The sequence below is a fragment of the Ornithodoros turicata genome, chromosome 3 (genome assembly GCF_037126465.1).
Source record: "Ornithodoros turicata isolate Travis chromosome 3, ASM3712646v1, whole genome shotgun sequence".
Classification (NCBI taxonomy): Eukaryota; Metazoa; Arthropoda; class Arachnida; order Ixodida; family Argasidae; genus Ornithodoros; species Ornithodoros turicata.
In genome coordinates, this window is record NC_088203.1 from 99,646,418 (window position 1) to 99,711,616 (window position 65,199).

A 65,199-nucleotide genomic window follows, 5' to 3' on the forward strand; every position below is an offset into this window, starting at 1 on the left:
CCACGTACGTGCTGTCCCCGTTTGTCCTAAAGGTTTAAGTGGACATAACCTGTACTTTATGGAGCGTCCGGTTTATTACCGGTACCTGTGCACGAGAAGTGAGCAAAAACTACACTACTACTGCTGCGGGTTCATTCGTCTACACCGAAACCGGAACAAGCTAAAATTCTCCCCCTTTTTGTACTTTGATTTGCAAATGCGGAACGAACATGCCACTACCGCCTTTATCAAAAAGTCACTCCACAGGTTCACAGAATATTGCCTCTTATCGCAGAAATGTGCAACCCGATATAATGTGGATGACGGACGCCGAATGACAGCTAGAGCCTTACAAAATATGCTCGGTCCTATTGACTCAGTATTTAGGAGGCATGTGACAACCAAACGCCGAGTCCCGATAGGATACGCCACCGTTTCGCGCATGCTCCGTTAATACTTTATGAAACAGACTGTGGAAATTATAATTTTAAATGCTGAACTGAATGGTTATGCACAGCTACAGGTTTCGATAGCTGTAACTGTATTCCACGACCAAACACCTGTACAATAATGCCTCGGTAGGATCAGTACAGAAACTCACCAATGTTGGCTTTTCTTCGCTCGTTCTTTGTTCTCCGGGCCATTGCTCCTGGTATTGCGTATGGCTGTCATACGGGAAGTCCACGACCTGCATGTTTATACTCGTCTTGTCAGTGTGGCACACAACCAAAGGCAACGGGCCACGGATCTATGGATGGATGGATGAGAGGGTGAAGGGTGATGTACGAAGTCGAAGGCCAAATTCGAATGGCAGAACAGAAGGCACGATCACGAGGGCAAGATACAGCAAATCTTCTTCTCCTTCCAACCTCCTGCTTCTTCCCTGTCCAAGCAAATGTCACACTGGTTATACACGTGTTCCAAACATGTATGACAACATGTCTTCAAACACGTATGGCGTATGTATAATGCTATGTCACACTGGTCATACAATTCTTGTTTGACAACATCGTTCGATTCAAACGCTTGTATGATTATACATCGCCTCGAACATGTGTCGTTCAAACATCGGTCACACTGGTTATACAACTACAGTGGGAGTGGCTTAAACACTGATGTATGACACACGTCAGTGTCACAGCAACCAATCCAGGAGTTTATATAACTTCCATTCGCGGACATCGCAATTCAAAATGTACGAAGACGACGAAGACGGGCCTGTACTGGCTGATTTTCGATTGTTTCATGCTCCATGTGCGCAGGCAAAGAGGTCGCCATTTTGAACGTACGTGCAACACAATGTCGCGAACACTGACTTACAACTTACTCGTGCAAAATAACTCACGCGCATCACGATGTCGTTGACACTGACCGTTGCAAACGTTTTCGTTTGCACGTTTCGTTTCGTTTCGTTTTGTTCGTGTCGTGGCGAATACGCCCGTTTATACAACTTGTCCATCACCGTTTTTCGGCAGTGCCCAAATACATCGTCGTGTGTTTGACAACATGTTGTCAAACATAGTCAGAGCGCTTGCTTGTATGACGGCACGGTCACACTGGGTATACACACGTGTTTTAAAACATGTTTTGCCGGTGTTTAAGCAGTGTGACCAGCACTGTATGGTCATACATGTTTAAGGGATGTTTGTTATACACGTTCGTCATACATGTATGACGGGATATAGATGGGTAGTGTGTGGGCAGTGTGACCAGCAGCACTGTGACCACCAGAGTGTGTGTCAGCTGTGTGACCTTGTCACACAGCAGTGTGACAAGGCATGTTTGTTATACACGTTCGTCATACATGTATGGCGGGATGTTGGTGTATAATGTATAACCAGTGTGATATGAGATGTAAGGCTGGTTAGGCGCGGGGGTGAACTTACATGTACCGGGTGTCTGAGTTAAATCCTCGGTCTAAATAATTCGTGAACGAGTGCACCGATCGAATAACTTTGTTTTTTATAAATAGCTGCCCGATACTACCTTCAGGCTGCGCACCTTGTTAGTGAGTGCGAGGCGCTCATTATTTAAATAAGTATTAAAACGAGTTCATTCTTGAGTGTTTTCAGTGCCCGTCTGATAGCGAGAGTACAGAGCACAACTTTACTTGTCTTGTCTTCAGGAATTGTCTTGTCTTTGCTATGACTTCTTGTCTTGACTTTAGGACTTAAGCATGTCTTTAGAACTAACCGCGTCCTAAACACAAGTCATCGTCCTATATTTTGAACATAAATATGTTTGAAGGTTGTACCAGAATGATTTGAATGTTTCAGCCTGTGTTTCACTGGTACCTGAGGTGGTACCGGGTAAGATTTTCAACTGCACGCTTTTCGTATTTATTTTGCAGTGGCCATACTATTACTTAATTTTCTTTAAAAAATGATATTTAGTACTGTACTGATATTTGGTATTGTACTCGGTTACTGATGTGCCGCTACGGAGTAATACACGTAAAAAATGTTCAAATTACAGTAAAAATCCGGCGACGATGTGTTACATTAGAGTAAATACAGCCTGAGCAGCAGCATTCCCTGATGCAGCATTCCGCCCCCATACAGGCGCGCAGCGTAACTTACGGTTACTTACATCAGACCTTGACGTCAAAATACGCTCTACCCAATATCTCATAGGCTCCACGATATCGGCAGAAGATCAGAGAGAGGCCAGGCCCTCTGCCCTGTCTGCAGTTGCCACCGCCACCACAATACCACCCACAGCTCTCCCCTCCTCAATAACGAGACAGGCGGCGCTTCCGAGACAGCATGCCAGCTCGTCTAATACCAGCTGTACCTATAGTACGATCAACTGCACTGTCCGCCTTCGCAACTCAATAACAATGCAACGCTCAGCAACCCAATACTACGCGAAACTCTCAATATCCAAGGCATTACAGCAGTCGACGTGAACTGTGGGAGTTTGTCGCAGCAGATTTATCCAGACCCCCCCCTTACAGCCCCCTAACGCCCCCAAATGTTCAGTGACGCCCCCTAACATTTCAGCTGTATATCCCCCACCCAACCCCCACCGCGAATGACAGGGAATGCAGCGTATTCGCCTTCGTCATCGCTTGTTGTGGCTAAGGTGACCTGTAGGAAATTTACTCCCAAGCACGACAGAGACATCAAATTGTGTAGAGTTCCTTTATAACGAAGTGAGCTATTACCAGAAGACACATTTGTGCGAGGGATTCATTGGCGAGTCCTTTGGGCAAGAAAAGGTTTCGCTGAAATGTTGTGAATTCATAAGAGGTACGTTGCATCTTTCATCCGAAGGCGGATGATCTAGCGCCCTCCGTTCTGGGAATTCCTTTCCGCACCACAGTAGACACCCGGAAATGTAGAAGATCTTGTCCTTCGTCAAATCCCTCACGTTGCCCAGAGTAACATGCGACTTTTTCGAAGCTTTTTTATATGCCCTCAACCGAGACGTAGTACCCATCGTGTCTGCTAGATACTCCAGGGGATAATCTTTGTAAGCTCTAGCTTTCGGAGCTTTCTCAATAGTCTCGTTGTGGCAACGAACGATCTTGTCGTATTCCGCAATACTTTTTTCGGTAAACCACGGTTTGAAATGCCCAGCACCGTCATAATTCCTGCCAGACGTATCGTAGCCGTGCATTAGTTCATGTGTCACGCCGGTGCCTAGGGTTCCATAGTTCACTTCTGGAGGTGCACCATACGAAAAGACAGGCGTGAGCAAAAGAGGGGTTCCAATGAATATGTGATTTACCACCGGTATGTAAGCACCATTGACAAGGAATGAAGGAAACGTGTATCGTGGATCCACGAAGGAGGAGTCGCTCAATATTCCATTCCAGTTGTGCTTTGTCCAAAACTTCCGAACCTGCATGTAGTCCTCAATGAAAGGTCCGTTTAGGTCAGGGAGATCTTTGAAGAACGCGTCTATTTTCAAGGCGGAGCTCAATTCCGGCGGGAAACCAATATCTCTTTTCAGCATAGAAAGTTTCTTCAGAGCTCCAACGCGAGTTGTCTCGTCGAGCCAATGTGAAGACTCGAAGGACTTCTTAATCTCGTCGACAATTGTCTGAATCATCTCCCTAGCGAGATTCAGCCTCGAACTGTTCAGTATGGAGAAGAAGAAACCCGAAGCTACAGTATTCGGGAACATTTTCACAATTTGGTCCAGGCACATAGGAAGATTCAGATAACCAGGCGGACCAATGTACGATGGGTTCAACAAGGAAGCTTTATACAGGTAAAGGGCAATCTTCCAGGCACAGAATATCCTTAATTCATTTGCCGTAGCATTCCTGAATTTGCCGAATAAATTATGGAAGAAATGAACATCGTTCACTGTCAAGTCTTTCGGAAGTCTCGAGTCTGTACTATCCTCCACGGCTTCATTCCACTGTTCTGACAGGGTCGTGTCGTTGTTTACCAAAAGGCCTAACTTCGACAAGGGGAACAGAAGCTTCTTGCTTTCTGAGGTTTCGCTGCCAGTGTACTTAACTTGCGACAGATCGGATAAATTATTCTCCACTGCAATGATCTCATTTGCGAGATCGCGGAGGTCTCTGGAAAGGATTGCCGATAAAATTAGCGTAATCTCATCTTTCCTCGCCTCTCGGTCTTTCGTGACGGCGTATTTTACCCAGTAGTCTTGCCTCATGTATAGTAAAAGCTGCTTGCCTTTTACCCAGCGTGCTTCTATTTCAAATATCAGGGGAATGTCGAAACCAAACATGAATTTCACCATAGCATGCAGTAGGTCGAATTGCATGTCACTTGCAAAAGTCATTCCTTGCTGCTTTAAAAACTGTCCCATTGCTTCAGTCGTCGTAACGTTATCAATATCCATGCAGTGCTGGTGGAAGGCCGCTACTTTTTGATATCCCGTTTGCCCTCTTCTTGGGACCTTTTCGTCTTGTAAATGCCTGAGAATATTTAAGGTGATGTTGCGCTGGAAGACTTCCAAATTGAATGTCGTAGACAGATCATACCAGTGAGATAAAGACCTCAGAGCTCCGTTACAAACGTAACTGTAAAAGTTTTCGCAAGGATCTTTTTCTGTGTCCACGGACACGTCAATAAGCCAACGTATGTATTGACAATCTTCCGTATCACATACTTTGTCGGTGAATGGATGTTGCGTGATGCGTGTTGACATTGTTGCCTCGGAAGTCGTCTGAGGTATCTCTGCCGTTGACGTGGTGAGCCAGTGAGGAGTGTCTTCATAGTCTTCATAACTGGCATCGGGAAATGGGTACTTGGGCTGAAGTTTGGGTATCCCGACATACGCAGGGGTGGAGGTGGTGATATCTTCGCCGTCCGGCGTGTGTCTCCATTCATGACGTGCAACCCAATATGCTGCTCCAAACGTCCCCAGAACAAGAGTCACAAGGAGTACCTTTCCCAGCAAGGCGTAAGAAGTTTCGTCCTCCTTTACCTGAAATTAAGAAAAATATACTTTGTTCAATCAGAATATAATAAGCACCTGGCCTTTTCGGGTTGAATGTCTTTCCCACGTAAGGATCTGTTTCGATGAACTCCGAGCTATTGCACGATACACGGTTACTTTTTTGTTAATTTAGTTTTTCCTCCATCCAAGAATGATTTGCTTAAACACGTATTGCTTGCAAATAACAGAGTGCAACAAAACCAGATGTGACATCAAGTGCGAATGATAGTTTAGCGTGTCTTAGAAGACTGTGGATAATGTGGTTCCTGGAGTACCGCGGCTACCGCACCGGATCAACTGGCGGGATTCTGAGCCATGCACGCTGTCATTCGTTCCGTTAAGTAGGATGACTTGATGGCGACGGAATCGACGCTCGGCTGACGTTCGCTCATATTGCTCTGAAGTGACATCTACACCAACCATGCGTACAAGTTGCTATTCAATACAGAGAAGACCGGTGCTGACTTCGTCTTCGTAGCAGTGCCATGTGACAAGACTGGAAGGTATGGCGAGTGTTTCACGAAAAGTGAGCCAAAGTTTTAAAACAGAATGGTGATGTAAGTGCTAGCAGATCAGGCCAGTGACAGGGAACCAGCGAACAAGGTTTATTCTACTGTCCCGCGCAGAATGACAGTGGGACGTGCTCGATGCACGGAAGTTGTAGTTTTCTTCACTTGCTAACAAATGGTGCATCGCACACCAACAACACGAACAGCGTAGTGTTACCAGCGGCGCGGGGAGCACACAAACATTTTTATTTTGCAATTAATTGATTAGTAAAATTAATGTGTCAGTTTCGTGTTCATTAGGATTAGAACCCCAATGTCAATGAGAAGGTTGGGAGATACAACGACACGAAACTTGCTCGGGATTGCAACAAATCGACGTGGGACTCGCCGCTGACGCGCCAAGAGCGTCGTATCATGGTGGCGCCCCCGAGCGTACGGTCATTGAACGAAGACTAGCCACATTCCTGACTAACATTTTGGCATTTTGGCTTTATTCCCTGCGCGTCTTTGATAAGTCCCGCGCCGATTTTATGTTTTTGTCGTTACGTTATTTTCAGTTCTTTTGTGTTACCACACCACATAGCAGGATTGCATAGTGTTACCACTGGTGACTAGTAACACTATCCAATCCTGCTATGTGGTGTGCGATTACCCATTCCATTTTTTAACTTTTCTCATATTTCGTGAACCACCCGTGTATACGACAGCGTGCGCAACCCACTCTGATAAGCCAAAGGTTATGAATATTTATGAATTAATTCATTAATTACATGCTTTCTAGGCAATACAATATAATAGATTTTTAAGTAGTCATTACACGCATCGCCCCTCAGACCTGAACGTATTGTTTGGGACATTGTTGTCTAAAATATCTCGCCCGTGATGGAGCGGTCCCCTACCGGAGGTGTCACACAAGAATGAACTGTACCGCAACCAGGCGGCCAAGTACGGCCGAGGGAACGCCTACCACCATCTACCAGCATCACCGACATCATCTAGGACACGAAAGTGCTTCCCAAGGTCCCATAGTTGCATCTTGGATTATCCCGTCTGAGCTTCCTCTATACCCCTATGTGGTGAAGTTCATTTTTAAGAGTGCAAGTACGTAGTTTTCCGATGAAAATTCTGTAACATCTAAAAAACACCCTGTATAGTTGTGTCGTCACACAGTTCTCAACGCGGCGGCGCGTGGATAGCCCTGTCGACACATCTACGCTTCGAAAGGTCCGTGTACTGGAATGTCCGTGCATCGAAACATCTTTGTGCCGAAACGTCCTCTACCGAAATGCCCTAAAGCAGTATTCTTGCGACCCAGCCGTGCACATACGTCTTGGGGCGTCTCCAGGTCCTAGGGCAACCCCAAATGTCCCATGATATCTTAAGACCTCAAGCTTTGAGGAATAGATTTTTTTCAATAGGGAATAGGGAACCCTTTTAACAGCCGCTATTGCGCCCGTGGTCCCTTACCGTTCGCGGAGGAACGAACTGAAAGCTCGGGAGCACGAAGCGAACTAGGTCGGGGACCTAGAGGAAGAAGAGGAGGCAAAGGAAGAGAAAGCTACGTTCTGGATAGATTGACAGTCCCCCATGCGTGACCCAGTGTAGACAAATAAAGGCCGGTTAGTGTTAGAGGGCTACATATACAGGGTGTCCCAGAAAACGTGGGATTGAATTATAGTAAAAATGCTACGCCACCTAGAATCATGCGGTCAACAGCATTTGTTCTTATTAAATGGTTTTTGCCACCTCCTAATGTGAATGTCGTGTCCTCCAAGTTTAATTATGTAAATATTTGCGAACTGAACTCGGAAATTTGCCAAGTAAAGGTCACTTTTTCACCCCGCCAATATGAAGAGCGTGCCGAATTCACTCAAATTCATTATACTTCACAGTGATATTCACGAACTATCCCATCGGAAAAAATAGCCGAATATCATGCTTTTCGGAGCACCGGACCATAGCGCGCGATCGCGCGACTTTTTGAGCGCAATCGCTCTCAGTGCGACGAAAGGAGGTCCCGAAGCCAGCCCACAGAGTGATAGTAGAGAAAGTAACAGTTCCTAAAATTCGGGGAGGGAAAGCATTATCCCAGCGAGAGTCGGACGTGATAAGCCGTGCCTGCTTATCTCTTTCTGCGATGTCGGGGAGGGCTGGGTTTCCAACCTCCTTTCGTCGGACTGACGAGGATTGCGCTGAAAAATTCATCGTGCGCTATTCTGTGCGACCTCCGCAGAGCATGATGTTCGGCTATTTTTTCCGATAGGAGAGCTCCTGAATATCCCTTGCAATTATCATTAATTTGATTAATTAGACACGCTCTTCACATTGGTGGGGTAAAAAAGTGACCTTTACTAGGCAAATTTCCGACTTAAGCTTGCAAAAATTTACATAATTAAACTTACGTTACATGACATTCACACGAGGAGGTGGCAAAAACACACTAAGAACAAATGCCATTGACCGCATGACTCTAGGTGGTGTAGTTTTTTTATTATGATTCAATGACACGTTTTCTGGGACACCCTGTATATGACTAGGGCTATGTATCATACATATTATGATACATACTCTCCGGCTATTCCCGCGGTGGAACCAGCTCTTTCTGTAAAGGCAGGTTGGAATGACAAGTAACTGTCTTTGCAATCTGCCTTTCCAGAAAGAGCTGGTGCCACCGCGCGGAAAGCAGCGAAATGGAGTGGCTGTCAATAGCGGTGTGAACTAAAGTCATGTACGTGCTGTCCCCGTTTGTCCTAAAGGTTTAAGTGGACATAACCTGTACTTTATGGAGCGTCCGGTTTATTACCGGTATCTGCACGAGAAGTGAGCAAAAACTACACTACTACTACTTCTGCTGCGGGTTCATTCGTCTACACCGAAACCGGAACAAGCTAAAATTCTCCCCCTTTTTGTACTTTGATTTGCAAATGCGGAACGAACATGCCACTACCGTCTTTATCAAAAAGTCAACTCTACAGGTTCACAGATTATTGCCTGTTATCGCAGAAATGTGCAACCCGATATAATGTGGATGACGGACGGCGAATGACAACTAGAGCCTTACAAAATATGCTCGATCCTATTGACTCAGTATTTAGGAGGCATGTGACAACCAAACGCCAAGTCCCGATAGGATACGCCACCGTTTCGCGCATGCTCCGTTAATACTTTATGAAACAGGCTGTGGAAATTATAATTTTAAATGCTGAACTGAATGGTTATGCACAGCTACAGGTTTCGATAGCTGTAACTGTATTTCACGACTAAACAGCTGTAGAATAATGCCTCGGTAGAATCAGTACAGAAACTCACCAATGTTGGCTTTTCTTCGCTCGTTCTTTGTTCTCCGGGCCATTGCTCCTGGTATTGCGTATGGCTGTCATCCGGGAAGTCCACGACCTGCATGTTTATACTCGTCTTGTCAATGTGGCACTCAACCAAAGGCAACGGGCCACGGATCTATGGATGGATGAGAGGATGAAGGGTGATGTACGAAGTCGAAGGCCAAATTCGAATGGCAGAACAGAAGGCACGATCACGAGGGCAAGATACAGCAAATCTTCTTCTTCTTCTACCAATGAGAGAATGGCCGTGAGCCACTAAGGGAGATTGGCCAGGACAAAAGGGGCTCTTCTTCTTCTTCCAGCCTCCTGCTTCTTCCCTGTCCAAGCAAATGTCACACTGGTTATACACGTGTTCCAAACATCTATGACAACATGTCTTCAAACACGTATGGCGTATGTATAATGCTCTGTCACACTGGTCATACAATTCTTGTTTGACAACATCGTTCGATTCAAACGCTTGTATGATTATACATCGCCTCGAACATGTGTCGTTCAAACATCGGTCACACTGGTTATACAACTACAGTGGGAGTGGCTTAAACACTGATGTATGTCACACGACAGTGTCACAGCAACCAATCCAGGAGTTTATATAACTTCCATTCGCGGACATCGCAATTCAAAATGTACGAAGACGACGAAGACGGTGCTGCACTGGCTGATTTTCGATTGTTTCATGCTCCATGTGCGCAGGCAAAGAGGTCGCCATTTTGAACGTACGTGCAACACAATGTCGCGAACACTGACTTACAACTTACTCGTGCAAAATAACTCACGCGCATCACGATGTCGCTGACACTGACTCGTGCAAACGAAAACTGTCGTGGCGAATACGCAGTTTATATAACTTGTCCATCACCGTTTTTCGGCAGTGCCCAAATACATCGTCGTGTGTTTGACAACATGTTGTCAAACATAGTCAGAGCGCTTGCTTGTATGACGGCACGGTCACACTGGGTGTACACACGTGTTTTAAAACATGTTTTGCCGGTGTTTAAGCAGTGTGACCAGCACTGTATGATCATACATGTTTAAGGGATGTTTGTTATACACGTTCGTCATACATGTGTGACGGGATGTTGGTGTATAATGTATAACCAGTGTGATATGAGATGTAAGGCTGGTTAGGCGCGGGGGTGAACTTACATGTACCGGGTGTCTGAGTGAAATCCTCGGTCTAAATAATTCGTGAACGAGTGAACCGATCGAATAACTTTCTCTTTTTTTATAAATAGCTGCCCAATACTACCTTCAGGCTGCGCACCTTGTTAGTGAGTGCGAGGCGCTCATTATTTAAAGTATTAAAACGGGTTCATTCTTGAGTGCCTTCAGTGCACGTCTGATAGCGAGAGTACAGAGCAACTTTACTTGTCTTGTCTTCAGGACTTGTCTTGTCTTTGCTATGACTTCTTGTCTTGACTTTAGGACTTAAGCTTGTCTTTAGAACTAACCGCGTCCTAAAGACAAGTCATCGTCCTATATTTTGAACCTAAATATGTTTGAAGGTTGTACCAGAATGATTTGAATGTTTCAGCCGCTTCCACTGGTACCTGAGGTGGTACCGGGTAAGATTTTCAACTGCACGCTAGTAGTATTGATTAATACGGCTTAATAACGGTGCCCGTATAAGAACCATGCGGCATAAGAACCGTGCGCTATAACGACATCCTTTTTCTAATCCAAGATGGCCGATTCTAAGCCAACCCAATCCAGTTCTAAGCCAACACAATCCACTTGTAATCCAAGCACGAGCCAAATCCAAAGCCATCTGATTGGCCGCCATTAGCCCCGCCCACTTCACGTTGATTGGCCACCTTGCCCCCAACTGATCTTTGAATGGCTGACCGTAGATCCGCTCCTTTATGCTAATTAGTTGGCTTGGCTCCGCCCAGTTCACACTGAGCGGCCCGTGCTAAGCCTTGACTGATCATTGATTGGTTGACTGTAGCTCCGCCCCCCTTATGCTAATTACTCGGCTCTGCCCCCACTTCACACGCTGATTGGTGCACGCGTATCGCTGACCACAGCTCCGCCCCTTTATGCTAATTAACCGGCTCCGCTGATTGGTCCATTCTAAGCCTACTGATCACTCTCCCAGCCCCCCATCTGATTGGCCGCCGCCGCCGCCGCCGCCGCCGATTGGCCCGTTCCAGGTCCACTGATTGGGGCCCGCTGAACATAGCCTTCATTAGCGCCCGGCAGACGGCGCTGCGGCTTTATCTCGGATGTTCAAACTTACCCAGGCTAGCGGGTGGCTAGCCTTCACCGGCGCCCGCCAGATGGCAGCGTCTCCACTGCGGCTTTATCTGAGATGTTCAAAGTTACCTTGTGGCGTCCGCCCACTTCATGCTGATTGGTCTGATTCAGACGTCTAAGCCTACTGATCACCCTTCCAATATAAGCCTGCCGATTGGCCCGTTCTGAGCCCACTGACACCGGATGGTGCAACCCTTTACTGGCTCCGCCCACTTCACGCTGATTGGCCCATTCTAAGCCTACCGATGGCTGGTCCTGATTGGTCCACGCTAAGCCTACTGAATGGTGATTGGCTTACCTGTCGCTCCTAAGCAGCTTCAGACAAGACACACGGCAATTGTTGATTTCAACCTTTATTTGGTACAACAGCCTCCTGGTCCAGCTGTGGGTAGGTTCAGCTGCATCAGAGAGATCATTGGTCCATAATTCCATGTGGACATCTCTCACCCTAACTCAGCTCCCTCGGTTGATTCCAACTGTTATTGGTTCATCTGACTGCACGTGGCCGCTCACCCAGCTCCTTATTGGTTCTAGTCGGTCACCGCTCCCTCATAGGCTCCAACTCCGATTGGTCCATCTAACAGCAAGTGGTCACTGCTATTGATCCATTGAACCGCAAGCCACTCATTGGTCACTCACACTCATCTCTAGACGAGATAAATTTAACGTGTTGCCGAAACGTCTTCGTCGACGCGGGTGACCCTTTCTTCGAGTTTTAAGTAAATTTCATTCGGAAAATATTCGTAACTTTGCATTATGTTATAGTGTATATAGAAAATATCAATCCATTGGATTAAATTCTCTGTCATCGTGAAGGAGTGCTCGTCAAAGTGAGCGAATTAAAGCTTGCGTATTGTGAAATTACACATTCTACAACACTGATCATAAATCGCAACACTTGTTCAAATTGTGATTAAACTCTTACTGATGTGTGGTAGTCACCACTTCTCCTGAATGTGGATCGATAAATTTTAGCAATTAATCCACAATCATATATCTTGTATAGTATGTGTGAGTATATGCACAACTTTTTAATCTATATCTTTAGAAATATTCGTAACTTTTAATATCCACGACATAAAGAATTCGCATTATGTTATAGTGTATATAGAAAATATCAATCCATTGGATTAAATTCTCTGTCATCGTGAAGGAGTGCTCGTCAAAGTGAGCGAATTAAAGCTTGCGTATTGTGAAATTATACATTCTACAACACTGATCATAAATCGCAACACTTGTTCAAATTGTGATTAAACTCTTACTGATGTGTTGTAGTCACCACTTCTCCTGAATGTGGATCGATAAATTTTAGCAATTAATCCACAATCATATATCTTGTATAGTATGTGTGAGTATATCCACAACTTTTTAATCTATATCTTTAGAAAAATGCAAGAAATATCGTGCTTTTCCTATCCAGTCATACAAACGGACAACTGTGTTGACAAAATATTTATTTATTTGTTCCGCACTCCAATCGGTTGCTCGTCAAAGACGCCTTTTCTTCTTCTGTTTCACTCGATCTTTAGGGGACAGCCATCCGGTTCGTACATGATACGACAGCATTCATTCCAGAGGTAAACTAAGACGTGCAGCAGATGAAGAGCTTGAAGAATATCTATGCCCGCGATGTCTCTGTAGCCATATCTCTTTAGGACTTCGCGTGATATCATGAATAGGTTCGCATCTCCTTTTTCTAGCTCAATTTCGTGGTATACTCGTAGGATCTCGTCCATGGCATCGTCTACCCTGTCGATGGTGGTGAATCGTTTCCCGATGAAAGCTTCATAGAGACCCCAGCGGTACTGCTAAACACTGTATTCACAACACTTTAGCGAGGATGTCTTCTAACGTGGAGACAACACGTTCATTTCCCTCGATGACGGTAATGTCCAAGCTCGTGTGGTTCTTTTTCCAGTAGTCGCGCACCACGGGGATGGAAAACCCGGCATTTATGATTGTCTCGTCGATGGGTTCTCCGTTTCTATATCGCTCCAGCAGTTCCAACTTGTATCTCACAAACTGTCTTATTTTATGAGTACTCCGCACGGGAATAGCTCTCAAAATGTCACTAAAATCACTCTCTTCTCCGTGTCCATTTAAAAAGTTGTGTAGGCATCGTAAATCTGCCAGCATGCGTTTGCATACGAACTGATCCATCTCACACGACACACTGAGGCTTCGCAGTTTCGCGGTTGTCAAGTCGCTGCTCATCACTTTTCTCATGTCGGAGGATCATCCTTGACTCTCTTCAGTGTTTCTTACAAATCTGCACCATCATACGACCACAAAAGCCAGAACTTGTTTGAGCACGCTGAAACAAGATATGATATGGTACGCGCGTGGGAGCGGGACTTGTTTGATTGCGCAGAACAGTTTACGTTGTTGCCTGATGCGCTGGAAACACCCGCCTGGGAACCCAAAACTACTTCTTTTACTAATAGCCAGAACTTGTTTGAGCACGCGCACGCACTGTGATGCGTGAAACGGTTTTCTTCTTTCCGTTTGATCGCGCAGAACGTTTGGGATATGATATAAAATTACTTTAAAATAGCGTGGCGCTCTCCACAAACTATACTCGCTTAGTCGATGAGTACGTGCTATATAATCCTTCTCCTTATCACCTATCTATATAGCGTCTCCATCACACAACACAGAATTTTCCCTCCTAAAAACAGGAAATACTGCCGAATGAACTGAAAACTTTCCTCATCTTCCTCGTTGTGCGCTTAACCCAGAGTCGACAGACGGACAGAACTCAAATGCGCCCTTGGAGGGTGGTGCGATTTTGTTTACACAATCGTGCCCGTGATGCGCGCCCGTTAGCAGCGAGGGACATTTGGAACCTCTTGGAAACTGCATAAGCGAACCCTTTGTTCTCGGTGCTTGTTTCGGCAATGAGCAGGTGGACTCATAGGGATATTTTTTTTCCTTCTCATAGCGTGGTGTGATCACTGGTTTTAATACGTGCGGCCTCGGAAAACATGATTTACGAGGTGACCCAGTTTCTCGTTACATCACCTTGACGCAACATTTTTTTCCGCTAGGGTCCGCCGCAGAGTTTGGCCATGAAGTGCGTTTTGATATAAAACAGATGGCTCATCTTCAAGGTGACCCAATTTCTCGGGCTTGCAACCTTGCGGAAACGAGTGAGCACTGATATAAAAGAGATGGTCCCAACCAGAGGGGTGTTTACGCGCCTGTGTTTCGGCCATCAAGTTTTCCGTGCGTAAGTGGTCGACATGTTGGGTGTGTCGGCGCATGTTGTGAGGTGTGCGCGGGCAGGCTGAAATCGTGTGAGCTGTCCACGCGGCCGTGTTTCCCTACCCTGCTGTACCGCGCCATGCGACAAGAGTCTACGTGCGTAATACCGGTGTGATGAGGTAAGCCCTTTCTTTTTTTGATGAACCGGACTTGTTCATAGTGCGACGATCTTAATATTGCTGCTTCCAGTATAGAGAAGGAACGCGGAGGTGCACGGGATGTTCGGGGAGAGAGCAATCCGAAATTGTGTTTCTTCATACTCAGTTTTGGGTTGAGTGTCCGTTTTTAACATTGAGTACGTGCGAAGCTTCGCTGCATAGCATTGTTTAATAAGCGTCAGTCACGACATAGCATCACTGTGTTTGATTTAGTTAATTTCTTATGTTGAAGTCTAAAACTGCACGGGCTGGCTAAAGTCACGTGAGCTGTCCACGCGCCGCATGTTTCAGATATTGCCGTATGGTGCTCGTGACCCGTCTGCGAAGGTGAGCGCGCATTTTTTCCCGAGATGAACTCGTTCATAGTGCGACGTTGTGCCTTGGACTTATATTTCTAAGAGTGCTTCCAGGACTGCGAGCTGTGTCGTGTACACTGGCTATGTTTGAACGGGGTATTCTGAGGGGAGCGGTGTGTTTCTTCATACTCAGCTTGGGTTGAGCCTGCCTTTTTCTTTTTTAGCTTCAGTACGTGCATAGCATTGTTTAATAAGCGTTGGAGTGTCAGTGCGTCTTGAGCTTCACCACATAGCGCCACTATGCTATTGTCATTCTGCTCGATTTATTTAATTTCGCGTGTTGAATGCGCGCTGTCTAAAATAAAAACAGGCCCAAGGGTTTATTGATCATACAAGCTGTTTTTCCCTCAAACCAGCTTCTCTGCACAGCACCAACTATCGTTGTTTTCTCGATCATGTGCTTCTTCTTGCTTATTTCGAACGCGTGCTGGCTTCCCTGATTAGCATCACGATGAGTTTTTTGCACATTGAAATGTTTTGTTTTGTTTATGTTCTGTCACAAAATTCGTTCTCAAGAATGAACGCGCTCCATTGCATCATTTGCCATTCTGCTTGATTGAAACAATTTTTAGGTTGAACTGCAAAGCACACACACACATCCTAAACGATCCTAAGCTTGTTCTCATGGGGTGGGCTTGACCTAACGCCCGCGTGCAACCGGGGGAAGCCAACTTTACTCGTGTAGAGTGTGTTTTGAGATGTGTACCCTGAAAAAAAATTTTTTCCCCATTTCCAACTGTGGCTGTGTGAACAGGCGGCGGCATGTAAGCTGTTCAGCACGCTGGCTCTCTTGAACCGGTTGGATATAAATGAGTCACCAATGCAATGGCAGCTGTCCATCTTTGCAAAGACAAGCGGCGCCATCTCTTGTCTGTGTAGGGTAGAGCATGTGAAAAAGTTTCATTGTGAACCGGTGAGTAGCCGCGGATGGGCCGATAGCAGTTGGAGCCCGTTAGGGAGCCCTAGACATAAGTGACCAATGAGAGGCCTGTAGTCAGATGGGCCAATGAGCACTTGCAGTTAGATGAGCCATATGGTGTCTATCGAGGGAGCTGAGTGACCAATGAGCGCAAGAGATGACCGGGATCTCTCTGATGCAGCTGAACCAACCCACAGCTGCCTGTTGTACCAAATAAAGGTTGCAATCAACAATTGTCGTGTGTGTCTTGTCTGAAGCTGCTGCATTGTGGTTTAGGAGCGACAGGCTAGCCAATCCCTGTTCAGCAGGCTTAACGTGGACCAATCAGGGCCAGACATCGGTAGGCCTTGGTGTGAAGGGACAATCAGTAGGCTTAGCGTGGTTCGGCTTAGAAGTCAGTAGGCTTAGAATGGACCAATCAGCATGAAGTAGGCAGAGCTGGTGAAGAGTTGCGCCATCTGGTGTCAGTGGACTTAGAACGAGGGCCAATTGGTAGCGGCCAATCAGAGCGCTGGTTGAGTGATCAGTGGGCTTAGCGTGGACTGGCTTAGAAGTCAGTAGGCTTAAAATGAACCAATCAATGCGAAGTGGGTGGAGCCATTAAAGAGTTGCACCACGAAGTAAGTAGCATCAGGGCCGGCCACAGCCGTGCCCTATGACGCAGCTGGACCAATAGCATAATTTCTATTAAATGTGTAGGGAACCTTCTTCGGCGCCGTCAGAGCATGCGCGTTGTGAACCAATGGGTGGAGGCACGGGCCAATAGCCGTTGGAGCCTACCAGCCCCCGCTAAAGTTATCTTATGGTAAAAGTTCCACAGTTAAATTTATCTCGTCTAGAGATGAGTGTGAGTGACCAATGAGTGGCTTGCAGTTCAATGGATCAATAGCAGTGACCACTTGCTGTTAGATGGACCCATCGGAGTTGGAGCCTATAAGGGAGCTGTGACCAACTAGAACCAATAAGGAGCTGGGTGAGCGGCCACATGCAGTCAGATGAACCAATAACAGTTACAGAGTCTACCGAGGGAGCTGAGTGAGCATGAGAGATGTTCACGTAGACCAATGATCTCTCTGATGCAGCTGAACCTATACCAACAGCTGAACCAGGAGGCTGTTGCACCAAATAAAGGTTGAAATCAACAATTGTCGTGTGTGTCTTATCTGAAGCTGCTTAGGAGCGACAGGTAAGCCAATCACCGTTCAGTAGGCTTAGCGTGGACCAATCAGGGGGCCAGCCATCGGTAGGCTTAGCGTGGACCAATCAGCGTGAAGTGGGCGGAGCCAGTAAAGTCCGGTGTCAGTGGGCTTAGAACGGGCCAATCGGCAGGCTTACATTGGAAGGGTGATCAGTAGGCTTAGAATGGACCAATCAGCACGGGTAAGTTTGAACATCCGAGATAGGACCCCGGGTAAGTTTGAGGCCGCGGCGGGCGGCCGCGGCGGCCAATCAGAGGGGGGCTGGGAGAGTGATCAGTAGGCTTAGAATGGAGCAATCAGCGGAGCCGGTTAATTAGCATAAAGGGGCGGAGCTGTGGTCAGCGATACGCATGCACCAATCAGCGTGTGAAGTGGGGGCAGACCCGAGTAATTAGCATAAGGGTGGGCGGAGCTACAGTCAACCAATCAATGATCAGTCAAGGCTTAGCACGGGCCGCTCAGTGTGAACTGGGCGGAGCCAAGCCAACTACTTAGCATAAAGGAGCGGATCTACGGTCAGCCATTCAAAGATCAGTTGGGGGCGCGGTGGCCAATCAACATGAAGTGGGCGTGGCTAATGGCGGCCAATCAGATGGCTTTGGATTTGGCTCGTGCTTGGATTACAAGTGGATTGTGTTGGCTTAGAACTGGATTGTGTTGGCTTAGAATCGGCCATCTTGGATTAGAAAAAGGATGTCGTTATAGCGCACGGTTCTTATGCCGCATAGTTCTTATACGGGCACCGTTATTAAGCCGTATTAAACTATACTACTCACGCTTTTCGTATTTATTTTACAGTGACCATACTATTACTTAATTTTCTTTAAAACAATTTATATTTAGTACTGTACTGATCTTTGGTATTGTACTCGGTTACTGATGTGCCGCCACGCAGTAATACACGTAAAAAATATTCAAATTACAGTAAAAGTCCGGCGACGATGTCTTACATAATAGTGCCTGAGCCGCAGCATTCCGCCGCCGTACAGGCGCGCAGCGTTACTTAAGGTTACTTACAGTAAGACCTTGACGTCAAAATACGCTCTACCCAATATCTCATAGGCTCCACGATATCGGCAGAAGATCAGAGAGAGGCCAGGCCCTCTGCCCTGTCTGTAGTTGTCACCGCCACCACAATACCACCCACAGCTCTCCCCTCCTCAATAACGAGACAAGCGGCGCTTCCGAGACAGCATGCCAGCTCGTCTAATACCCGCTGTACCTATAGTACCATCAACTGCACTGTCCGCCTTCGCAAGTCAATAACGCAACGCGCTGCGACCCAATACTACGCGAAACTCTCAATATCCCAAGCATTACACCAGCCGACGTGAACGGGTGGGAGTTTGTCGCAGCGAATTTATCCAGACCCCCCCCTTACAGCCCCCTGACGCCCCCAAATGTTCAGTGACGCCCCATTTCAGCTGTATACCCCCCACCCAACCCCCACCGCGAATGGCAGGGAATGCAGCATATTCCCCTTCGTCATCGCTTGTTGTTGCTGAGATGGCCTGTAGGAAATTTACTCACAAGCACGACAGAGACATCATATTGTGTAGAGTTCCTTTATAACGAAGTGAGCTATTACCAGAAGACACATTTGTGCGAGGGATTCATTGGCGAGTCCTTTGGGCAAGAAAAGGTTTCGCTGAAATGCTGTGAATTCATAAGAGGCACGTTGCATCTTTCATCCGAAGGCGGATGAGTTCGAGGCGTCGGTTCTGGGAATTCCTTTCCACACCACACTAGACACGTGGAAATGTAGAAGATCTTGTCCTTCGTCAAATCCCTCACGTTGCCCAGAGTGACATGCGACTTTTCCGAAGCTTTTTTATATGCCCTCAACCGGGACGTAATACCCAGCGTGTCTGCTAGATACTCCAGGGGATAATCTTTGTAAGCTCTAGCTTTCGGAGCTTTCTCAATAGTCTCGTTGTGGCAACGAACGATCTTGTCGTATTCCGCAATACTTTTTTCGGTAAACCACGGTTTGAAATGCCCAGCACCGTCATAATTCCTGCCAGACGTATCGTAGCCGTGCATTAGTTCATGTGTCACGCCGCTGCCTAGGGTTCCATAGTTCACTTCTGGAGGAGCACCATACGAAAAGATAGGCGTGAGCAAAAGAGCGGTTCCAATGACTATGCGATTTTGCGTCGGTATGTAAGCACCATTGACGAAGAATAGAGGAAACGTGTATCGTGGATCCACGAAGGAGGGGTCGCTCAATCTTCCATTCCAGTTGTGCTTTGTCCAAAACTTTCGAACCCGCATGTAGTCCTCGATGAAAGGTCCGTTTAGGTCAGGGAGATCTTTGAAGAACGCGTCTATTTTCAAGGCGGAGCTAAATTCCGGCGAGTAACCAATATCTCTTTTCAGCACAGAAAGTTTCTTCAGAGCTCCAACGCGAGTTGTCTCGTCCAGCCAATGTGAAGACTCGAAGGACTTCTTAATCTCGTCGACAATTGTCTCAATCATTTCCCTAGCGAGATTCAGCCTCGAACTGTTCACTATGGGAAAGAAGAAACCTGAACCTGCAGTATACGGGAACATTTTCGCAGTTTGGTCCAGGCACATAGGAACGTTCGGAAAACCAGGCGAACCAATGTACGATGGGTTCAACAAGGAAGCTTTATACAGGTAAAGGGCAATCTTCCAGGCACAGAATACCCTTAATTCATTTGCCGTAGCATTCCTGAATTTGCCGAATAAATTATGGAAGAAATGAACATCGTTCACTGTCATACTGACTTTTAAGTCTTTCGGAAGTCTCGGGTCTGTACTATCTTCCACGGCTTCATTCCACTGTTCTGACAGGGTCGTGTCGTTGTTTACCAAAAGGCCTAACTTCGACAAGGGGAACAGAAGCGTCTTTCTTCCTGAGGTTTCGCTGCCAGTGTACTTAACTTGCGCCAGATTGGATAAATTATTCTCCACTGCAATAATCTCATTTGCGAGATCGCGGAGGTCTATGGAAAGGATTGCCGATAAAATTAGCGTAATCTCATCTTTCCTCGCCTCTGTTTCCCGTGACGGCGTATTTTACGGAGTACTCTTGCCTCATGTATAGTAAAAGCTGCTCGCCTTCTACCCAGTGTGCTTCTATATCAAATATCAGGGGAATGTCGAAACCAAACATGAATTTCACCATAGCATGCAGTAGGTCGAATTGCATGTCACTTGCAAAAGTCATTCCTTGCTGCTTTAAAAACTGTCGCATTGCTTCAGTCGTGGTAACGTTATCAATATCCATGCAGTGCTGGTGGAAGGCCGCTACTTTTTGATATCCCGATTGCCCTCTTCTTGGGACCTTTACGTCTTGTAAATGCCTGGCAATATTTAAGGTGATGTTGCGCTGGATGACTTCCAAATTGAATTTCGTAGACAGATCATACCAGTGAGATAAAGACCTCAGAGCTCCGTTACAGACGTAACTGTAAAAGTTTTCGCAAGGATCTTTCCCTGTGTCCACGGACACGTCAATAAGCCAACGCATGTATTGACAATCTTCCGTATCACATACTTTGTCGGTGAATGGATGTTGCGTGATGCGTGTTGACATTGTCGCCTCGGAAGTCGTCTGAGGTATCTCTGCCGTTGACGTCGTGAGCCAGTGAGGAGTGTCTTCATAGTCTTCATAACTGGCGTCGGGAAATGGGTACTTGGGCGGAAGTTTGGGTACCCCAACATACGCAGCGGTGGAGGTGGTGATATCTTCGCCGTCCGGCGTGTGTCTCCATTCATGACGTGCAACCCAATATGCTGCTCCAAACGTCCCCAGAACAAGAGTCACAAGGAGTACCTTTCCCAGCAAGGCGTAAGAAGTTTCGTCCTCCTTTACCTGAAATTAAGAAAAATATACTTTGTTCAATCAGAATATAATAAGCACGTGGCCTTTTCGGGTTGAATGTCTTTCCCACGTAAGGACCTGTTTCTCTAATTTCGATGAACTCCGAGCTATTGAAAGATACACGGTTACTTCTTTTTAATTTATTTTTTCCTCCATCCAAGAATGATTTGCTTAAACACGTATTGCTTGCAAATAACAGAGTGCAACAAAACCAGATGTGACATCAAGTGCGACTGATAGTTTAGCGTGTCTTAGAAGACCGTGGATAATGCGGTTACCGAAGTACCGCGGCTACCGCACCGGATCAACTGGCGGGATTCTGAGCCATGCACGCTGTCATTCGTTCCGTTAAGTAGGATGACTTTATGGTGACGGAATCGACGCTCGGCTGACGTTCGCTCATATTGCTCTGAAGTGACATCTACACCAACCATGCGTACAAGTTGCTATTCAATACAGAGAAGACCGGTGCTGACTTCGTCTTCGTAGCAGTGCCATGTGACAAGACTGGAAGGTATGGCGAGTGTTTCACGAAAAGTGAGCCAAAGTTTTAAAACAGAATGGTGATGTAAGTGCTAGCCAGTGACAGGGAACCAGCGAACAAGGTTTATTCTACTGTCCAGCGCAGAATGACAGTGGGACGTGCTCGATGCACGGAAGTTGTCGTTTTGTTCATTTGCTAACAAATGGTGCATCGCACACCAACAACACGAACAGCGGAGTGTTACCAGCGGCGCGGGGAACACACAAACATTTTTATTTTGCAATTAATTGATTAGTAAAATTAATTTGTCAGTTTCGTGTTCATTAGGATTAGAGCCCCAATGTCAATGAGAAGGTTGGGAGATACAACGACACGAAACTTGCTCGGGATTGCAACAAATCGACGTGGGACTCGCCGCTGACGCGCCAAGAGCGTCGTATCATGGTGGCGCCCCCGAGCGTACGGTCATTGAACGAAGACTAGCCACATTCCTTACTAACATTTTGGCATTTTGGCTTTATTCCCTGCGCGTCTTTGATAGGTCCCGCGCCGATTTTATGTTTTTGTCGTTACGTTATTTTCAGTTCTTTTCTGTTACCACACCACATAGCAGGATTGGATAGTGTTACCACTGGTGACTAGTAACACTATCCAATCCTGCTATGTGGTGTGCGATTACCCATTCCATTTTTTAACTTTTCTCATATTTCGTGAACCACCGGTGTATACGACAGCGTGCGCAACCCACTCTGATAAGCCAAAGGTTATGAATATTTATGAATTAATTCATTAATTACATGCTTTCTAGGAAATACAAGATAGCAGATTTTTAAGTAGTCATTACACGCATCGCCCCTCAGACCTGAACGTATTGTTTGGGACATGGTTGTCCAAAATATCTCGCCCGTGATGGAGCGGTCCCCCACCGGAGGTGTCACACAAGAATGAACTGTACCGCAACCAGGCGGCCAAGTACGGCCGAGGGAACGCCTACCACCATCTACCACCGTCACCGACATCATCTAAGACACGAAAGTGCTTCCCAAGGTCCCATAGTTGCATCTTGGATTATCCCGTCTGAGCTTCCTCTATACCCCTATGTGGTGAAGTTCATTTTTAAGAGTGCAAGTACGTAGTTTTCCGAAAACACCCTGTATAGTTGTGTCGTCACACGGTCCTCGACGCGGCAGCGCGTGGATAGCCCTGTCGACACATCTACGCTTCGAAAGGTCCGTGTACTGGAATGTCCGTGCATCGAAACATCTATGTACCGAAACATCCTCTACCGAAATGTCCTAAAGCAGAATTCTTGCGACCCAGCCGTGCACCTACGTCTTGGGGCGTCTCCAGGTCCTACACTCTAAAAACTGAACTTCACCGCATAGCACGCTCTGCGCCAACCATTGCCACGAATGATACGGTTATCGCTTCTGATTCGAGGAGAGAGGGTGGCGTACGCCTTTTTGTGTCAATTTGGATATATGATAATTGACACAAAAAGGCGTACGCCTCTCTCTCCCCTCGAATCAGAAGCGATAACCCAATCATTGGTGGCAATGGTTGGCGCAGAGCGTGCTATGCGGTGAAGTTCATTTTTAAGAGTGTAGAGGAAGAAGAGGAGGCAAAGTCAGCTTCGCCGTGCCCAAGAGATGGGTGAGTTCTCAGCCCTTGTCACATTGGACATAGCCCAGGCATACGACAGCGTTGAGCATTGTGTACTGCTGCAAAAGTTGGCGTCTGTTGGTACCCCGATGTATATCTTCTCATGGGTCAGGAACTTTCTCTTTGGGAGGTCATTTCAGTGCTCAGACCGGCACCTTGTCTCATCGTCCCAGGCCCTGCACAGGGGCGTGCCTCAGGGGGCTGTTCTGTCCCCATTGCTCTTTAACATCCTCATGAGCTCCCTCCCTCTGGACCCGGGCATCTTGACTATCACCTACGCCGATGATGTCGCCTTTTTTGCCTCGGCACACTCCTTGCACACGCTCTACACTAAGCTCCAGGGACATGTTGATCGCATACTCACGTGGACTCGTGAAGTCCACCTCTCTCTCAAAATCCCAAAGTGTGCGGTGCTCCTGATCCCTCCTCCTGGCTATCGCGGCGTGACGCCCCACATTGAGCTGATGATCGGCAACCAGAGCATCGACCAGACTACCACACTGAAGTACTTAGGTGTATGGTACGACGACCGTTTGACCTGGGGACACCACGTTGATTACATCAGTAAGAGGGCCTCTGTCGCCTTAGGTTGTCTTCAACGGTGCGCTAGCGTCCGTGTGGGTATGCGTCGGAATGCGTTGCTCTATGTATACAAATGTTACGTTCGCCCTATTGTTGGAAAAAGCCGACAACCGACGCACCTTTAAGGAGCATGCGCAGTAGTGCATGCGCTCACGCACACATTCGTTCCTTTCTCATTAAACCTGCTTACTTCATCCTGAACAGTCGCTAGTCTGTCAGCCTCCAATTACAACAGGTTATGGGCCCAGAACAGCTGTGGATTTCACTGTGTGACTAAGAAGTCAGCGTGGAGGACTTTCGGGACAGCCTGAAGATGGATGGAGCGAACAAGTTTGCCATAGCTCGGCTGACTGATGGGAACTATCAGTCATGGAAATTCAAGATGAGGATGTTACTGATACGTGAGGAAACTTGGACCTATGTTTCTGACGACACGCCAGACAATCCGCCGGAAGCTTGGAGCGCGGGGGACCGCAAGGCCCAGAGCACCATATCTCTCTGCGTGGACGACACCCAGATTGTGCATATTTGCAATTGTTCGTCATCAAAGTCTATGTGGGAAGAGCTCCGTAAGGTGCACGAACGGGCCAACTTGAGCAACAAGCTCTACCTTTTGCGAAAGTTGTACCAGTCGAAGATGGAGAGAGACGAAGACATGCAAGCGTATATTAGGCGCGTTTTGGAATTGGTTCAACGCTTGAGGAGCATTGATCAAGAACCGACGGACTTTCAAGTTGCCGCACTACTTCTCAGTGGACTTCCAGACAGCTATGAAACCCTGGTCACGGCCCTGGATGCTCGCTCAGAAAAAGACCTTACGCTGGAATATGTCAAGGGCAAGCTGATGGACGAGTACAAGAGGAAGAGAGAGCTAATAGCTGCCACAAGCGAGTCTGAATCAGCACTTCGTTCACAAGCCAAGGAAAGAGGGATCCGTTCGAGTGCGGCTGATTCGGGGGAGTGCTTCTACTGTAAAAAGCCGGGCCACTTCAGACGGGATTGCCCAGCCAGGAATGCAGAAAGGAAAAGCTCACGCAGAGTTGGCGCCAAACAGCGTGCCAGGAAAGCTGCGTCGAGTCACTCGTCCTCTTCAGAAGCCGCCTTTCTTGCTGGGAGTCTCTCAGGGTCCTGGTACATTGACTCTGGAGCGACGAGCCATATGTGCAACGACAGAGATTTTTTTGAGAAGAGCTACGAAGAGAAGTCAGAAGTTATCACTGTGGCGAACGGACAACAAGTCCTGGCTCAAGGTGTGGGAGACGGCATACTGTACTGCAGAATTAATGATTCACTGATTCAGAAAGTACGAGTACAGAGGGTTCTCTACGTTCCGTCATTGGAGAGCAACCTACTTTCGGTCAAAAAGATAACTCAGCAGGGGAACGTTGTGACCTTTCGAGAGGACCACTGCGTCGTTACAAGAGATGATCGCGTACTCGCTAGAGGTGAGGCTCACAAAGACCTTTATAAGCTTGTGATAGCCGATCCGGGAGCAGCCCGCGCTACGAGAGGTTCGAGTCATCACAGCCACCATGACTGCATTCACGTGTGGCATCACCGCCTCGGACACCGCAACCAGGCGGCAGTACAGAGGCTACAAAAGGAACGCTTAGCGGATGGAATTGTAGTGAAGAAGTGCAAGGAACTGCTACAATGTGGCAGCTGCATAAAAGGAAAGATGAAGCGTGCATCATTTCCTCAACAGACTTCGTCGAGGTCAGAACATCCCCTAGACTTAGTTCATACGGACGTCTGCGGACCAATGTCTGTGATGACACCAAGCAAGAGCAAGTATTTCATCACCTTCACAGACGACTTCACTAGGTACACCTTGGTATACTTGCTGAGGTCTAAGGATGAAGTTCCTGGGAAGGTGGAGGAGTACCTGGCGTACGTTTCCAACAAATTTGGCGGATATCCAAAGATCCTGCGTGCTGACAACGGTACGGAGTACACTGGGGGTCGGACACGGGAAATTCTCCGGCAGACGGGTATCGTACTTCAGTCATCAGTGCCATACAGTCCGCAACAGAATGGCGTCGCAGAGAGAAAGAATCGCACGCTCTGCGAAAGTGCTAGAAGTATGCTGTTCGGAGCGGCTTTGCCGAAGACGTACTGGGGTGAAGCTGTTCTCACGGCATGCTACCTTCAGAACAGGGTCCCAGGTCGAGCAGTAGACAGGACGCCATATGAGTTATGGAATGGTAGGAAGCCAAGCCTGGGTCATTTGAGGATCTTTGGGAGCAGGGCTTTCGTGCACGTCCCAAAGGAGCACCGCGACAAGTGGGATGCCCATGCTACAGAAGGAACACTGGTCGGCTACAGTGATACACAGAAGGGGTACAGGATACTGATAGCCGGCACAAATATGGTTAAGACAGCCCGGAGCGTCGTCTTTGATGAAGGCCCTGTCATGGAAAGGTTCTGTCGCGAATCGGGATCACTGCTAGCACCTACACACCGACGCACCTCAGACGAACCCACCGCAGATCTGTCAAACTGCGAGTTTGGCCGGCCTTACAATGACATTATGGTGGACGCGTGTCCGACAACGTATGCACCGCCAAGTGTTGGCACACCGCTTAATGGAGTTACGGCCGAAGTTGTTATCAGTGGTGATCAGGCACGGGAGAAGCCCGATGTCCAAGTGCCTGTCGGCCAAGGTCACGCCGTGGATATACCCAGGAGGTCGACGAGATCCAATAAAGGGGTGCCGCCTGTACGCCTTGCCTACAGTACTAAGCAGACTGAACTCGACAGTGATCCAGCTAACTGGAGGGAGATGCAGAAATTGCCGGAGTGCGAAAAGGCGAAATGGTTAGCAGCAGCGAAGGAGGAAATTGACTCGCTGCATCAGCTCAACACCTGGGATCTCGTGCCGTTACCATCAGGGAAGCATCCATTCGGCTGCAAGTGGGTCTTTAAGACTAAACGGGATAAACAGGGGAACGTGGAACGGTACAAAGCGAGGTTGGTCGCTCAAGGCTTCTCTCAGAAATACGGGGAAGACTATGATGCTACGTTTGCCCCAGTAGCGAAACTGACGACACTGCGTGTCCTCTTGACCATAGCGGCAGCGGAAAGGCTAATCGTTCGACATTTCGATGTCAAGACTGCATTCCTGAACGGTGACATAGAGGAGCATATATATATGAAGCAACCTGAAGGGTTTGTTACAGCAGGCGAGGAGCATCTAGTTTGCAGATTAAAAAAATCGCTGTACGGACTGAAGCAGGCAGCTAGAGCCTGGAACATAAAGGCCAACCAGGTGCTTCTGGAGGAGGGATTCAAACGCAGTGACGCCGACCCCTGCCTGTATTCTCAAAGGATTGACGAGAAGCTCTTGTATGTTCTCCTATATGTGGACGACATGCTGATTTGTCATCCAGCTAATTCGGTCATTACCGACACCTGGAAAAGATTAAACAAGCACTTCGAATTGAAGGATCTTGGCTCCGTCAGTCATTACCTAGGGATTGAAATCGAGAGACCACGTGATGATTGCTTTCTCCTTCATCAGCGCAATAAAATCACCACACTATTGGCAAAGCACCGGCTTGATGACGCCAAGGGGAGCGCCATTCCCATAAATACAGACTACCCGAAGCTCTTGGGTGATCAGCTGCTACCAGATAACGACCACTATCGTCAAGCGGTCGGAGAGCTGCTATACCTGAGCACGACAACACGCCCGGACATAGCCTGCGCCGTGGGTTACCTTTGCCGGCGTGTTAGCCACCCACGTCACTGTGACTGGACTGCAGTCAAGAAGGTATTTCGATACCTTAAGCAAACCGTCGATTACAAGTTGCGGCTCTCAGGGGAGTTGAAAGCAAGGCTTGTCTGTTACGCAGATGCCGACTGGGCAGGAGACGTCACCGACAGGAAGTCAACCAGTGGGTACTTTGTAAGGCTGGGGACTAGTCCTGTGTCTTGGTCCAGCAAGAAACAGACTTCGGTAGCTCTTTCCTCCACGGAAGCAGAATACGTGTCGGCCGCACACGCTTCACAGGAGGTGCTGTGGCTTCGACAGCTGCTAACTGACTTCGGTTATAGGGACGTAGAGCCGACCTGTATGTATGAAGACAACCAAGGCTGCGTCAAGCTCTCGATCAGTGAGGGCGTCAGCGCACGGACCAAGCACATCGACGTGCGGCACCACCACCTGAGAGACTTAGTTGAGAAAAAGGTTGTCAAACTCCAGTACTGTGAAACTAGCGACATGGTCGCGGACATCTTTACCAAACCTCTTCCGAAACCACGGTTCGAGGGGCTCAGGGACCGTATGAGCGTCGTTAAGGGCTGATTGTCGAGAGGGGGTGTTGGAAAAAGCCGACAACCGACGCACCTTTAAGGAGCATGCGCAGTAGTGCATGCGCTCACGCACACATTCGTTCCTTTCTCATTAAACCTGCTTACTTCATCCTGAACAGTCGCTAGTCTGTCAGCCTCCAATTACAACACCTATACTGGAGTATGGATGTGTCATCTTCTCCCATCTTCCCGACTACCGGCTGAGGAAATAGTTTATCTTAGAAAGGAAGGCGATACGCTTATGCTTGGGCCTTCCTAGGTTCACTGCCAACGATGCTCTGTATCTTGAGTCCCATGTCCTGCCGCTGAAGGATCGCTTCCGCCTGCTAACCGTGAGCACTCTGCTCTCATTGTTGCAGAATCCCCTTGCTTTAGAGCATAATGACTCTCTTAAATATACGCGATCCTGGATGTGTAGACGATGGCGGAAATCAAACATCCCTCAACTCCTCTTTGCTCAGCTTCTGCTGACTCCGTTGGACGTCTCGCTTGTAGACATTGCACCACCTCTGCCCCCGCCAGTGCCAATTTCCGTCCAGGTTCTCGATATATTTCGTCCCGGCACGAAGCACTCCTCCTTGAATCATCTCCAGACTGTGTTGACTTGCCATTTTTCTCGGTTCTCCGATCACCTCATCATCGCAACTGATGCATCTGTCTCGGACGAGCGGGCCGGTGTGGGTATTGTCATCCCGCAACTTGACGCCCGTTTTCCTATTCGCTTGCCCGACTATACACCTGTTTACGAGAGCGAGTTCCTGGCAATGATCCTCGCACTACTCAAAGTGCCCCCGCTTTACTGTAAGGCACTTCTCATATCCGACTCCTTATCTGTGGTATCGGCCTTGGACTGTCGCGATAGCTCGTTGTTCCCAGTCCTGGCCTCACTCGCCCCCTCTCACATATCACACCTCATTGTAACCTGGGTTCCAGGACATTGTGGGCTCCCGCTCAACGAGGCCGCTGACACCCTGGGGAAGATGGCCCTGTCCGGCCCCGTGCTTCCTATCCTCCCGCCGGTTGCTGCCGTTGTCCGTGCCCGTTACAAACGCTATCTATCCCTTGCTCGGCCTCCTCCCCGCCTCGGCTATGAACACCTCTCTTGCTTGGAACCCGCGCTATTGCCGCTCTCGACGTGCAGAAGTCTGTCTGACGCGCCTTCGGTGTCTTGCCCTCCCGCTTAACTTTTACCTCCATCGCAGTGGGGTGCAACCTTCCCCAGGGTGTCCTGAATGCGGTCACGACGAAACCCTCCAACATTTTGTTCTCGACTGTAGTACCTACCGCCGCCTTCGCCTACAGTCCCTCACCCTTCCACTGCTAAGGTTTAGCGTGCCTCTCTCATTATGCGCATTACTCTCGTTCGGTGCGTCCCATACCGGAAAATGGAATCCCGTCATCGCAGATAATCTCATCGCATTCGTTGCCGGCTCCAACCGGTTCTAGCCCTTAGTGTCACTGTCACACTCATATCATACTGAATTAGCCCTGGCCAATCTCCCTTGCGGATCGCGGCCATCTTCCTGGGGAGAAGAAGAAGAAGAAGAAAGCTACGTTCTGGATAGATTGACAGTCCCCCCATGCGTGACCCAGTGTGGACAAATAAAGGCCGGTTAGTGTTAGAGGGCTACATATAGACTCTCTTCATCTGACGTCACTGTCACAGACGGCATAGCCTTTCCCCCTGCTTGTGGCAGCCATACTTTTGTGCATGGCGCATGCACGCTACCAGCTTTAACTGTGGTGCGAGCGCGTGCGAAAACAAAAGTATGGCGGACGGGATGAGGTCAGTGAAAAGGGTCTATACAGGGTGTCCCAGAAAACGTGGGATTGAATTATAGTAAAAATGCTACGCCACCTAGAATCATGCAGTCAACAGCATTTGTTCTTATTAAATGGTTTTTGCCACCTCCTAATGTGAATGTCATGTCCTCCAAGTTTAATTATGTAAATATTTGCGAACTGAACTCGGAATTTTGCCAAGTAAAGGTCACTGTTTTACCCCGCCAATATGAAGACCGTGCCGAATTCACTCAAATTCATGATAATTGACAGTGATATTCACGAACTATCCCATCGGAAAAAATAGCCGAATATCATGCTTTTCGGAGCACCGGACCGTAGCGCGCGATCGCGCGACTTTTTGAGCGCAATCGCTCTCAGTGCAACGAAAGGAGGTCCCGAAGCCAGCCCACAGAGTGATAGTAGAAAAAGTAACAGTTCCTAAAATTCGGGGAGGGAAAGCATTATCCCAGCGAGAGCCGGACGTGATAAGCCGTGCCTGTTTATCCCTTTCTGCGATGTCGGGGAGGGCTGGGTTTCCAACCTCCTTTCGTCGGACTGACGAGGATTGCGCTGAAAAATTCATCGTGCGCTATTCTGTGCGACCTCCGCAGAGCATGATGTTCGGCTATTTTCTCCGATGGGAGAGCTCCTGAATATCCCTTTCAATTATCATTAATTTGACTAAATTAGACACGCTCCTCACATTGGTGGGGTAAAAAAACTGACCTTTACTAGGCAAATTTCCGACTTAAGCTTGCAAAAATTTACATAATTAAACTTACGTTACATGACATTCACACGAGGAGGTGACAAAAACACACGAAGAACAAATGCCATTGACCGCATGACTCTAGGTGGTGTAGTTTTTTTATTATAATTCAATGACACGTTTTCTGGGACACCCTGTATATGACTAGGGCTATGTATCATACATATTATGATACATACTCTCCGGCTATTCCCGCTGTGGAACCAGCTCTTTCTGTAAAGGCAGGTTGGAATGACAAGTAACTGTCTTTGCAATCTGCCTTTCCAGAAAGAGCTGGTGCCACCGCGCGGAAAGCAGCGAAATGGAGTGGTTGTCAATAGCGGTGTGAACTAAAGCCATGTACGTGCTGTCCCCGTTTGTCCTAAAGGTTTAAGTGGACATAACCTGTACTTTATGGAGCGTCCGGTTTATTACCGGTATCTGTGCACGAGAAGTGAGCAAAAACTACACTACTACTACTGCTGCGGGTTCATTCGTCTACACCGAAACCGGAACAAGCTAAAATTCTCCCTCTTTTTGTACTTTGATTTGCAAATGCGGAACGAACATGCCACTACCGTCTTTATCAAAAAGTCAACTCCACAGGTTCACAGATTATTGCCTGTTATCGCAGAAATGTGCAACCCGATATAATGTGGATGACGGACGCCGAATGACAACTAGAGCCTTACAAAATATGCTCGGTCCTATTGACTCAGTATTTAGGAGGCATGTGACAACCAAACGCCAAGTCCCGATAGGATACGCCACCGTTTCGCGCATGCTCCGTTAATACTTTATGAAACAGGCTATGGAAATTATAATTTGAAATGCTGAACTGAATGGTTATGCACAGCTACAGGTTTCGATAGCTGTAACTGTATTCCACGACCAAACACCTGTACAATAATGCCTCGGTAGAATCAGTGCAGAAACTCACCAATGTCGGCTTTTCTTCGCTCGTTCTTTGTTCTCCGGGCCATTGCTCCTGGTATTGCGTATGGCTGTCATACGGGAAGTCCACGACCTGCATGTTTATACTCGTCTTGTCGGTGCGGCACACAACCAAAGGCAACGGGCCACGGATCTATGAATGGATGGATGAGAGGGTGAAGGGTGATGTACGAAGTCGAAGGCCAAATTCGAATGGCAGAACAGAAGGCACGATCACGAGGGCAAGATACAGCAAATCTTCTTCTTCTTCCAACCTCCTGCTTCTTCCCTGTCCAAGCAAATGTCACACTGGTTATACACGTGTTCCAAACATGTATGACAACATGTCTTCAAACACGTATGGCGTATGTATTATGCTCTGTCACACTGGTCATACAATTCTTGTTTGACAACATCGTTCGATTCAAACGCTTGTATGATTATACATCGCCTCGAACATGTGTCGTTCAAACATCGGTCACACTGGTTATACAACTACAGTGGGAGTGGCTTAAACACTGATGTATGACACACGTCAGTGTCACAGCAACCAATCCAGGAGTTTATATAACTTCCATTCGCGGACATCGCAATTCAAAATGTACGAAGACGACGAAGACGGGCCTGTACTGGCTGATTTTCGATTGTTTCATGCTCCATGTGCGCAGGCAAAGAGGTCGCCATCTTGAACGTACGTGCAACACAATGTCGCGAACACTGACTTACAACTTACTCGTGCAAAATAACTCACGCGCATCACGATGTCGTTGACACTGACTCGTGCAAACGAAAACTGTCGTGGCGAATACGCCCGTTTATACAACTTGTCCATCACCGTTTTTCGGCAGTGCCCAAATACATCGTCGTGTGTTTGACAACATGTTGTCAAATAGTATAGTAGTAGTAGTATTACTAGTAGTAGTAGTAGTAGTAGTAGTAGTAGTAGTATAATAGTATAGTAGTATAGTCAGAGCGCTTGCTTGTATGACGGCACGGTCACACTGGGTATACACACCTGTTTTAAAACATGTTTTGCCGGTGTTTAAGCAGTGTGACCAGCACTGTATGATCATACATGTTTAAGGGATGTTTGTTATACACGTTCGTCATACATGTATGACGGGATAAAGATGGATAGAAATCCAGCGAACCGGTAGAATGTAGGAAGGAGTTGCCTCAGGACAGAAGCCGCCGATATTTCGAACAGAGACTGTTCTTCTTCTGGGCACCGTCCTGTTGGTGTATAATGTATAATGTATAACCAGTGTGATATGAGATGTAAGGCTGGTTAGGCGCGGGGGTGAACTTACATGTACCGGGTGTCTGAGTTAAATCCTCGGTCTAACTAATTCGTGAACGAGTGCACCGATCGAATAACTTTCTCTTTTTTATAAATAGCTGCCCGATACTACCTTCAGGCTGCGCACCTTCTTAGTGAGTGCGAGGCGCTCATTATTTAAATAAGTATTAAAACGAGTTCATTCTTGAGTGCCTTCAGTGCACGTCTGATAGCGAGAGTACAGAGGACAACTTTGCTTGTCTTGTCTTCAGGACTTGTCTGGTCTTTGCTATGACTTCTTGCCTTGACTTTAGGACTTAAGCTTGTCTTTAGAACTAACCGCGTCCTAAAGACAAGTCATCGTCCTATATTTTGAACCTAAATATGTTTGAAGGTTGTACCAGAATGATTTGAATGTTTCAGCCGCTTCCACTGGTACTTGAGGGGGTACTGGGTAAGATTTTCAACTCCACGCTTTTCGTATTTATTTTACAGTGGCCATACTATTACTTAATTTTCTTTAAAAAATTTATATTTAGTACTGTACTGATATTTGGTATTGTACTCGGTTACTGATGTGCCGCCACGCAGTAATACACGTAAAAAATGTTCAAATTACAGTACAAATCCGGCGACGCAGCAGCATTCCCTGATGCAGCATTCAGCCTCCATACAGGCGCGCAGCGTAACTTACGGTTACTTACAGTAAGAATTTGACGTCAAAATACGCTCTACCCAATATCTCATAGGCTCCGCGATATCGGCAGAAGATCAGAGAGAGGCCAGGCCCTCTGCCCTGTCTGTAGTTGTCACCGCCACCACAATACCACCCACAGCTCTCCCCTCCTCAATAACGAGACAAGCGGCGCTTCCGAGACAGCATGCCAGGTCGTCTAATACCCGCTGTACCTATAGTACGATCAAGTGCACTGTCCGCCTTCGCAACTCAATAACAACGCAATGCTCAGCAACCCAATACTACGCGAAACTCTCAGTATCCCAAGCATTACAGCAGCCGACGTGAACTGTGGGAGTTTGTCGCAGCAGGTTTATCCAGACCCCCCCTTACAGCCCCCTAACGCCCCCAAATGTTCAGTGACGCCCCCTAACATTTCAGCTGTATACCCCCCACGCAACCCCCACCGCGAATGACAGGGAATGCAGCATATTCCCTTCGTCATCGCTTGTTGTGGCTGAGGTGACATGTAGGAAATTTACTCCCAAGCACTACACAGACATCATATTGTGTAGAGTTCCTTTATAACGAAGTGAGCTATTACCAGAAGACACATTTGTGCGAGGGATTCATTGGCGAGCCCTTTGGGCAAGAAAAGGTTTCGCTGAAATGTTGTGAATTCATAAGAGGCACGTTGCATCTTTCATCCGAAGGCGGATGAGTTCGAGGCGTCGGGTCTGGGAATTCCTTTCCACACCACACTAGACACCCGGAAATGTAGAAGATCTTGTCCTTCGTCAAATTCCTCACGTTGCCCAAAGTGACATGCGAATTTTCCGAAGCTTTTTCTCCGATTTTTTCCGAATTTTTCCGATGCCCTCAACCGAGACGTAGTACCCATCTTGTCTGCTAGATACTCTTGGGGATAATCTTTGTAAGCTCTAGCTTTCGGAGCTTTCTCAATAGTCTCGTTGTGGCAACGAACGATCTTGTCGTATTCCACAATACCTTCTTTCGGTAAACCACGGTTTGAAATCCCCAGCACCGTCATAATTCCTGCCCAACGTATCGTAGCCGTGCATTAGTTCATGTGTCACGGCGGTGCCTAGGGTTCCAACGGTTCCATAGTTCACTTCTGGAGAAGCACCATACGAAAAGACAGGCGTGAGCAAAAGAGCGGTTGCAATGAATATGCGATATAGCGTCGGTATGTAAGCACCATTGACGAGGTATGGAAGAAACGTGTATCGTGGATCCACGAAGGAGGAGTCGCTCAATGTTCCATTCCAGTTGTGCTTTGTCCAAAACTTCTGAACCTGAATGTAGTCCTCAGTGAAAGGTCCGTTTAGGTCAGGGAGATCTTTGAAGAACGCGTCTATTTTCAAGGCGGAGCTAAATTCCGGCGAGTAACCAATATCTCTTTTCAGCAAAGAAATTTCTTCAGAGCTCCAACGCGAGTTGTCTCGTCCAGCCAACGTGAAGACTCGAAGGACTTCTTAATCTCGTCGACAACTGTCTGAATCATCTCTCTAGCGAGATTCAGCCTCGAACTGTTCACTATGGGGAACAGGAAACCCGAACCTGCAGTTTTCGGGAACATTTTCGTAGTTCCGTCCAGGCACATAGGAACATCCGGATAACTAGGCGAATCACTGTACTATGGGTTCAACAAGGTAAAGGGCAATCTTCCATGCACAGAATAACCTTAATTCAGTTGCCGTAGCATTCCTGAATTTGCCGAATAAATTATGGAAGAAATGAACATCGTTCACTGTCATACTGACTTTTACGTCTTTCGGAAGTCTCGGGTCTGTACTATCCTCCACGGCTTCATTCCACTGTTCTGACAGGTCGTGTCGTTGTTTACCAAAAGGCCTAACTGCGACAAGAGGAACAGAAGCTTCTTTCTTCCTGAGGATTCGCTGCCAGTGTACTTAACTTGCGCCAGATTGGATAAATTATTCTCCACTGCAATAATCTCATTTGCGAGATCGCGGAGGTCTATGGAAAGGATTGCCGATAAAATTAGCGTAATCTCATCTTTCCTCGCCTCTCTGTTTCCCGTGACGGCGTATTTATCCAGTACTCTTGCCTCATGTATAGTAAAAGCTGCTCGCCTTCTACCCAGCTTGGTTTTATTTCAAAGATCAGGGGAATGTCGAAACCAAAACTGAATTTCACCATAGCATGCAGTAGGCCGAACTGCATGTCACTTGCAAAAGTCCTTCTTTGCTGCTTTAAAAACTGTCTCATTGCTTCAGTCGTCGTAACGTTGTCAATATCTATGCAGTGCTGGTATAGACGACTGCTACTTTTTGATATCCCGTTTGCCCTCTTCTTGGGACCTTAAGTCTTGTAAATGCCTGGCCATATTTAAGGTGATGTTGCTCTGGATGACTTCCAAATTGATCGCCGTAGTCAGATCATACCAGTGAGATAAAGACTCCAGAGCTCCGTTTCCGTTACAGACGTAACTGTAAAAGTTTTCCCAAGGATCTTTCCCTGTGTCCACGGACACGTCAATAAGCCAACGCATGTATTGACAATCTTCCGTATCACATACTTTGTCAGTGAATGGATGTTGCGTGATGCGTGTTGACATTGTCGCCTCCGCTGTCGTCTGAGGTATCTCTGCCGTTGACGTGGTGAGCCAGTGAGGAGTGTTTTCATAGTCTTCATAACTGCATCGGGAAATGGGTACTTGGGCGGAAGTTTGGGTATCCCGACATACTCAGGGGTGGAGGTGGTGATATCTTCGCCGTCCGGCGTGTGTCTCCATTCATGACGTGCAACCCAATATGCTGCTCCAAACGTCCCCAGAACAAGGGTCAAAAGGAGTACCTTTCCCAGCAAGGCGTAAGAAGTTTCGTCCTCCTTCACCTGAAATTAAGAAAAATATACTTTGTTCATCAGAACATAATAAGCACCTGGCCTTTTCGGGTTGAATATCTTTTCCACGTAAGGACCTGTTTCTGTAATTTCGATGAACTCCGAGCTATTGAAAGATACCCTGTTACTTTTTTGTTAATTCATTTTTTTCTCCATCCAAGAATGATTTGCAAGAACGTTGTGCGGGGTGGCAGGTACAGATCCAACCCATCCACCACCTGTAGACAGGTGCAATGTGCCTCTAAGAAATTCTGACCACTTTAGTAAAACATTCTCTTGCCGCAAGAATGAGCCTATGAATCCGTCCCAAAAGTGTCACTTGTGGTAATTAAAGAAACAAGACACTAAAGACAAGACACATGTGTGTCTGTATATCCGGGCACAATGGCTAAGCGTGTGCCTATATAGTTCGCAGGCGTGTAAGTTTAATGGAACGCCGGGAACTGTTGGGATCTGTGGCGTTAGGCTCGAGAACCTTCATCGGGAGAAAATTGACGAAGCCAGAGGGGTGCGTGCGTAGCCTCTCGGACTACGTGCGTCCGGTACTCTGTCTCAGGGAGCTGGGCCACACAAACGAAAGGACCCCATAAGGCCGAAGCAGGTGTCTAATGCTGGAATGGTTGTGGTGGTGGTCGTGAAAGGGCTCGCCCTTGTCTGCCCCACAGAGGAGGGCAACGTCATGACTGCCGCCCTGGGGGAACTGTGCCGGCATATGCTGGTATATGGTATATATATGGTAGCAGCCGAAGAGCTTCGATGATTTTTCTTCCTTATAACCGAATATAGTTATTTCTCATGCCCAAACAAGGAAGCCGCTGTTCTACAATTATCACTATCATCATCACTATGCTTCCGGAACAAAAAATAAACGAAATAAAATAAATAAATAAAACGTAACGGTCGGGTTTTGCTGACGTTGACGAAACATTTGGCATTGAAGCTATATACACGCCACGTTTGTGATATGTTTCCCCCATTTTGTATCATGGCTCACCTCCACATTTCGTGTTTGCTACCGAACTATTTTGGGGAGAATAAATTTAGTGGTGCCTTAGCAGCAGCACAGACAAAACTAAGTATGTCAGTACTCGTTTTTATTCCAGCGTGTAGCCTTCTTCAGGCAGGGATTTGAAGTCTACTTGTTTGGGTTCCTTTTCGACGACATTCTTGTGACAAATCACGTAGCCAGTTTTCCCTTGTTTAAAATAGAATGTTCCACGTGTGTTACTTTTTGAACGCTGTTTAAAGAAACGTGAGACTAAGTCACGGAACCATTAAAATAATAAGTGGCTCTTGGCAGTACGTACTCAGCTGACAAATCCCAACACATGCAATCCTTGAAGAGCGTACAGATGTTTGTAGTCCGATATCCGATCACGGAAGTCGAAATTTGGTTAGAGAGCAACATCTCAGGACGATAGTTCCCATCTCTGTTTACAACTTTGATGTTTTCGAATGACGTAGACGCACACGTCACTTCCGATTTCTCGCCGAGGAAAGATCACATTACTTGATCGCTTGTGACGCCATCTATTCGAGTGACTCCTGACCTGAGGCATGATCCGTTCGCCAGACCTGCATAAACTGCATTTGCAGAACGATCAGTCGTGCACTCCACAAGTGGATCTCTGGCAAATCAATTCGATTGGGCAGATAGACATAGCCTTGTGCCATTGCCGGAACCTCGCCGGCGCGCAGTGAGCATGACAAGTCGTGCAAACACGAAACGTGGTCAGGTTGCCGTCGGGCATAGAACACACATAACAATAGAAACAAATCCAGCGAAAGGTGACATCTCGCCATGATCGCTTCGGTAGGCCTAGCGTGTTACGAACTGTCTTCTAGGAGCTCCGTGCGCCGTTTCTTCGTGTCGCAGCACAAGGTTTAAACTACAGGTGGGACGAATCAGAATTTTGCGAATCTGTGTCCGGATCCGAATCCTATAGGAAGGTTAAGCGCATCCACGAATCTTACGAATCTCGAATCTTTAGAATTCTGTGTGTGTTCTCGTTCTGTGTTCTCTGGGCCATTGCTCTTGGTATTGCATGCGGCTGCCATCCGAGAACTCGACGACCTGCATTTTTACACTCGTCTCGCCGGTGTGGCACACAGCTAAAGGCAACGGGACAGGGTCTATGTATGGATGGACGAGAGGGCGAAGGGTGTGGTACGAAGTCCAAGGCCAAATTCGAATGGCACAACAGAAGGCAGGATCATCATCTTCTTCAGGTACAGTGGCCACTAGCGACACAGGGCGATTGGCCAGGGTTTTGTGCAGAGTAATCTCTAAAGACTCATGAGACCCACGGCTTCACACGCGGGACAAGGAGGATCGTAGGACCGCATGACAGTAGAAGGAAGCCATAGCAGAGGGAAGGAAGGACGCGGAAGGTGCAAGATGTTTCAGAAGCGGCCGCAGATGGTAAGAAAGGCGGCGGCTCTCGACGCTATTTCAAACTGCCATTTCTCGGTGTGGGAGGCTCCAAATGAGAAGATGGCGACCAGGGAGAAGGGAACCCCTTGTCTAGCCACCGGCTGGGCAAGGTAGCTAAGGCGGGAGAGGTCGTAGAGGGGGCAGTGCAGGAGAAAGCGCTCCACAGTTTCCTCTTTATCGCAGTGGACGCACGCAGGAGAGCGGCTGTGACCCGCGCGGTGCAGATAAAAGTTCAGTGGAAGGGCTAGACAGCGCAGTCGAGTCAGCGAAACTTCAACATGACGGGAGACGCAGCGGTCAGCCTGCCAAACGTGGGAAAGGTGGGCGTACCGGACTGGCAGTGAGCGGAGAGCGGTGAGCTCCAGCAGCCTTTTATGCCTGACCCGCGTGATGGAGGGCAGGGGCGGAAGGACGTCAATGGTACGGCCAGAGAGGGAAAGAGCAGCAGGGTGCTCCTGCGCATACCACAGCGGGCGCTGGCGCTGCGGAGGATGGTGCCAATTGCTTTCGAAGCCTACTGGCTTATGACTTCCACATGATGGTCCCAGTGAAGCATGTGATCATACCAGACGCCTAAGTAGCGCAGCACGTTGTTCTAGGGGATGGTCTGGCCGGCATCATCTAGAACGATGGTTAAAGCTTCTCCAGTCCAGTTGGTAAGGGGGAACATCAGGACTGCAGATTTCTGGACGTTCAACGTGAGGTGGACGGAGCGCATCCAGGACGACAGCGCGAGCAGGTATTCTTGTAGTTTCTCACGTATCGTATGCAGTGATAGAGCAGGAGAAGACGGCAATATCGTCCGCATAGGTCAAAGAGAGGATGCCCGGGTCGAGAGGTAGGGAACTCATCATAATGTTAAACAACAGTGGCGAAAGGACGGACCCCTGAGTGACGCCCCTCTGTTGCGGATGCGAAGAGGAGACAAAGCGACCGTCCGAGCAAAAGAATGATTGTCCAGTAAGGAAGCTGCAAACCCATGAAACGATGTACGGGGGAATGTTGAGAGCAGCCATGCAATGGAGGAGGACGTTGCGTTCCACGCTATCGTAGGCCTTCGCAACATCCAAGGTAACCAGGGCAGACATCTTCCCGCACTCGCGCGCAAGGCAAATTCGACTTTCCTGGTTGGCGTGCGCCATCCAGATTGAGCAGCGGGGGCGAAAGCCTATCTGGCTATCATTAAGCGCGGAAGAAGCTTCCAACAAGGAAGACAGACGGCGGTGCAGAATCCGCTCAATAGTTTTGCAGAGGAGGGATGTCAGGGCAATCGGGCGAATGTTATCCGTGGCCAAGCCCCTCGAGGCGGTCTTCTTACCTATAACCACCTTAGACACCTTCCTGTCATCCGGCACCACGAGTGTTCGATGGAGATGTTCGCAATGTTCAGGAGCTCCTCTTTATGGGCATCCCACAGGGACCTCACCATTCTGCCTGAGACACTGTCCGGACCGGGAGCCGAGCTTGGGAGAGCGCGCACCACTGAGTCAAGCTCCTCTGCAGAAACAGCAAAGAAGCCGGACGAAGACGTCACGGGAGGCTGCCGCGCGCAGGAAGTAGAGCGTTGGAGGCGGAGAGCAAGGCACCTGGCGATATCTTCCAGCTGGGCCATCGCAGCGTCATCGGACATGACGAGAGTGTCAGGGAGGATCACGAGGGCAGGATACAGCAAATCTTCTTCTTCGTCCTCGGAGCAGTGGCCGTCATCCACTAAGGGCGATTGGAACTAGATGAAGAGCGTAGGCGTGGAGTTTCCGTTCAGTCTTCTTCCAATGAAACGATGGCCGTCAGCCACTAAGGGAGATTGGCCAGGACAAAAGTGCGTAATTATGTCTGGGTAGTAGTGATGGGATGTAGGGCCAGGTTAGACGCGCGTACTAATGACATATATATGACGTATGACGACCATGCGCCCGCAAGTATGTATGCATGTATGTAGGAATGTGCGTAAGACAAATATGCATGGACAAGTAGGTATGTAAGATGCGCGTACGTGAAGATGTATGACATTAGGAATAAAGTGCCTAGAAGCGGCTGGAGAGCACAATGTACGACACGAGGCCTGCAACCACAGACCTATTACAGAGCGCAGTATGAGATGCTCCGAGAGATAGCACTGACGCTAACGAAAGTGGGATTCCTAACGAACGCTAATGGGTCCAGACATGCCTCTGGCGTATATTGCCAAAATGTGAACAGAAGAGCACAAAGTGTTCAGCTGTTTCATCCCGGCCACAATGGGAGCAAACCGGGGATAAAAAGCGTCCAGCATGATGAAGGTAAAAACGCAGCGCCAGCCATGGAGCTCGCATCGCCCAGACTTCCGTCTGCCTAGAGCTGCTGAGGTTAGGGCTCCACGAAAGGGAAAGACGCTGATATTGAGGTCGTGGAAGGGCAGCTCGAGACAGGCTTGTGAGACGTCTATATCCAACAACTGGTGTACGCCCAAGAAACCGCGTGAGGAACCGAGCCTTGCATTCCGCTGTCGTTCTGCCCTCGCCTCCTTCGTTGAAATAATTCACGGGGCAAGATGTTATCTTCTACGGCACAGTCACGCCAAAAAGGCATGCACTCTTAAAAGCGAACTTCACCGCAGTGTAACGCTGACTTCCGGTCCCCCACTTCCGGTTTTACCTCACTGCCGGTTGTCCACCTCCAGTACATACTTCACTTTCGGTTTGACACTTTTAATTGCTACATGTGAATCCATTTAATTATCCTTTAATTGCATCAATTACTTACCTGTACCTTCATATCCCCTTTACATGTCCACACATACCTACGTATCTATGTAGATGGGTAGAAATCCAGCGAACCGGTAGAGATGTAGGAAGGGAGTTGCCTCAGGACAGAAGCCGCCGATATTTCGAAGAGAGACTGTTCTTCTTCTGGGCACCGTCCTCATCATTGGCATGGTATTTAAAGGGCATAAATACCATGCCAATGATGAGGACGGTGCCCAGAAGAAGAACAGTCTCTGTTCGAAATATCGGCGATTTCTGTCCTGAGGCAACTCCCTTCCTACATATCTATGTAGTAAGTTATAATTACCTAAGGACGAGAGCGGCCAATATTTCGAACAGACGCTGTTCCTCTTCTATATAACTAGGTCTCCTGGGCTTCGGTATTTACCGAAAAACACCGATAATCATACGCCGGTAATGTTTTTACAAGTTTGGTTGAAATAATTATTCGCCGATTGTCGTCGAAATGTAGACCTTCAGATGTATTGATTTCATTCCCCTCCCTTAGTTCTGGTTGGCAGCGGAATGTGGACATGAGGTCATCCTGGAGAGAACAGATATCTCGTCTTTAATGTTGCCAATGGTCAGGGTCCAGGCCAGTTACAAATAGATCTGCATAATGACAGCTGGTCTGTTCAGTGAGAAAATGCCCCAGCTAGAGCCTAGAGACCACGAAGTGTACCAGTGCGAACTATTGACCTATCCCACAAGCACGGAAAACTAGGACACGAACCGACTGAAAGATTTGGCTTCCACAAGAAAGCTCCGGTGCCAATTCCTTACACTGAATAGAGCGGTGTGCGATGTCACCTGCATCGCTGACATGTACCTCACAAACATAACAAACCCTTATTTTAACAGTTGGCATTGTAATTAAAAGACAGAACACAAGGATATCAAGTGTTGGTTCACAGGACGCATGGGGAACTCCCGTTATGTTCCTCGTCGGTTTCCACCGGGTGTCGTCAGTTTTCCAAATATTACCACCGAAAGCCATCGATTTCTGGTGAGCGAAATTGCCACCGATTTCTCCCACCGGCTCTATGAAAATTTGAGCACCGAAAACGGGGAAGCTGATACAGGGTGTTCAAAATTAAGCTTACGCAACAGAACTGTGTTTGCGCCGTGTTTGCACTACACAACACTACACTGTGTTTGCGCTACGCAAACACAGCGATGACAGGAAACCGGATGATAACTTTACGCTACTTGTGTAAGAAACCGGTGCTGCTAATTATGTAGCGCCTGTTTCTTGCTCAAGGAACAGAAAAAGTAGCACCAGTTTTCTTTTGTTCGCGTATTTATAAAGTGCTAGTGAAAGCTTAATTTTGAGCACCCTGTATATGTAGGTCGTTACCCTATGTAGGCCGTTATCCACCTGTTGGCAGCCCTTTACGAAATAAATCCTAACAAAGAAACAAATTTCTTTGTCATGTCTCAGTGAGGCTTCACCATCTCTCTCTCTCTCTCTCTGTTCCTTCCTCTGTCCCTACTTCTCTCACACACACAGCTCCTAACGCTCACCTAACGCTAAAGCATTAACAGCCACACACCTTATTTACTGTCTTTCTCTTTCAGACGGGAGACGGGACGTGTGCAATTGCCTAAGGAGGCGCAATTCTGGAGGGATTGCGTGCTTGGAACGATGAATGAGGCTATGGGCACTTTTCTGGGTAAACCATTGAGCAGCGGTGGGCATCCTCACGAGGGCGTGCGAGGGTGAGGGTTTCCTCACCCTCACCTCACAATATTTGAGGTGAGGTGAGGGCCAATTTTTCTGGTGACGTTTGAGGTGAAGTGAGGTGAGAAAAATTTTCAAAAATTTTGAGGTGAGGTGAGGTGAGGAAAATCAAAAATTTGAGGTGAGGTGAGGAAAATCTTTTCAAAAAATTTTGAGGTAAGATGAGGTGAGGAAGTTTTGCAATTTTTTAAGTGAGCTGAGGAACACTGGGAAAATTTTTTGAGGTGAGGCGAGGAAAAATTTATGAACGCACACTTTTTGAAAACTTTTCCTGTGCGTACACGGGAGATCTTTCTTTCTTTCCGCAGCTTCTGTCTCTCATCTGGGCGGGGACTGCCCTCCTCTCTCGCTGCTGTTCTGACGCCCGACTTTGCGCGCCATTCGCATACCCGCAATTGAACCTCAATTTCCGCGCAACTTTTATCGGTATAACAATCGTTCCACGAAGCGGTTTCTGCGATTGACTAGGCCAAATCCTCCAGCAAGAAAAAAAAAAGAACGTTACATTGACTAAGCAATTTAATGAGTTCAATTTCGAAACTGTATTTCAATGGCAAATTGATGAAACTGAGACCTTGTCTGTGTTTGTCGTGTTTTGTCGCCTAGTCTCGGGTTTTTAAGTTATGGATCTATACCACCAGCTCGCTTGCTACCCCTCTATCCTCTCGTGATGAAACTATTTGTATTTGGTGACAAACTAAATGTCCAGAAGAAAGTTGTTTACCCCATATTTTTCCGTTAAGCCGTTTTCTTATAATTGTCAAATGACACGTTTCGTGCCGCACCCTGTGTGCACTCACGCTTGAGGTATATGCATTTACATTGGTAGTCACTCAAAGCCAACGCGCGTCGAATACGCAATCTTCACATCGAATACACAAATAGCTTTAAAAAATTTAGGTGAGGTGATGTGAGGAAAATTTCAAAAAAAAATTGAGGTGAGGTGAGGAAATTCCTTTGGGGTGAGGTGAGCTGAGGAAACATTTTCAAGAAAAAATTGAGGTGAGGTGAAGAAAAATTTTCAAAAAAATTTGAGGTGAGGTAAGGAAAATTTCGAAAAACATTTTTGAGGTGAGGTGAGGAAAATTTTTCAATAAAAAATTGAGATGAGGTGAGGTGAGAAAAAATTGTAAGAAAAATTTTGAGGTGAGGTGAGGAAATTTTTTCTCCCAGAAAATTGAGGTGAGGGCGAGGCTAGTGAGGACGAACGCCCACCTTTGCCACTGAGACGCCTGTCCAGCGGGATAGAAGACCCACACTGAATGATCTAGCGAGGGAGGGCACTTTTACAAATACCCTTCATGAGGTGAAAGCAATGAGAAGGGTAAAAATAGCAGCATGCACAGAACTTCAACAGAACTTCACCGCATAGCACGCTGTGTGATAGGGCTATCGCTTCTCATTCTACACTCTTAAAAATGAACTTCACGGCATAGCACGCTCTTAGCCAACCATCATCTCGAATGATATCGTTATCTGCCCTGATTTGTTGAAAACGGGAGGTGTACGCCATTTTTGTGGCAATTATGAACCGCATAAGTGTCACAGAAAAGGCGTACGCCTACCGCTTTGAACAAATCAGGGCACATAGCGATATCATTCGAGATAGTGGTTGGCTAAGAGCATGCTATGCGGTGAAGTTCATTTTTAAGAGTGTAAGAGAGAGGTTGGCGTACGCCACAAAGAGGCGTACGCCCCCCTTTCTCTTCCAATCAGAAGCGATAACCCTATCATTCGCGGCAACGGTTGGCACATAGTTGGCACGGTTGGCATGCTATGCGGTGAAGTGCTGTTTTTAGAGTGTAGGATTGGTCCATGGGTCGCCTGTTATCGGATTGCGGTCTTGAAAGCATGCTCTTCCTATGGCGCGTCGAGACTGGGGAGGTAGTGTGTGGAGGCGGGGTAGTTGGTGTACATTCATCGTGATTAAGCAGCACAAAGACGCGGACAAAGAAGGAAGACAGGACGACTGCTACTACGACGGACGACGAGGTACACGTGTTTGCATTCCTGTGCCGGCTGTGCTTTCTACACTCTAAAAACAGAACTTCACCGCATTGCACGCTGTGCGCCAACCATTGCCAAGAATGATTGGGTTATCGCTTCTGGTTCGAATAGAGAGGGGGGCGTACGCCTCTTTGTAGCAATTTCCACATATCCAAATTGCCACAAAAAGGCGTACGCCCACCTGTCTCTTCAAATTAGAAGCGATAAATATCATTCGTGGCACTGGTTGGCTCACAGGGTGCTATGCGGTGAAGTTCTGTTTTTAGGGTTTTTCCTGTGTTTTCCTCAGACGCTTTCATAATCTCAAAGGACATCATTTTTTAGAGTGCACCTCTCTGAGGCAGACAACGGTGAGCACCGTTCATCACCACCACCAGGTTCCCGCTAGCTCATAGACACTTTCCGTAATACCACACTCTTAAAAACAACTTCACCGCATAGCACGCTCCAAGCCAACCATAATCTCGAATGATATCGTTATCTACCCTGATTTGTTGAAAACGGAACCCAGGCAGCACAATGTACCGAAAGTCGAGTGCAATAGGGGTGGACGGTATGTGTCTTATCGATGTTCTTTAGTTGCAAGAGCGTGTTCAAGGCCGTCCACCTACCCGTGCACCCCTATTGCACTCGACTTTCAGTACCTTGTGCTGCTTGGGAAGGCGTACGTGTTTTTTGTGACTCTTATGCTGTTCATAATGTCACAAAAAAGGCGTACGCCTACCGTTTTCAACAAATCAGGGCAGATAACGATATCATTCGAGATGGTAGGCTAGGAGCGTGCTATACGGTGAAGTTCATTTGTAAGAGTGCAGGCTCCAACAGCTCCCCATAGAGCCCATTGTTTGAGATAATATGCGAGATGTTATGCATAACCAATCAGGAGCTTCAATGTTCGGCTACCTTTTCGGCCGGTCTTGGCTATACCATCGATTTCTACTGGATTTCACACCGGGTACAGCTTCAGTAGTCAAAATAACTATATCCGTAACTACTATCCATATCCATCCATATCCATATCGACTATCATATTTTTGGCTAAAACAAAACATTTATTTGACACAAATCACTGATTCAAGGATCTGATACATGGGTGCATTGTGCGTACAAGCCCAATGCGTTGCGGATACACTGGAACGAAGTTGGAACTTGAAGCAGAACTCCTAACACCTAGCCAGTCTCACGAGTGCGTACCATTTCATGTTGAGCATGTTTTGCTCTACTTGAGGGTCATCATACATTACAGCGAAACCGAACGCGCTTGAATGTCACGTAATCTTGCCTTAATGCTATAATAGCTATGCTAAAATAATGGTACCGTGACAGGCGAGAGGCCGCATGCACATGCCCGCTTAGAAAATGAGATTTCAAAACATTGTAGACTAATCGGAACGCGGCACAGTCTCGCTCAATGGACTTGCAACATGGTGTATGGCCGCAGTGGTACATACCATACAGCCGCTTCTCCGAAATACCACCACCACAGCAGCTTCCACTGGTACCTGAGATGGTACCGGGTAAGATTTTAAACTGCACGCTTTTCGTATTTTACAGTGGCCATACTATTACTTAATTTTCTTTAAAAAATTGTATTTGGATATAGTTTGGATATTTCGTATTGTACTCAGTTACTGATGTGTCCGCTACGCAGTAATACACGTAAATGTTCAAATTACAGTTCAAGTCCGGCGACGATGTGTTACATCAGTAAATACTGCCTGAGCAGCAGCATTCGTCGACGCAGCGTTCCGCCGCCATATTGGTGCGCAGCATTACTTACGGTTACTTACAGTAAGACTTTGACGTCAAAATACGCTCCAATGTTTCATAGGCTCCACGACATCGGCAGAAGATCAGAGAGAGGCCAGGCCCTCCTGCCCTGTCCGTAGTTGTCACCGCCACCACGACACCACCCATAGCTCTTCCCTCCTCAATAACGAGACAAGCGGCGCTTCAGAGACAGCATGCCAGCTCGTCTAATACCCGCTGTACCTATAGTACGATCAATTGCACTGTCCGCCTTCGCAACTCAATAACAACGCAACGCTCAGCAACTCAATACTACGCGTAACTCTCAATATCCAAAGCGTTACAGCAGCCGACGTGAACTGTGGGAGTTTGTTGCAGCAGATTTATCTAGACCCCCCCCCCTTACAGCCCCCTAACATTCCAGCTGTATACCCCCCACCCAACGCCCACCGCGAATGGCAGGGAATGCAGCGTATTTCCATTCGTCATCGCTTGTTGTGGCTGAGGTGACATGTAGGAAATTTACTCCCAAGCACGACACAGGCATCATATTGTGTAGAGTTCCTTTATAACGAAGTGAGCTATTACCAGAAGACACATTTGTGCGAGGGATTCATTGGCGAGTCCTTTGGGCAAGAAAAGGTTTCGCTGAAATGTTGTGAATTCATAAGAGGCACGTTGCATCTTTCATCCAAAGGCGGATGAGTTAGCGACCTCACTTCTGGGAATTCCTTTCCGCACCACACCTGACACCTGGAAATGTAGAAGATCTTGTCCTTCGTGAAATCCCTCATGTTCCCTAGAGTGACATGCGACTTTTCCGAAGCTTTTTTATATGCCCTCAACAGGGACGTAGTACCCATCGTGTCTGCTAGATACTCTATGTCATAATCTTCGTAAGCTCTAGCTTTCGGAGCATTCTCAATAGTCTCGTTGTGGCAACGAATGATCTTGTCGTATTCCGCAATACTTTTTTCGGTAAACCACGGTTTGAAATGCCCAGCACCGTCATAATTCCTGCCAAAAGTATCGTAGCCGTGCATTAGTTCATGTGTCACTACGCTGCCTAGGGCTCCATAGTTCACTTCTGGAGGAGCACCATACGAAAAGAGAGGCGTGAACAATAGAGCGGCTGTAATGAATATGCGATTTAGCGTCGCTATGTAAGCACCATTGACGACGTGTGGAGGAAACGTGTATGGTGAATCCACGGAGGAGGAGTCGCTCAATATTCCATTCCAGTTGTGCTTTGTCCAAAACTTCCGAACCTGAATGTAGTTCTCAATGAAAGGTCCGTTTAGGTCAGGGAGATCTTTGAAGTACGCGTCTATTTTCAAGGCGGAGCTAAATTCCGGCAAGTAACCAATCTGTTTTTTCACCACAGAAAGTTTCTTCAGAGCTCCAACGCGAGTTGTCTCGTCCAACCAATGTGAAGACTCGAAGGACTTCTTAATCTCGTCGACAATTGTCTGAATCATGTCCCTAGCGAGATACAGCCTCGAACTGTTCACTATGGGGAACAGGAAACCCGAACCTGCAGTATTCGGGAACATTTTCGACGTTCTGTCCAGGCAATTAAAATCCGGAACACTAGACCGATCGCGATACGATGGGTTCAACAAGGACTCTTGATAGAGGTAACGGGCAGTCCTCCATGCAAAGAATATCCTTAATTCATTTGCCGTTGCATTCCTGAATTTGCCGAATAAATTGTGGAAGAAATGAACATCGTTCATTGTCATACTGACTTTTACGTCTTTCGGAAGTCTCGAGTCTGTATTATCCTCCAGGGCTTGATTCCATCGTTCTGACAAGGTCGTGTCGTTGTTTACCAAAAGGCCTAACTTCGACAAGAGGAACATAAGCTTCTTTCTTCCTGAGGTTTCGTTGCCAGTGTACTGAACTTGCGACAGATAGGCTAAATTATTCTCCACTGCAATAATCTCATTTGCGAGATCGCGGAGGTCTATGGAAAGGATTGCCGATAAAATTTGCGTAATCGTCTCTTTCCTCGCCTCTCGGTCTTCGTGGACGGCGAATCTTATGTAGAGATCTTGCCCCATGTATAGCACAACCTGTTCGCCTACCCAGCGGGCTTGTATTCTAAATATCAGGTCAATGTTGAAACAAAAACTGAATTTCACCATAGCATGCAGTAGGTCGAATTGCATGTCACTTGCAAAAGTCATTCCTTGCTGCTTTAAAAACTGTCGCATTGCTTCAGTCGTCCTAACGTTATCAATATTGATGCAGTGCTGGTAGAAGGCCGCTACTTTTTGATATCCCGTTTGCCCTCTTCTTGGGACCTTTACGTCTTGTAAATTCCTGGCCATATTTAAGGTGATGTTGCGCTGGATGACTTTCAAATTGAAATTCGTATTCAAATCATACCAGTGAGATAAAGACCTCAGAGCTCCGTTACAGACGTAACTGTAAAAGTTTTCGCAAGGATCTTTTTCTGTGTCCACGGACACGTCAATAAGCCAACGCATGTATTGACAATCTTCCGTATCACATTCTTTGTCAGTGAATGGATGTTCCGTGATGCGTGTTGACATCGTCGGCTCGGAAGTCGTCTGAGGTATCTCTGCCGTTGACGTCGTGAGCCAGTGAGGAGTGTCTTCATAGTCTTCATAACTGGCGTCGGGAAATGGGTACTTGGGCGGAAGTTTGGGTATCCCGACATACGCAGCGGTGGAGGTGGTGATATCTTCGCCGTCCGGCGTGTGTCTCCATTCACGACGTGCAACCCAATATGCTGCTCCAAACGTCCCCAGAACAAGAGTCACAAGGAGTACCTTTCCCAGCAAGGCGTAAGAAGTTTCGTCCTCCTTCACCTGAAATTAAGAAAAATATACTTTGTTCAATCAGAATATAATAAGCACCTGGCCTTCTCGGGTTGAATGTCTTTCCCACGTAAGGACCTAAGGACTCCGAGCTATTGAAAGATACACGGTTACTTTTTTGTTAATTTATTTTTTCCTCCATCCAATAATGATTTGCTTAAACACGTATTGCTTGCAAATAACAGAGTGCAACAAAACCAGATGTGACATCAAGTGCGACTGATAGTTTAGCGTGTCTTAGAAGACCGTGGATAATGCGGTTACCGAAGTACCGCGGCTACCGCACCGGATCAACTGGCGGGATTCTGAGCCATGCACGCTGTCATTCGTTCCGTTAAGTAGGATGACTTTATGGTGACAGAATCGACGCTCGGCTGACGTTCGCACTTATTGTTCTGAAGTGACATTTACACCAACCATGCGTACAAGTTGCTATTCAATACAGAGAAGACCGGTGCTGACTTCGTCTTCGTAGCAGTGCCATGTGACAAGACTGGAAGGTATGGCGAGTGTTTCACGAAAAGTGAGCCAAAGTTTTAAAACAGAATGGTGATGTAAGTGCTAGCAGATCAGGCCACTGACAGGGAACCAGCGAACAAGGTTTATTCTACTGTCCCGCGCAGAATGACAGTGGGCCGTGCTCGATGCACGGAAGTTGTCGTTTTGTTCATTTGCTAACAAACGGTGCATCGCACACCATCAACACGAACAGCGGAGTGTTACCAGCGGCGCGGGGAACACACAAACATTTTTATTTTGCAATTAATTGATTAGTAAAATTAATTTGTCAGTTTCGTGTTCATTAGGATTAGAGCCCCAATGTCAATGAGAAGGTTGGGAGATACAACGACACGAAACTTGCTCGGGATTGCAACAAATCGACGTGGGACTCGCCGCTGACGCGCCAAGAGCGTCGTATCATGGTGGCGCCCCCGAGCGTACGGTCATTGAACGAAGACTAGCCACATTCCTTACTAAGATTTTGGCATTTTGGCTTTATTCCCTGCGCGTCTTTGATACGCCGATTTTATGTTTTTGTCGTTACGTTATTTTCAGTTCTTTTCTGTTACCACACCACATAGCAGGATTGGATAGTGTTACCACTGGTGACTAGTAACACTATCCAATCCTGCTATGTGGTGTGCGATTACCCATTCCATTTTTTAACTTTTCTCATATTTCGTGAACCACCGGTGTATACGACAGCGTGCGCAACCCACTCTGATAAGCCAAAGGTTATGAATATTTATGAATTAATTCATTAATTACATGCTTTCTAGGAAATACAAGATAGCAGATTTTTAAGTAGTCATTACACGCATCGCCCCTCAGACCTGAACGTATTGTTTGGGACATGGTTGTCCAAAATATCTCGCCCGTGATGGAGCGGTCCCCCACCGGAGGTGTCACACAAGAATGAACTGTACCGCAACCAGGCGGCCAAGTACGGCCGAGGGAACGCCTACCACCATCTACCACCGTCACCGACATCATCTAGGACACGAAAGTGCTTCCCAAGGTCCCATAGTTGCATCTTGGATTATCCCGTCTGAGCTTCCTCTATACCCCTATGTGGTGAAGTTCATTTTTAAGAGTGCAAGTACGTAGTTTTCCGAAAACACCCTGTATAGTTGTGTCGTCACACAGTCCTCGACGCGGCAGCGCGTGGATAGCCCTGTCGACACATCTACGCTTCGAAAGGTCCGTGTACTGGAATGTCCGTGCATCGAAACATCTATGTACCGAAACGTCCTCTACCGAAATGTCCTAAAGCAGAATTCTTGCGACCCAGCCGTGCACCTACGTCTTGGGGCGTCTCCAGGTCCTAGGGCAACCCCAAATGTCCCATGATACTCACGCTTTGAGGAATAGATTTTCAATAGGGAAGATGAACCCTTTTAACAGCCGCTATTGCGCCCGTGGTCCCTTACCGTTCGCGGAGGAACGGACTGAAAGCTCGGGAGCATGAAGCGAACTAGGTCGGGGACCTAGAGGAAGAAGAGGAGACAAAGGAAGAGAAAGCTACGTTCTGGATAGATTGACAGTCCCCCATGCGTGACCCAGTGTAGACAAATAAAGGCCGGTTAGTGTTAGAGGGCTACATATACAGGGTGTCCCAGAAAACGTGGGATTGAATTATAGTAAAAATGCTACGCCACCTAGAATCATGCGGTCAACAGCATTTGTACTTATTAAATGGTTTTTGCCACCTCCTAATGTGAATGTCGTGTCCTCCAAGTTTAATTATGTAAATATTTGCGAACTGAACTCGGAAATTTGCCAAGTAAAGGTCACTTTTTTACCCCGCCAATATGAAGAGCGTGCCGAATTCACTCAAATTCATGATAATTGACGGTGATATTCACGAACTATCCCATCGGAAAAAATAGCCAAATATCATGCTTTTCGTAGCACCGGACCATAGCGCGCGATCGCGCGACTTTTTGAGCGCAATCGCTCTGAGTGCGACGAAAGGAGGTCCCGAAGCCAGCCCACAGAGTGATAGTAGAGAAAGTAACAGTTCCTAAAATTCGGGGAGGGAAAGCGTTATCCCAGCGAGAGTCGGACGTGATAAGCCGTGCCTGTTTATCTCTTTCTGCGATGTCGGGGAGGGCTGGGTTTCCAACCTCCTTTCGGCGGACTGACGAGGATTGCGCTGAAAAATTCATCGTGCGCTATTCTGTGCGACCTCCGCAGAGCATGATGTTCGGCTATTTTTTCCGATGGGAGAGCTCCTGAATATCCCTTTCAATTATCATTAATTTGACTAAATTAGACACGCTCTTCACATTGGTGGGGTAAAAAAGTGACCTTTACTAGGAAAATTTCCTACTTAAGCTTGCAAAAATTTACATAATTAAACTCGCGTTACATGACATTCACACGAGGAGGTGGCAAAAACACACTAAGAACAAATGCCATTGACCGCATGACTCTAGGTGGTGTATTTTTTTTTTATTATAATTCAATGACACGTTTTCTGGGACACCCTGTATATGACTAGGGCTATGTATCATACATATTATGACACATACTCTCCGGCTATTCCCGCTGTGGAACCAGCTCTTTCTGTAAAGGCAGGTTGGAATGACAAGTAACTGTCTTTGCAATCTGCCTTTCCAGGAAGAGCTGGTGCCACCGCGCGGGAAGCAGCGAAATGAAGTGGCTGTCAATAGCGGTGTGAACTAAAGCCATGTACGTGCTGTCCCCGTTTGTCCTAAAGGTTTAAGTGGACATAACCTGTACTTTATGGAGCGTCCGGTTTATTACCGGTACCTGTGCACGAGCAGTGAGCAAAAACTACACTACTACTACTACTGCAGCGGGTTCATTCGTCTACACCGAAACCGGAACAAGCTAAAATTCTCCCCCTTGTTGTACTTTGATTTGCAAATGCGGAACGAACATGCCACTACCGTCTTTATCAAAAAGTCAACTCCACAGGTTCACAGAATATTGCCTGTTATCGCAGAAATGTGCAACCCGATATAATGTGGATGACGGACGCCGAATGACAACTAGAGCCTTACAAAATATGCTCGGTCCTATTGACTCAGTATTTAGGAGGCATGTGACAACCAAACGCCAAGTCCCGATAGGATACGCCACCGTTTCGCGCATGCTCCGTTAATACTTTATGAAACAGACTGTGGAAATTATAATTTTAAATGCTGAACTGAATGGTTATGCACAGCTACAGGTTTCGATAGCTGTAACTGTATTCCACGACCAAACACCTGTAGAATAATGCCTCGGTAGAATCAGTACAGAAACTCACCAATGTCGGCTTTTCTTCGCTCGTTCTTTGTTCTCCGGGCCATTGCTCCTGGTATTGCGTATGGCTGTCATACGGGAAGTCCACGACCTGCATGTTTATACTCGTCTTGTCAGTGTGGCACACAACCAAAGGCAACGGGCCACGGATCTATGAATGGATGGATGAGAGGGTGAAGGGTGATGTACGAAGTCGAAAGCCAAATTCGAATGGCAGAACAGAAGGCACGATCACGAGGGCAAGATACAGCACATCTTCTTCTTCTTCCAAGCTATGCTGTGTCACACTGGTCATACCATTCTTGTTTGACAACATCGTTCGATTCAAACGCTTGTATGATTATACATCGCCTCGAACATGGGTCGTTCAAACATCGGTCACACTGGTTATACAACTACAGTGGGAGTGGTTTCAACACTGATGTATGACACACGTCAGTGTCACAGCAACCAATCCAGGAGTTTATATAACTTCCATTCGCGGACATCGCAATTCAAAATGTATGAAAGACGACGAAGACGGGCCTGTACTGGATGATTTTCGATTGTTTCATGCTCCATGTGCGCACTATTGAACACTTTTTTCTCCACTGTTCGCGCTACTCATCCCAACGCGTCATGTTCCTAGCGGTCCCGCTCCGTGCCCACGATGTTCCACTGTCGGCATCTTCCATTCTGTCTTTTGGTAGATTGTCAGGTCGTCATTCCATTCCCCCGCTCATCTTTTATTCAGTCATTTCATTCATCTCGTCCTCTCATCGCTTCACGTAACCGTCATTAACTGGGCCCTCATGTCACGATCCGTGGCCAATTGCCCCGTGCTATGCTCCACTGCGGAGAAAGACGAAGAAGAAGAAGAAGAGGTCGCCATTTTGAACGTACGTGCAACACAATGTCGCGAACACTGACTTACAAATAATTCGTGCAAAATAACTCACCCGCATCACGATGTCGTTGACACTGACTCGTGCAAACGTTTTCGTTTGCACGTTTCGTTTCGTTTCGTTTCGTTCGTGTCGTGGCGAATACGCCCGTTTATACAACTTGTTCATCACCGTTTTTCGGCAGTGCCCAAATACATCGTCGTGTGTTTGACAACATGTTGTCAAACATAGTCAGAGCGCTTGCTTGTATGACGGCACGGTCACACCGGGTATACACACGTGTTTTAAAACATGTTTTGCCGGTGTTTAAGCAGTGTGACCAGCACTGTATGGTCATACATGTTTAAGGGATGTTTGTTATAGACGTTCGTCATACATGTATGACGGGATATAGGTGGGTATGGGCAGTGTGACCAGCAGCACTGTGACCACCACAGTGTGTGTCAGCTGTGTGACCTTGTCACACAGCAGTGTGACAAGGGATGTTTGTTATACACGTTCGTCATACATGCATAAGGCCGGAGTCACACTGGTTATACACGTGCTCCAAACATGTATGTCAACATATCTTCAAACATGTATGGCGTATGTATAATGCTCGGTCACACTGGTCATACAATTCTTGTTTGACAACATCGTTCGATTCAAACGCTTTTATGATTATACGTCGCCTCAAACATGTGTCGTTCAAACATCGGTCACACTGGTTATACAACTACAGTGGGAGTGGCTTAAACACTGATGTATGACACACGTCAGTGTCACAGTAACCAACCCAGGAGTTTATATAACTTCCATTCGCGGACATCGCAATTCAAAATGTACGAAGACGACGAAGACTGGGCTGCACTGGCTGATTTTCGATTGTTTCATGCTCCATGTGCGCAGGCAAAGAGGTCGCCATTTTGAACGTACGTGCAACACAATGTCGCGAACACTGACTTACAACTTACTCGTGCAAAATAACTCACCCGCATCACGATGTCGTTGACACTGACCGTTGCAAACGTTTTCGTTTGCACGTTTCGTTTCGTTTCGTTTCGTTCGTGTCGTGGCGAATACGCCCGTTTATACAACTTGTCCATCACCGTTTTTCGGCAGTGCCCAAATACATCGTCGTGTGTTTGACAACATGTTGTCAAACATAGTCAGAGCATTTGCTTGTATGACGGCACGGTCACACTGGGTATACACACGTGTTTTAAAACATGTTTTGCCGGTGTTTAAGCAGTGTGACCAGCACTGTATGGTCATACATGTTTAAGGGATGTTTGTTATACACGTTCGTCATACATGTATGACGGGATATAGATGGGTAGTGTGTGGGCAGTGTGACCAGCAGCACTGTGACCACCACAGTGTGTGTCAGCTGTGTGACCTTGTCACACAGAAGTGTGACAAGGCATGTTTGTTATACACGTTTGTCATACATGTATGGCGGGATGTTGGTGTATAATGTATAACCAGTGTGATATGAGATGTAAGGCTGGTTAGGCGCGGGGGTGAACTTACATGCACCGGGTGTCTGAGTTAAATCCTCGGTCTAAATAATTCGTGAACGAGTGCACCGATCGAATAACTTTCTTTTTTATAAATAGCTGCCCGATACTACCTTCAGGCTGCGCACCTTGTTAGTGAGTGCGAGGCGCTCATTATTTAAATAAGTATTAAAACGAGTTCATTCTTGAGTGTTTTCAGTGCCCGTCTGATAGCGAGAGTATGAGAGACTTGAGCATGTCTTTAGAGCTAACCGCGTCCTAAAGACAAGTCATCGTCCTATATTTTGAACATACAAATATGTTTGAAGGTTGTACCAGAATGATTTGAATGTTTCAGCCTGTTTTTCACTGGTACCTGAGGTGGTACCGGGTAAGATTTTCAACTGCACGCTTTTCGTATTTATTTCGCAGTGGCCATACTATTACTTAATTTTCTTTAAGAAAATGATATTTAGTACTGTACTGATATTTGGTATTGTACTCGGTTACAGATGTGCCGCTACGCAGTAATACACGTAAAAAATGTTCAAATTACAGTACAAATCCGGCGACGATGTGTTACATTAGAGTAAATACTGCCTGAGCAGCAGCATTCCCTGATGCAGCATTCCGCCTCCATACAGGCGCGCAGCGTAACTTACGGTTACTTACAGTAAGACCTTGACGTCAAAATACGCTCTACCCAATATCTCATAGGCTCCGCGATATCGGCAGAAGATCAGAGAGAGGCCAGGCCCTCTGCCCTGTCTGTAGTTGCCACCGCCACCACAATACCACCCACAGCTCTCCCCTCCTCAATAACGAGACAGGCGGCGCTTCCGAGACAGCGTGCCAGCTCGTCTAATACCAGCTGTACCTATAGTACGATCAACTGCACTGTCCGCCTTCGCAACTCAATAACAACGCAACGCTCAGCAACCCAATACTACGGGAAACTCTCAATATCCAAGGCATTACAGCAGCCGACGTGAACTGTGGGAGTTTGTCGCAGCAGATTTATCCAGACCCCCCCTTACAGCCCCCTAACGCCCCCAAATGTTCAGTGACGCCCCCTAACATTTCAACTGTATACCCCCCACGCAACCCCCACCGCGAATGACAGGGAATGCAGCGTATTCGCCTTCGTCATCGCTTGTTGTGGCTGAGGTGACATGTAGGAAATTTACTCCCAAGCACGACACAGGCATCATATTGTGTAGAGTTCCTTTATAACGAAGTGAGCTATTACCAGAAGACACATTTGTGCGAGGGATTCATTGGCGAGCCCTTTGGGCAAGAAAATGTTTCGCTGAAATGTTGTGAATTCATAAGAGGCACGTTGCATCTTTCATCCAAAGGCGGATGAGTTCGAGGCATCGGGTCTGGGAATTCCTTTCCACACCACACTAGACACCCGGAAATGTAGAAGATCTTGTCCTTCGTCAAATTCCTCACGTTGCCCAAAGTGACATGCGAATTTTCCGAAGCTTTTTCTCCGATTTTTTCCGAATTTTTCCGATGCCCTCAACCGAGACGTAGTACCCATCTTGTCTACTAGATACTCTTGGGATAATCTTTGTAAGCTCTAGCTTTCGGAGCTTTCTCAATAGTCTCGTTGTGGCAACGAACGATCTTGTCGTATTCCACAATACCTTCTTTCGGTAAACCACGGTTTGAAATGCCCAGCACCGTCATAATTCCTGCCAAACGTATCGTAGCCGTGCATTAGTTGATGTGTCACGGCGGTGCCTAGGGTTCCAAGGGTTCCATAGTTCACTTCTGGAAAAGCACCATACGAAAAGACAGGCGTGAGCAAAAGAGCGTTTGCAATGAATATGCGATATAGCGTCGGTATGTAAGCACCATTGACGAGGTATGGAAGAAACGTGTATCGTGGATCCACGAAGGAGGAGTCGCTCAATGTTCCATTCCAGTTGTGCTTTGTCCAAAACTTCCGAACCTGAATGTAGTCCTCAATGAAAGGTCCGTTTAGGTCAGGGAGATCTTTGAAGAACGCGTCTATTTTCAAGGCGGAGCTAAATTCCGGCAAGTAACCAATCTGTTTTTTCACCACAGAAAGTTTCTTCAGAGCTCCAACGCGAGTTGTCTCGTCCAGCCAACGTGAAGACTCGAAGGACTTCTTAATCTCGTCGACAATTGTCTGAACCATCTCCCTAGCGAGATTCAGCCTCGAACTGTTCACTATGGGCAACAGGAAACCCGAACCTGCAGTTTTCGGGAACATTTTCGCAGTTCCGTCCAGCCACACAGGAACATCCGGATAACTAGGCTAATCACTGTACTATGGATTCAACAAGGTAAAGGGCAATCTTCCATGCACAGAATAACCTTAATTCAGTTGCCGTAGCATTCCTGAATTTGCCGAATAAATTATGGAAGAAATGAACATCGTTCACTGTCATACTGACTTTTACGTCTTTCGGAAGTCTCGGGTCTGTACTATCCTCCACGGCTTCATTCCACTGTTCTGACAGGTCGTGTCGTTGTTTACCAAAAGGCCTAACTTCGACAAGAGGAACAGAAGCTTCTTTCTTCCTGAGGATTCGCTGCCAGTGTACTTAACTTGCGCCAGATTGGATAAATTATTCTCCACTGCAATAATCTCATTTGCGAGATCGCGGAGGTCTATGGAAAGGATTGCCGATAAAATTAGCGTAATCTCATCTTTCCTCGCCTCTCTGTTTCCCGTGACGGCGTATTTATCCAGTACTCTTGCCTCATGTATAGTAAAAGCTGCTCGCCTTCTACCCAGCTTGGTTTTATTTCAAATATCAGGGGAATGTCGAAACCAAAATTGAATTTCACCATAGCATGCAGTAGGCCGAACTGCATGTCACTTGCAAAAGTCCTTCTTTGCTGCTTTAAAAACTGTCTCATTGCTTCAGTCGTCGTAACGTTGTCAATATCTATGCAGTGCTGGTATAGACGACTGCTACTTTTTGATATCCCGTTTGCCCTCTTCTTGGGACCTTAAGTCTTGTAAATGCCTGGCCATATTTAAGGTGATGTTGCGCTGGATGACTTCCAAATTGATCGCCGTAGTCAGATCATACCAGTGAGATAAAGACTCCAGAGCTCCGTTTCCGTTACAGACGTAACTGTAAAAGTTTTCCCAAGGATCTTTCCCTGTGTCCACGGACACGTCAATAAGCGAACGCATGTATTGACAATCTTCCGTATCACATACTTTGTCAGTGAATGGATGTTGCGTGATGTGTGTTGACATTGTCGCCTCGGAAGTCGTCTGAGGTATCTCTGCCGTTGACGTCGTGAGCCAGTGAGGAGTGTCTTCATAGTCTTCATAACTGGCATCGGGAAATGGGTACTTGGGCGGAAGTTTGGGTATCCCGACATACTCAGGGGTGGAGGTGGTGATATCTTGGCCGTCCGGCGTGTGTCTCCATTCATGACGTGCAACCCAATATGCTGCTCCAAACGTCCCCAGAACAAGCGTCACAAGGAGTACCTTTCCCAGCAAGGCGTAAGAAGTTTCGTCCTCCTTCACCTGAAATTAAGAAAAATATACTTTGTTCATCAGAACATAATAAGCACCTGGCGTTTTCGGGTTGAATATCTTTTCCACGTAAGGACCTGTTTCTGTAATTTGGATGAACTCCGAGCTATTGAAAGATACACGGTTACTTTTTTGTTAATTCCTTTTTTTCTCCATCCAAGAATGATTTGCAAGAATGTTGTGCGGGGTGGCAGGTACAGATCCAACCCATCCACCACCTGTAGACAGGTGCAATGTGCCTCTAAGAAATTCTGACCACTTTAGTAAAGCATTCTCTTGCCGCAAGAATGAGCCTATGAATCCGTCCCAAAAGTGTCACTTGTGGTAATTAAAGAGACAAGACACATGTGTGTCTGTATATCCGGGCACAATGGCTAAGCGTGTGCCTATATAGTTCGCAGGCGTGTAAGTTTAATGGAACGCCGGGAACTGTTGGGATCTGTGGCGTTAGGCTCGAGAACCTTCATCGGGAGAAAATTGACGAAACCAAAGGGGTGCGTGCGTAGCCTCTCGGACTACGTGCGTCCGGTACTCTGTCTCAGGGAGCTGGGCCACACAAACGAAAGGACCCCATAAGGCCGAGGCAGGTGTCTAATGCTGGAATGGTTCTGGTGGTGGTCGTCAAAGGGCTCGCCCTTGTCTGCCCCACAGAGGAGGGCAACGTCATGACTGCCGCCCTGGGGGAACTGTGCCGGCATATGCTGGTATATGGTATATATATGGTAGCAGCCGAAGAGCTTCGATGATTTTTCTTCCTTATAACCGAATATAGTTATTTCTCACGCCCAAAGCAGGAAGCCGCTGTTCTACAATTATCACTATCATCATCACTATGCTTCCGGAACAAAAAATAAACGAAATAAAATAAATAAATAAAACGTACCGGTCGGGTTTTGCTGACGTTGACGAAACATTTGGCATAGAAGCTATACACGCCACGTTTGTGATATGTTTCCCCCGTTTTGTATCATGGCTCACCTCCACATTTCGTGTTTGCTACCGAACTATTTTGGGGGGAATAAATTTAGTGGTGCCTTAGCAGTAGCAAAGACAAAACTAAGTATGTCAGTACTTGTTTTTATTCCAGCGTGTAGCCTTCTTCAGGCAGGGATTCGAAGTCTACTTGTTTGGGTTCCTTTTCGACGACATTCTCGTGACAAATCACGTAGCTAATTTTGCCCTTGTTTAAAATACAATGTTTCCCCTCTTAGCAGTACGTGCTCAGCTGAGCAATCCCAACACATGCAATCCTTGAAGAGCGTACGGATGATTGTAGTCCGATATCCGATCACGGAAGTCGAAACCTGGTCAGAGTGCAATGGTCCGAATCCCAATCCTAGGAAGGTCAAGCGAATCCTCGAATCTTACGAATCTCGAATCTTTAGAATCCGTTCTCTAAAAAGAGTGCAAAAAGCCAAGGGAAAAAAAAAAACACTTCTACTGGAGAGTGTTTTGAAGCAGAATATGATACATTTCTTTAATGAAATAATAAAAGAAATAACAAATAATAGTTGAGTTTCGGGAGAATATGTACCCATATATAGTTTGCTTAACGTATTTAACATATCGTTCATAGACTACAAGAAATACATCAATTCTCGAGTCTGAATTATTTACACGAAGCAAGAGCAACAATCAAAAGCAAAACCCTATATGTACTTTTAAACTTGTAATGTAACAGTTCCTGCCTCAACTACCTTCAGTCCAGAGCAATGTAAACAAAGAAACAAGAAAACACACGTTGGTCAATGAGGCTTTCGGCGTACTCCGGAGGTGCCAATTTGAGAAAGTAACACGAACCCGCCATTGTTGTAACTAACCTCAAACGGGCGCCTTTGGCAAAACTACCGTCTTGTCCTGGTCGCACGTCATAGAAAACGTCATTTTGAGGTCATGTGACTTTGTTTACATGGCGTTTTGCCGTTTACCGACATATTTCCGTCGTCACAACGCCAAGAGATGAACGTATTTTGTCAGCGTAAAGTATGTGGCGCCTCTTTCTCCATTTCTCGTTAGTTTAAAGGGGCCGTGAAATGATTTCCGCGAATTCCGCGTACGCTGCAGGATGCCGTTCTTACGATCCCTCACTATCGTACACGCATAGACTTTCAACCGTATTCAGTACAACGGGGGCGCAGTTATCAGACAAAAATAGCAGGGCGTGACTGCTGAATATATGCATTGGAAGTGGGCTTGCGTCATCACCATCCAATCCTCTCAGCCAACTGTGAACGATGAGGAGGACACGCCCCGCCGGACCACGTGGGTGCATGATTTTGGTTTGGACAACAACGACGTCGTATACCTGCCGTCGCAATCACTTAAAATATGGCGAAAGGCAAATTATCAGCAATGGAGGGAGAGATTATACGACACACAGAGCATCTATGGATCGTTCGGTACGCAGCAGCTTGTAAAATGTCACCGACGGAGATATATATTGTGACGACGAAGAAGTTCAAAGAGGAAAGCGTACTGCGGTAACCGTGGTGACGGTCAACGGCTATATTACATTTCTCGTAGGATTCTGTGTCAACGGTTAGTTACAATCTTGTCTACAAGTCAGATTAAAACATATTTCATGATGAAGTATGCAAGCTTGCTTGAAAATTTTGCAGTTTGCTCGCAAAAGCCCGTCCGCGAATAAGCAACATCCTCTGTGTATGATGTCACGGCCAGTTAGCCTCGGAGGCTGGCCGTAGCAGCTGCCGTTTACGCCCGTGGTTAATATAGGATATTTTAGCTATTTGAAAGATTTTGAACTCCATATTTCACAGGGTGAATACTTTAGTACAGGGGAACAAGTTAAAAATGATCGTGGGCTTGTCAGATATCCTTTCATGGTCCCTTTAAGTACATTGCATCGGCTCAGTGAGTCTTAACGCGAGGTCGTCATCAGAATCACATCTTTGGAGGTCGTCAACAGTACGAGGCCTTATGCGCAAAACTGCGCGGTTTACTGCGATATTCTCGGATAAAAATAATTTCCGTGATCGAAAGACATCCAAGCGTCGCGCAGAAGCAACAACCCCATTCTTTGCAGACTGTATGGCTGCCGATCACGGGCGTCACCGTCTTTAAGGTCACGTGCGCCTTGACGTTTGCTGTCACGTACGACCGGTACCTGTCCAGGATGCATTGCGTTCGCGCAGCTCGCTTTAGTCTACGGAGCAATGAATTGGATATCACCGCTGTGGTCCCTACCTAATAAAGTACAATCCAAACTATTTCCTAAGTAACACACATCCTAATATCATTTCTAATAATCCAAGATAGGTCTAGAAGATGGTATCTAACGAAAATGCAGACGTGAGGTTGGTGAGTGCCGCTGGCGCTGCTATCCCGCTTTGAAAGGTGTGCCTCCTTGTTGAACGAAGTGTTCATGTCAATTTTTTCCTCTGCCGCTTGTTCGTCTGCACCAACCGTTCAACCATTCAATTCCCTTCCAATATTACCTGTATCAGTAAATCCATCTGGAGAAAGTAATTACCACTTTAAAGTCATCATGCTCTTCTGGATTTTAGAATGTTAATAGCAGATTCCTCAAAGAAACAATAACCTATTCCTCTATTTTTCTAAGAATGCTGTTTCAAACGTCACTGGACCCCTACCCGAGGATTGGAAGATTGCGAAGGTGGTTCCAGTTTACAAATCTGGTGAAAAGTTTAATCATATTAACTATCGGCCTATCTCCCTCACAAGCACGCCATGCAAGGTACTAGAGCACACAGTGTTTTCTGACCTTGCTAGCTTTCTGGTCTCTAATTGATACATCTCACCTCTGCAACACAGATTTCGGAAGTCATACTAATGTGAAACTGAGCATTTTTTCACTTACTCATTCTTTACGCGTCATCCTCGACTGTCGCTCTCAAGCAGATTGTATCTTTCTAGACTTTTCGAATGCAATTGACAAAATTAACCACCAACTCCGCTAATTGAGTTCAAAATGTTAAATATTGGTAACAAACTGAATATTTTCTTCTCAACCGCTCTCAGTTTGTCTCGCGATGTGGCTCTCACTCCAGCTCAATACCTGCTCAATCTGGTGTACCCCAGGGATCCTTGCATGGCCCCCTCCGCTTCTAATTCATATTAACGATTAATCTAATTTATATTAACGACATGCTCGACAGCACAACGTCCTCTCTCCACCTATTCGCTGACGACTGCGTTGTCTTTCAGGAAATCTGACACTTCTGACACCTACCTCTCACAGTCCGACCTTAACAGCGTTGCCCATTGGTGCAACGAATGACAATGGTTCTGAACACTAATAAATGCAGAGTCATACTTCGTCATAATTCAACTTCACCCAATTATATACTGAACAACCCAACTTTATGAAATGTTCAATCTTATAAGTACCTTGGTGTACACATAACCTCTGATCTCAGTTGGAAGAGCCATGTGGACTAGTCGCTAGTAATTCTTAGCGCTGCCAACATCAATACTTTAATTCGTCCGAAACTGGAATACGCATCTGCCTCCCCCCCCCCATTTAGGACCCTGGTTCTTCCACACTAACTACTGCCATTGAAATGATACAAAGCAATTCTACATGTTTTATGCTATCAAACCACCATTGCACTAGCAGCATCACATCAATGAAATAATCTCTGGGTTTGGCGCCACTTCAGATACGGAGGAAAATATCTCGGCTTTGTCTCTTTCATAAAATTTAATAGCACGCCGAACTGAGTACACAATTTATCACTCGCCTCTTTGGCATCTCGTCCCGCACTGATCATTGTTGTGAAGTTCACATTCCTTCATGTAAGGCTAATTCTTACTTTCATTCATTTTTCCCGCGTACAGAAACTGAGTGGAACCACCTTCCACGTAACAAAGTTGAGATAACTAACCCAGACTCATTCCGCAAAGCAGTCTCTAAGCTCCTGTTGTTATAACATTATTCTTTGTTATTGTGTTGTTATTTTCATAGTATTTTTATATGGAAGCGTATACGAAGAGGGGAGTCAAGTCCTGTAGATCACATAAACAAAATACAGAAGCCGACACTGAAGATTTTTGTTTAAGTTTAATTTGTACAAGAGTTTAATTTGTTGTAATTAATGTAATGTAATTACATTAATGTAATGTAATTAATTTGTTTGTAAGTTTAATTTGTACTCGTACCTGAGGAAGCGTGGACCTCCACGCGAAAGCTTGTACAAATTAAACTTAAACAAAAATCTTCAGTGTCGGCTTCTGTATTTTGTTTAAGTATTTTTATATGTGTAATTTTGTGTATTCTTTCACCTCACTTCTCTCTGTAATGCGATTGCGATTGAGAGCTTTAAAATGAAATGAAATGAAATGAAAGCAGACAAAACAAATATACTTTGCACTCGGCATGGCACATGGAGCTCAGCGGAAGCCAGCACGATTTGCATTGGA

General features: G+C 46.8%; 4 protein-coding genes across 6 annotated transcripts in view; all 4 read right to left on the minus strand.

The window, feature by feature from the left end:
* LOC135388979 (neprilysin-1-like) overlaps positions 1-9,501 on the minus strand; it is a 15,019-nt gene extending 5,518 nt beyond the window's left edge. Inside the window, exons 1-2 of one of the 3 annotated variants that reach the window (XM_064618872.1) lie at positions 9,219-9,501; positions 3,115-5,388 (exon numbers count right to left, since the gene is read on the minus strand). In XM_064618872.1, coding sequence (XP_064474942.1) covers positions 3,142-5,388; positions 9,219-9,311 — 2,340 coding nt within the window. In that variant the 5' untranslated portion in view covers positions 9,312-9,501 and the 3' untranslated portion in view covers positions 3,115-3,141. Of the gene's footprint in view, positions 1-580; positions 844-3,114; positions 5,389-9,218 lie in introns of those variants that run through there. The other 2 variants (XM_064618871.1, XM_064618870.1) reach the window with 2 other exon arrangements.
* Positions 9,502-18,954: 9,453 nt separating this feature from the next.
* Positions 18,955-32,037, minus strand: LOC135387537 (uncharacterized). Its single transcript, XM_064616690.1, has 2 exons — positions 31,771-32,037; positions 18,955-21,246 (listed from the first exon to the last, which is right to left on the minus strand). Exons 1-2 carry the CDS (start codon positions 31,861-31,863, stop codon positions 20,410-20,412), a joined length of 930 nt encoding a protein of 309 aa, XP_064472760.1. The 5' UTR covers positions 31,864-32,037; the 3' UTR covers positions 18,955-20,409.
* LOC135389765 (endothelin-converting enzyme 1-like) lies at positions 18,990-19,883 on the minus strand. Its single transcript, XM_064619796.1, has one exon. The coding sequence runs from the start codon at positions 19,881-19,883 to the stop codon at positions 18,990-18,992; it is 894 nt and encodes a 297-aa protein (XP_064475866.1).
* A 15,796-nt stretch (positions 32,038-47,833) lies between the features above and the next one.
* On the minus strand, positions 47,834-54,138 carry LOC135387538 (endothelin-converting enzyme homolog). Its single transcript, XM_064616691.1, has 2 exons — positions 53,907-54,138; positions 47,834-50,119 (listed from the first exon to the last, which is right to left on the minus strand). The coding sequence occupies exons 1-2, from the start codon at positions 53,997-53,999 to the stop codon at positions 47,867-47,869; spliced, it is 2,346 nt and encodes a 781-aa protein (XP_064472761.1). The 5' UTR covers positions 54,000-54,138; the 3' UTR covers positions 47,834-47,866.
* Between the last annotated feature and the right edge of the window lie 11,061 nt (positions 54,139-65,199).

What these genes read in the sequence shown, in the direction of transcription:
- LOC135389765 (XM_064619796.1), bottom strand. Translation starts at nt 19,883, where the DNA reads ATGATTGAGACAATTGTCGACGAGATTAAGAAGTCCTTCGAGTCTTCA.
- LOC135387537 (XM_064616690.1), bottom strand. Translation starts at nt 31,863, where the DNA reads ATGCAGGTCGTGGACTTCCCGTATGACAGCCATACGCAATACCAGGAG. An exon ending in GCGAAGAAAAGCCGACATTG is followed by an intron (nt 21,247 to 31,770) that starts GTGAGTTTCTGC and finishes TCTTAATTTCAG; the next exon opens with GTAAAGGAGGACGAAACTTC.
- LOC135387538 (XM_064616691.1), bottom strand. Translation starts at nt 53,999, where the DNA reads ATGCAGGTCGTGGACTTCCCGTATGACAGCCATACGCAATACCAGGAG. An exon ending in GCGAAGAAAAGCCGACATTG is followed by an intron (nt 50,120 to 53,906) that starts GTGAGTTTCTGT and finishes TCTTAATTTCAG; the next exon opens with GTGAAGGAGGACGAAACTTC.